Source organism: Tubulanus polymorphus, chromosome 4 (assembly GCF_964204645.1).
Source record: "Tubulanus polymorphus chromosome 4, tnTubPoly1.2, whole genome shotgun sequence".
In the NCBI taxonomy this organism is placed as follows: domain Eukaryota; kingdom Metazoa; phylum Nemertea; class Palaeonemertea; order Tubulaniformes; family Tubulanidae; genus Tubulanus; species Tubulanus polymorphus.
The window spans coordinates 22,148,424-22,200,684 of record NC_134028.1 but is presented as its reverse complement, the minus strand read 5'-3'; the positions used below and the strand labels follow the sequence as shown (position 1 = coordinate 22,200,684).

Below are 52,261 nucleotides of genomic sequence, written 5' to 3'. Positions count from 1 at the left end.
GTCCATTATGCGATTCGGATACTATAACTGATTCGTATACAAGTAACATAAGCAACTTATACAAACATTGATTACAGCTTAACGAAATGAAAATATGATGTCTCGTTATAAATCACATTCAAACAAAAGAAATAGACAACATAGGAAAATACGATATATTTCATAATATAAAATATCAACACAAACGAATAGTTTTAATAGAAAACTCAGTCGCCGTTTTACATATCATAAGAAGTAATAGGCCGCATACTCAGGCGCCGCTTACACCGCAGTCGGCTGAGTAAAATAAAGTTCATCTCCTCGCATACGTCAAGCATTCATCATTCTCTCGAAAACTACCGAACCAGACCAGACTCTACTATACCTGACACGTATCTCCAATCGTAGTTCTTTTCCCCAAAACTGAGAGTGATTTGACGATAGTAATTTATTTAATCTCTATCATTCTGGATTTTTCAGGGTTTAAAAAGAAATATTTTTGAGGGTGCTGGTTTAGGTCTAAAATAGAAAACTCTCATGATAGTAGTCGTTAAGTCGCACACACATTTCCACGCTTTTCTCTAATACGTTACAAATCATCACTTTCCTCACACATTCTGAATTCTGACATCTAAATTTGAATTTCGTCCTTGTTTCTACTAAAATATTCACTTCGTATTTCTCGTATGTCAACTGTCCGATTATGTTGTCGACTCCTGGTGAAGCTACGCCGCCGGTATTGTGTAGGTCGGCGAGATGTGGTCGACGTTCTTTGTGTACTTCATCGAAGCCCAGTCTCTTAGGAAACTTTCGCGCAGTTCCTTTTGTAGCACTTTGTCCGGATATTGATACGTACTTCTGTAATCCAAAACCAAACTAAAACCACCGAACTTCTTTGTGTTGACATGACACCAATTGGAGACAGCTGAAAATGGAAATATTGTAGGTCTCCATGAATTGCAAAGGGTTTACGGATACACCTCCTGGGCTTGTCGTTCAAGTTTATAAATTGGATGATAGTAAGGGCGTTGACGGTAAGGTGGATGATAGTAAGGGCGTTAGTAAGGTGGATGATAGTAAGGGCGTTAGTAAGGTGGATAATAGTAAGGGCGTTAGTAAGATGGATGATTGTAAGGGTGTTAGAAAGGTGGATGATTGTAAGGGTGTTAGTAAGGTGGATGATAGTAAGGGCGTTAGTAAGGTGGATGATAGTAATGTTTTTGATAGTATAAGGGGGAGATAGTGAGGGCGTTGATAATATAAGGGGATTATAGTAAAGGGAAAACAAAGAAATAGATATGCAACAAATTCTGCACTTTTCGAAGGTTGTGGTAGTATTTCGGGTACAAAGTGGCTTGCTGGGCCTGCGTAGACGCATTGAAATGAACGTTTAGATGGTAAGGCTTACCTATGTATAACATGTTGTCGGTAACGATATACATGCTCGGGTTAGTCTGCGCTGATGTCACGTTGCGTTCAGCAGGCGTCAGTAACAAACGCTTTAAGAGTAAGAACACAAACCGTATATTCGCGAAAACGCAGATTTTCGATACTCATGCAGAAACGCCTAAACGTAGACGATACGTACTGTTTGTATGGAGGAGTTTTTCTGTTGGATCTGAACCGGTTTCAAGTAACCGTTCATTCGATCGCGAGTCGAATTCAACCAGCCGTACAGAACGCGAACATCCAGTTTCTTCGTGCTGCTAACTCGCTCCAAAACGTGTCCGACATTGTCCCACAGACTGCAATAGAATATCAATAATAATGATGATAATTCATCATTCAAAAGCGCTTTTCATTAATCTGAAAGCTTTTTTACAATATAAATATTTTGTTCATCGAAAACATGGGCTGATTATACATATCTTCGCATGAAAATGCTTTAAAGCAAGTTTAAAAGACACCCATATTCCAAGTTCACACACTGAACACGCACTGTTGCATTTATTCAGTTAGGCCCAAGGCCTAGTTTTATAGACTGCTATTGACTTAAAACCCTGGGGCTAACTCAATGATTCATTTTGATTGAGTTAACCTCTAGGTGAAAGGTGATACCCGTATACAAAATCAGGAACTAAATTGAAATGACGGTGAGAGACAAGCAGAGCATTATTTTCCGGAAAGAACTCTTCTGAAATCTTCCGGAAAACTGCTATGCGTTACGATCTAACAGACCCTCGCGAACTGTTGTTTCTGAATTTGTTAATCGCTGCAGTCAACATCTGACGCATATTAAATTAGTCACGTTCTCTCGGTGTCTTACGCTCGTTTCTACAGCGAGGCGACTGGGCTCTGGCTATTTCCGTCTATCGTTACGAAACCCGAGCAATACCGCATAAAAAATACCCGATCGCGGTTTTATCAATAATTAATCAGTATAACGTATTCGTTTACCCGCGCGACGAATGAAATCTGGCAGCCGACGAGAAATCTGTCATCATTACGTAGACGTAACGCGAGGCGCTGGTGACGATTTTGTTTAAGAGCGCATAGTCGCTCGCGTTTGTATTTACCGGACAGAAAAACGGCGCCGGGGCCTGAAATAAAAACCAAACAACTATATACGTTACAGCTACAACTACGCGCTTCAATGATATTTTCGAATAGTGAGAATTCATATAATTTTCAGTGTTATGAATATGATATCAGACAGGTTTTTGGATTTTCAAAAAGCCAGTGGTCATGTCACTTTCATCGGTTCTCGTTCATAGCTGTTTTTAACAATAATATCAACATGTTTAAACTTGTAGATTATATATTTGATATTTTTCAGCACGCGTTCATATTGCGCATCGATAGAGTTCATGTTAATGAGATGGGATAAATTGTCGCTAATTCGATTCATTGCAACCCGGTCAGAGGCGGGCCCAGACGGGAGAACAGTGAGCACGTGCTCCCGTCGCAGTTTTTCCGTGCCATTTTGAAAATTCAATGGAAATATTATTCAGAGTACTTTTACACCAGCAGCTAATCAGACAGCAGTCCGCGGCGCAAGATTCAGCTTATATTCTCCTAAATGTCCCTCGCAGGTGCCCGGGATATTGTACGTATAAAAATGCACTGAAATTTCAAAATTTTCCAGGCGCTTGACTTGGCTGTGTGGATATTCAACTTTTTCGTATATGCCCTTTCATTGCTTTGTGCTTCTGTCGAAATCTTCCCCTGAATCCGCCCCTGTCGGTTCAACGATACTCTGCGAATATGCTTATACGGCCCAGTTTTAGGACCATTGATGCAGAAATTATATTATGTTATGGCCCTGGAAGATGAATCACGTAGCCGCAGTTGTTTTTTTTTTTGCAGTTCGAGCCTCACCTACAGTTATCATTTCTAACGCTCTTTAAATCTCCGTTCCCGGGACATAATACAGAAACCCTACGAAAAACTACAATGAGCCGCATTCGCTGGGCCCAGTTTCATATAACAAGTTAAATCATTTAATCATTAGTTCACGTGTAAACTTACGTCTAAATATGCCAGTACGGGAATGACATACTCGTTCGAGTACTTCGTTCGCTGTAGTTTCTTTTTCTGACTGTATTTGCGGCTAAAATGCCAGTAATACTCGAATTGCTTACTGATATCCTGTACCAAACACGAACATTCCTGCATTTCCAAACCCATTTCCTTCACCTGAAGCGAAATATTTATTTCAGATTTCAGTGCTCACTAATTAATACCCTATAGTGCTGAAGATAATTTGAAAATTCTTAAAAATTCCACCCTAGTGTGTTGAATAACGGGAATACCACTATAGTGCATCTACACCGTGGTGCGGTGTATCGTAAGTTAGTAGTATTTCACTATGTTCGACAGTTGCTCCCATTGTCCAAGAGAGATAATCATTAATTACTAATTACATCAATACACCCCAGTGCGGTGTACTAGCAAAATCTATCACTGATTTATACACCGCACTGCGGTGTAGACGCACTGAAAAGGTTAAAAGTTGTTTATTTTTTCGAGCGATTTTTATCGTTATGTTTTCATTTACCAGCAGAGAAAAGAATTATCTTTTGATATATGAAATATAATTTCTGCTTTTTCATTCTTAAGATATATGAATAAGAAATCTAACTTGAAAGTTTTTTCACGCCTTGGAAAATAATACGGATATCGCTTAAACATTGTCGACGATAAATAAGATAATATTGTACATTATATAATATCAAGGATCAATAATTGAATTGATTTTACCGGCAACCAGTCTAGCCACGATATAGTGATAACGTGGTGCACATCATTTCAAAAATAATCACTAAATCACAAATAAGACTTATGATATATGTTCAATTACAAAATAAACACCAGGACCCGGTTCCACAGTTGTGAGTTAAGAGTTAACTCCCAGTTAAGATTAGTTCATTTTCAATGTTATAACTCCGAGTCAATTCTTAACACAGAACTGTGGAACTGGGTCCAGAACGTGAATTGTAAGTGTTAATTTTGAAACGCCAATATTGATGACGTGGTGCACATCCTTTCAAAAATAATCACTAAATCTATCACAAATAAGAGTTATGATATATGTTCAATTACAAAAGAAACGCAAGAACGAGAATTGTAAGTGTTAATTTTGAAACGCCAATATTGATGACGTAATGCGTATCGACTCACACATTTTGACCCCTTAAATAACGCTCGGCATCATTAGATATAAACACTGTAACGGTTTTTACGGTGTCAAAAAATCAAATACTTCGTTCATAAATACACATAGTCACAGTAGATTGTATAAATCATTTGCATTTTTTCAATTAAAAGTTTCAATTTGAGGTATTGTTCAATTTCTCCGATTATCTAATCATTTTTAGTAGAATTCGCGTCATGATCAGCGAGCGTCGGCTATTCACATCATCAATCGATCGAAATTCATTTTCGGCGCAGCGTTGATACTAAATGGCCGCGATGGTATTTTGTATCTGTATCTACGTATAGTTCAACCATCCCCGGCGGTATTGATTGTGTAAAATGACGGCGGCTTCTCGCTCACTCACCTGCGATAGCGATCTCCGGTTGAAACCTGCACTGCCAACGTACATCGTCTTACCGTCGATGATGAGCAGGTTTGTCGGGTAGAGGCCCGATCCTAGAAAGTTGAAGTCTAAACTGCGTACGTTGGCCCGCAAACCTGAAAATACGAAACCGACTCAGAAACTACCAGCATTTTTCGTTAACAATGATTATAAACATCATTATCTATACCAGCGCATACAAACGTTATGAGTTATTAATACAATTCTGATTTGCAATGAAATAACGAAGAACCCTCAGTGCACGCCGGCAGGATTCATTGGAAATATCAAGCCGTTGGGCTCCGCGTATATGGAGTACGGTGTAACGGAAATTCTCCATTTTAGAAATCGCAGTATACATTGCAGAGTGACATTTCCTATATTTCTACATGAATTCATACCCTCGCACTAACGGACGAGCTATGCAGTATACGCCCTGGCTCTGCAATTTCAAAATACGCTCTCGAAAGCCTACGTAATTCAATTATAGCAATTAAAATGACGGAATGGAAATTGGAAGGACCTGCGGTTAGAACCAGTTGCGTGCCGCCATTTTGTCGAGGTATATTTTTAGGTCGTTTTTTTTCTCTTTTCTAGAAATCACTCGTGTGGTGTTTTATATCTTATTTACCGGCCCTGTGATGGATTTTGACAACTCTGGCAACATTATAACCGCAATAATCTCTAGTTTTCGGTTAAGATGGAATCTATTTCACAAATTTAGACAAAGCGACACGATAGCGACGTACAAAAAAACCTTTGACAAAATACCCACATTTTTGCCACACGCATAAGAATACGCGAAGAGTACTACTCGACTTTGAAATTCGTTATTTCTAAAATAATCTTCGAACAAAATGGCGGCACGCAAAAAAACGTTTACTTGGAGATACGTAATTACGAATACCCGAAAAAACATCTATCATAAAAACCACCCAATTTCTGCTTTCAGGAATGCACGAATCAAATACAGTAAAACCTCCCTTAGTGAACATCTTCCTATAGTGAACAAACCCCGCAATGAACACTTTTTTCTAGGAACCAATATGATGTTCTCGCTTCAGTGAACATACATCTGTATACGTTATTCCCGGAAGCAAAAGTTTTACCGTATCGATTTTTACTAGTCGTAGGTCAAGGTCGCGGTATAGGACTCTCCGAATCGTTTGTGTATGCGTATATGTGAATTGCGAATGACTACGTCGTTAAACACCGTTCAAGACACTCAGATCGTCATCTACCGCGATATAAACGTTTTCCGAGCCTTGATACTTCTAAACCCGGTCGCCTATGATAACCGCCGAGTGATTCTTTTCATAAACGACAAGACACAACATCGTTTAAATGTCATTTCCACGGAAGCCGATGTCATTAATTGAATTATTAATCACGGCTGTAATCTGCCTCTACCCACACGACTGTCTACACGTTGTGTACGCCTCTGATTCGATGTCACCGGAGACGAAGACGAATTCATCATCCCTTAGTCGGGAAAACACGTGAAATCGAAATAGGATACGTAGATAAATCTTCGGAGGATAGATATTCCTCGCGCTATTAGAAGCGCTTATCACAGTGAACCTATCACCTCGTGCACCTCCTACTCAGTGTATATATGATATAAACCCTATTAATTTCGTATTCAATTTTGCTTAGATGAGATATGCTGATTACGTGTCGCGGGAGATGTTTTATTCCCCAACATCTCTACCAGGCGCATCCACCCACGACGCCAACGACGGAGTCACTATACGCATGCTCCCCCGGCAGAGATTCGAACCTGGTGGCATCGAGATTGCCACGGTACGAAACCCTGCCACACTAGACCGAGTGCACAGCTACACGCGCAGCTTAGATGATGCCATTATTAGCCATTCAGATATGCCATTTTATTTTGGCCCGGGTTTGTAGTTCTTCCGTGAAATTTTCCTCATTGATTTTACAACGAGCAATCTGATTGGTGCCGCAAGTTTTCGTGCGACGAAGCTGCGCGTGTACCTGCGCACCCGGTCTACTGTGGAAGGGGTTCGTGCCGTGGCTGAATGTAGCGATGCCATCAGGTTCGAATGATTCACTCATACGATGCATCACTCGACAAAATCACATTTCCCTTCGTAAAAATCTTTCATTAAATGAAAACTTATAATCAAGTAGCTTATGAATATGATCAAAAATCCACATGAATCTTTGATACGACGTTGCGTTATGCGTACACGGTGCCAAAACTATTCAATCGGGTTCGAATCCCGGTACACCGACCAAAACGTTAAAATCACTAAAAATGATCGCGATTATATATTTACCGTTCGTCCGTTGTATAATGTCGGACGATTGAGCATCTTTCGCGTTGAAGAGGATTCGGATTTTGACACCTCGTGTCCCCGATGCCTCATTTAACTGTTTTACCACATCAGCACCCTGTAAGAAATAGATCTAATCAATTTCATTCGAAATGCAGTATAGAATCCGCGCGTAGTTCGGGATCATTTGTGACCAATAAAAATTCCGGTTACACGGGAAATCTGGAATAAAAGTAATTTTCTAATATATTAATAAACAAATGGACTGTAAATATTGTCTGGATTAAGCCGATCCGGATTACTGAAGCGGATTTGACTATATCATTTAGCTGATATCTACGATTAGGGCCATAACGCTTAGTTCCTGGTATGCAAATGAGGGCGCCAGAACTTTACCAGGAATTTTACGTTACGGCCCGAATCAGAGCCACCATACATATCGAATGTGAATTACTTCTTTCGACGGTCGTTAGAAGTATGCATTCTTTAAAAAGGGGTTATAAACGTTCATCGCTGCCTAACAGAAAATGTAACCTTCGGAAATATTACCTGTTTCGTCGACGCGGATTCCTGCGAAAGGTCCCAAGTATCGGATACTATATCTATAGACTGCGTGGCGGATGAGATCAAACCTAGCCAACTTTCACTCGTAGTTCGCACGCTAACAGTCGCCGGTAAACCGTACGGTGACGTTTCAACTAACGTAAATCTGAATGAAGATAGGATATCATCGTTAAATCTACGATACAGTCTTCGAATATATAGTTGAATGTCCATAAAAAGAACAAAAGTTTCATATTCTTTCATTTCTATATCACGATATGATAATATACGTCAAAACGTTTTTGGGTTACCGCTTGCAAAGACAAATCTGAACTGACAAGAAAACTACGATATACTGACTACAAAATTATGTATTATCTTTCGTACATTATCGTTTGTGTCGATTTAGATTTTTTGAGAAGGGGACATATGGTATGATAATAAGTGTCAATACTGCGACAACATTACGACGGAAAAATGATTTCGCAGAATGATTTTACCAGTGCTGAAATTTGGCAGGAGCCTGAACCTATGTTTTTGGTCGGACCATGGCCCGCGTCGAACAAGCACTTGGCACCAAATTTAACCCGGGACAAGCGCGCTCGAATGCGATCATGTTCAATGTCTGATATCGGGCGTCCCCTTTCGACAACGAGCAATGTCCGTGTCCTGTTACCGAAGACGAGCGATTTGGTTCGACGCCGATCAAATCGGGTGGTTGCTCGAGATATGCTCGGAAACATCGCCCGCGTGCACCATAGGCTTTAGTATCAATGATCATCGTCGTCAACGCGCGCACTCGCAATAAGCCGATTTATCATGTATTAATTAAAATCATACGAATACTACCAGCATTCATCGTGATAATTGATGAGATACATTCCCCGCTACGCGTGCAAGAAGCACTACTCGTCGCAGAGTAAACAACTCCAAAAACAGCAGAAGTGTCGCACTCAACTCCCACTCGCAATTATCCGACTCGGTCTCACCCGTTTAATTTCGTGTAAATCACAATCTTGCTCTGGTGTAATCCTGCTTCAGAAGCTGAGTGTTGATTTATCAGAGGTTTTATTGATATCTACAGTCCAAACAGCAAAAAGAACCTTATACCCTTAGTCTGAATTATTGTCGTTCTTATTGAAACGACGATTCACACTCGGTATATAAAGTTCTTTGAATAACTAGCGTTAGATTATTATTATCATTGTTTTTATTTAACGGATGTTATAAAAAGCTTTGTATAAAGCTGGACTCAAAGGCTAATTGATAACCTCTGACATATACAGTCGAACCTCGTTAGTACGATTCTTCTGTTAGATTAAACCCGTTTATCACGATGATTTCCAACATGCCCCAGCGAAGATATTTATATCAATGAAACTTTGAATAATACCCGTTTGATACAATCTCATCTTCGAGCGTGATACAATAAACGACGATCCATACTATCATGATGAATAAATATTGAATTAAATTGAATTGAATCGACCAGGCCAGGTACTCATTGCAGTCCTCCCCGGCAGGGATTCGAACCTGATGGCATCGAGATTGACACGGTACGAAACCCTGCCACACTAGACCGAGTGCGCAGCTACACGTGCAGCTTACTTAGATGATGTCATTATTAGCCAATCAGAATCCCGTTTTATTTTCAGCCCGGGTTTTCCGTTTATAGTGCTTCCGTGAAATTTCCTTCAGCGATAATACAAATCCCCCTCTTGCGTACATACTTCTATGATTGATCCCTCCCTGTAAAAGTGAATCTGTCAGGATCCATGATGTGAAATGGGCAAAATTCACCAGGATTCATCAGGGCTCCGGCGACAATGTATGTATTGACGAAGTCATCAAGAGCGGGGAATTCCCAGGAAATCCCATAAATGTAAAAATCGCATTGTGTTTCGTGCACAAAGTACGCACTATAAACATGAACCCTCCCCTTAGAAAAGTATGTAAGCTTCGAGCTCGCCCTTCCCCTCCCCCTGTACGCTTTTGCACGGATTTCTAAAAGCCTTCCTCCCCTACGTGCGCACGTACTTTACGCACGGCCCTTTATCTTTTTATAAGATAAGCAAAATAGATTTGGCAAGTTTCACAGATACACTCCATTTTCAAAGAAATGTCCGCGCGATCGAAAAGACCAGGATATGGCCGTCGCTTCCTCTTCGATCGCGACACGATTAACAATATCCATACTATCAATGAACGCACGCTAAACTGACATCGTAAAAAGTAACGCAGCCGTCGATAATGTTTTCTTGATGAAGGTTTCTCAGCCCATTTGCCACACTGATTTTCACGTATCGATTTTCGCCACGTGTGTCGCCTATTAAACGCGTGCTGAAATTGATACCTGTCACCCGATGACGGGTCTGACTCCCCTGACATTCGTTTAACCCTGACACGACTATCAATAAGCGATGATTTTTTTGTCCTGCCCTGAAACAGCTCGGTGATGAATATTTTTTTTGCTCGCACAGTGGCCGGTGAGTCCGGATCGTATTTACCGATTCGGTCCTGAATACGGTCTCAGATTTACTCGTTCCAACCGTTGGTGAAATTGATTGAATTTGTGTTTATGATTTCAAATAAATCATAAACTTAAGGAGACTTTTCGGATTTCATCTTTCTCGCTATATTAGTGTTCTCAATTTAATCTTACTAGTGCCCTTAGAAAATATAGGATTCGGTTCTACAATTCATATTAACTGTCCATTTAGTATCTTTTCTGTATCGCATATAGATAATGATTTCGAAAATTGGGAATAAAACGCTATCGCGAAATCATTTTCTTCATTTTACTTAAGTTCGAGTCACTCATGGGCTCTATGCGTTCGTCGGTTTGACTAGCGAGGCGTGTTCGATCATTATCTCTCCAAAGTTATCACCGACCCTTGCTGCTCATTTATCTGACGATAAATCTGCCCAAATCCCGTGCGTCTAATTCCCGTCCGTCTAAAGATAATTCTGCCCACATACCAGCTGCCCAGTACTCATCCGTCATAAGATATATCTGCCCGAATCCCAGCGGCCCGAAGCCCATCCTTGAACGGATGGTAAGACATCGAATGCAAACGTGTAGGTTTACAATGGATTGAATAATTTCGTTCTGTAAACGACTGAAATGTAGCTCGTTACTGTTTTCATGCTTTAGTTCGTATCACTTCTGATCTCTTGATAAGTCATTTTGCTCTAGATAACCAGGTAACCAGAATACCGTTTGCAACGATTTCATTTTATATCACAGTGCCCCTTCCTAACCGATTTCAGGAACATGCTTGCAAACGGTATTACAGGAAATTCCCTAGTATTGAAAAATTTAAGATGTTTATGTATGCGACCGGAAAAATCAGGAAAAAACGTCAGGATCATTTTCATCAAAAAGGAATTGAAATATGTTTCACTTGGGCTTGTCAAGCCGAATTATATGTTTTCTGTAGTTATTATAATTTTCTGTTTTGTTCTGTGCAAATTGCTTTTTGTTGAGCATTAAACTAAACTAAACTAAACTATATATATTAAACTAATTATTATTCGGTCGGGAATTAAATTTCGTTCACTGGTCGCCATTTATCATCGAATAACTTACGCTACGATAACCAACTCTCGGAAACAACCGAATTATTTGTCGAGTGATTGTGATATCTGAAGAGGAGTCGTTGAAATCGTCGAAATCGACCACAAGCTTTAATCATATCTCCTCTCCCCCCCCCCCCCCCCAACAAGTATTGACGAGCGAAGCAATCAACAACGCGCGCATTTCGAGTATGATTGAATTTAGAATCTCACGCGCCGATGATGACATTTTAAACGACCGTCTTATATTCGCCGCAACACGACTTCAACCGTTTTGGATGATATACGAACGACCGTCTACGGCGTCTCTTCACGCGTCAAATTAGCATCGACTTCATATAGACTTGTTTCGTAATTTTTTGATGTTTTGAATTCTGAAATTCGCAAACAACACTGATGTCTTCCCAATTCCAACAGCACTGATCGTTTATATCAAGACGCAACGGCGGCTTGGGAAATTCGATCGAGCTTTGAACAAACAAGACAAGAGTTTGTCTTGGTGTGATACTCTCGACTGCAAAAGACGTCGTAACCAGCTACCGGTGCGTTTGGTATGTGCTTTATCTTAACGCGTACGACGAGATGTAGTTGATGATGGATCTCCAGCCTACAGGGGTTCGTAGCATCATCAATTAACACTTCAAGCATTGAGTTTCGCTGCGGAGGTTCGGTTCACGATCGAGTGCCGGTCTCTACCGCAGGCGCCGGTGTACGGGAGCGTGCGTATATACCGTCTGCCATGTGACACGACGACAAAACCGTTCAACGTCGTGCGCATGTTGTTAATCCGCAACAGACGCGAAGCAACGTGACATCGCACGTTCTACAATCGCTTACGTCGTACATCCAACGTTGTCTGCGAGGGAAATCCGGCAACTCGGCGAACATCCGTTTTTTCGAAGCGCAAAAACCGGGTTGGTAAGATAGTAACGAGCGATTGAGCGCGATTTGAACACACGTTCTAAGAAGTAGAACGCCAGAGAAAAAGATGGCAGATATCGCCAGTGGCTAGATTTAGCTCATTTCAATATTCTATTTCACGGAAAAGCAGATAGATAACATCAGAAAAATGAGGTAAACAATCCATTTTTGAGGAAAAATGAGGAAAATACATTAGAGATATTGTAGCGCGTATTTGCACGTGGGCCCTTTAACGCCTTAAAAGTCGCTAAAGAGAAGACTTGACGGAAACTGAGAAACGGATAAGCTCGTAACGAGATACCTCAGTGCCGAGGGGTTACGGAAGCGTCCTGGGGACATATCTATTAAAGATAGTTTTTCGAGGTTAATTCCGAGTTTGCAACTCGGAATAAACTAGTTTTCTCAGTTAAATGCGATTTTTGAGGGGAAGATATTTCCCCAGGACGCTTCCGTAGTCGGCAATGTTTAGTAGGCATTTTACATTAACTAAGTGTAGCCTTGATGCACTATCCTTGTACCTTTTTTTCTTCTTTTAACGGATTAATTTCCGATGAACCAATTTGAAGATACGAAAGGTTTAGGAAAATATACGAGGTTGACAACGTACAGAAAAGCATAACTTTCAACATTTTAACACAGAATTCAACTCATAACACGTAGCCGAACAAAGAGGTTCATACAAAAAAATGTCAGTACAATGTTACACCGTGCATACTAATGCGCGACGCACTTAAAAGACCAGAGGCCTTATAGTCTACTTCACAGACAAGATCTTGATGCATATCAATTTAACAATGATGGGGTCAGCCGAACTGAATGGTCATAATCGCGCAGTGCTACGTGCTAAAACGACATCACCTTGACCATTATAGAAAAACCGGCATAATTATTCCATATATGGATATAAACTATGCTACTTTAAAAACAGGGCCCGGTTGCAGTCCAAATGTGGTTTTAAATATGAATACTGGTATTAAGTGATTATGTCAGATACAGAACTAAGATGGACTTAGTCTTAGACGTAAGGCCTAAGCCTTAACTGTGTAAACAGGCCCCAGTTGACCCATACAGCGTTTCATAAGTAACGAATCTTTTTCTTCGATCTGGTCCATTTTGTAATTCGACTTGTAATCTTTATTTCACGCTCCAATAATACACCTGAAAGCGACGTTATTTGCGCCGCCGCCGCTGCTGTGCTGCAGTTTAAATGGCTTCATTTCGAAAAATAGATTTAAAAATGTTGCGTGTACCACTCTCATTACCGATAAAACGCGGTTGGGAACTATCAGTATTAACTGCGGCTCATGTCGCGATTGTATATTTTTATTTACACTCGCAATGAATTGGCCGAACCATCAAAAACTGTATGGTCGACTTACGTTGACTAGTTTGTGCACACTGATGTGTACCTTATGGTCCTACGCACACGGCGAGGTTTTCCTTATATCAGGTATACGTGTTAATCAGGGTAATTCAGGGTAAAGCCCGTCGCAACCGCCATGAGTGCGACCAAGAACGCGTGCACCGGGTAGGTTTCGTTATATTCAATTCAATTCATATTTATTGACGCCTTAGGATACAAATACAAATGGGTAATACATGTCAATAAACATACTACGCGTACTAACAAGACAAGACAACTAGAAAAAGAAAGAAACCACCCCACACGACGGCGTATAGTTTGATAGTTAATGTACAGGGTTTTCTGCTTGGGGGGGAGCTTTAACAAGCAACTCCTCTCTCCCCTAGCAGTACATAAATTGATGTAAACAATAACTAACTTGGCCACTTCCGTAACCCCCCCCCCCCTCACCATACGACATTAAAAAACGAAACTGTAGGATGCTATCGAGGAGATCAAAGGTTGAAAGGTCGGATGTATCAACGACTGATGAGACCAAAGAGCGGCCTCTCGTGCCCCGGCGCACGCGCTTAGAATAAGAACTCTCGCCGGACCACTCGCGGTGTGCGTTGGACTGGAATACGTGTTGACATTTCGAAATAAAAACCTGAATTCTGATCAAATCGATCGAACGAAAGATTATCGTAAAGAATTTCATCGTCTTTAAGCCACAATCGCGCCGCGGAAGATGAGGATACGATATATCACGACGTGGTCACACGATCTTAACCTCGCGAACACGCCGCACACACCCGCGCACACACACACAACCAGCCGGTAGGTTGGTATATATTTCATCAATCTATATTGCGGAAGGAAGGTTGCCCACCATACAGGATATTAACGCACCACGTGACAATGATAATAATAAGTTCATCTTTTATTAATGTTTGCAATAAACATTTTGTCGGTTAAACTGACATTTGCCGCGGACTCGTTATTATAAATGTATATACCCTGGTCGCATTTGTGGCTGATATCATCCGGTATACCTAGAATCAGAGATCCCCGACCAATAAGTCGATGCCACGGACGCCATACATCTTAGTTAGTGACGGCTATTGGCCGGTGTAGCGGACCAGAGCTGGTCGACGTCTCAGTCTGTCGGTCACGTGACCTTAGCGTTGATTGATCCGCCTTTTACGAAGCGTCGATTTGTTCGAGGAGATACTTTCGGAAATAAATTGTTTCTTCGCGAAATTGAGTTTTTTGTCATTAATCAGTTGCTGTTAAATGAGCGCGTATGTTCGCCGCGAAAAGCTGAAAACTCCACTCCACGCGCTTTAGCAGCAAGCTCTGATACATGACATACTGAAACAATGCAATTTCACGGCTAAATTCTGATACTAATATTTCTGAACGAATTAATGAATAATAAAACAGCCCGTATTTAGAGGTGGGGGTCGGGGTCGGGGGTCGGATGGTCGGAATGACGCTCATTAACGAAGTTCCGCTCAGATGCCGACCTTAAGAAAATTTGAGCATCGATTTCCAATGATTCACTTATTGGTACCGCTGGTTCATTCGTTTTCGTTCAAAATATGCACGTGCTTCCAAACTAATTGGATTTGAGGCCAAATTGTAGGAAAAAGTAGCAAAATGTTCAACGCAATATGCTAGAAGTTGTGAAATTGCTTCTCTTTGAATGTCATTTCTCCCACACGTACCGGTACTCCCACAGGACTCGACATTGATCTTAAAATAGGGATTGTCCCTGTTGTTTATTTGGTTTGTAAATTTCGTTAGATTTTTTGATTGAGTGTCCCTTACAGACCCACCACACCTGCCGGGAGCGAAACAGGACCCGACATTTGCGTGGGTGTCCTGCAAAAAGTTTCATGAAAATCGAGAAGTCACAGGGAGGCCAGTCTGGCAGGCAGTGTACAGCTAGAAATAGCTTTGTTTCCAGTTTGAAAGAAAAGCAATCTACAGATAGATTCCACGGTTTAATTAATTGTTTACTTCACAACCAGAGCACAGGCCCGCTTAATTTAGTTCCAGCGGACGCGATTAATACTGTTCCGGTGGATTGTTTGGTGTTTGTTTTTTACGCGAGAGCGTTTGCGCTCTGCATTCGGAATCTATACTATAACGGCGAAGACCGTCGAAGACACAACAACAAACCAAGCGAAGTACGCGCGCACAGGAAGACGCATAGTTAGTAACAAGTCCCGAGTGGTCCATTTTTCATGGTGTTTTATGCTTGTACGGAACGTGTTGTGCAATGATGAATGGCAATGCGAATAGCGTGGTAAATGTGTTAATACAACGAAGAAGAAACGGCGTTGTAGTAGTGATCGGTGAAAGAGGCAACGACTGCAGTAAAACTCACAGACTCGTGGAGAGAGAGAACGATCTTCCCATCAGGGACCGGTCGCAAGGGAGCGTTTTTGTTCGGTTCAGACATTAGAGTCCATGGTTCAGACAACAGAACCCCTTGAAACTAAATCGACATATTCAAGAGTTGATAATAGCAAGCCTTAACATAGATTAAAGAGTGCCACAATAGGTTCTTATGCGATCATCAAAATGACACCCCGAATTTTCGGCTGTTCTTACAAGCCATCATGTTAATGGACCAATAAATGGTTTGCGAACAGGGTTTGTGTTGGCGTGAGCTTCGGCGGCCAGAAATCAAACCCTGACAAACGAGGATGTGACCAAGTGGAATGACAATTAGTCAACATATTGCGTACAATCCTATTTCATATATTTACACGTGACACGAGAGATTGCCTTTATATCTCAATGATCGGATTAGATTCGTATCCTCAACGGAATCATAATTAGTCTACTAGTAACAGAATCATCAATCGCGTATTCTTAATTGCATAAATCAAAGTTTAACACCCAATTTTACAAGAGTGCTGCCACAAGGAAGGGGCAATTAGGAGTTACCAAATTAACGAATAATGATAATAATGTAATACATATAGAAACAATAATGATGATGTTAATAATGATAATAGTTGATTATTCCTGAAGATTATACGGATATACGTAGCTGAAAAGTCGAATAAACTACCTAGCTCATGGAAATATTCCAAACTATTTTATACACGAACTCAGAGGGTTTTATCGATGTGTATAATGAGGACAACTTCAGTATTCTTACAGATTAAGTCTAATCGTCGAAAAACTACCTAGCACATGGAAACATTTCAATCACTTCTTTCATTCGTAGTGTGCAGGGATTTTATATTATCTTTACAACACGAACTCGGAGTGTTTCATCGATGATTATAATGAGGACAACATCCGTATTCCAGATGAAGATGACTGTTAGGAAAAAGTCGAAACGTCGAAAAACTACCTAGCTCACGGTAACATATCGGACCCGTCATTCTTTTGTGGGATTTCATCTAAAGTTATCCTTGCCGTGCCCCTCTGCCCTGGTTGGTCCGCGCGCGTATCCAGAAAACACGAAAGTAATCGCGCCTGTCTTCCGACCGCAAACATCACGCAACACGGGTGACTTTAAATTACATTTCCATCCAAGGAATGAAGCAAACGAAGGAGCAAATGAACTAGTGTATAACTGAATGAGTTGCGAGCACGTCAATTCTAAATGTATGTATGCGCTAGCGTGTGGTCGATGATTTGGTGACTACATGTCCTGTGGTAGACAGTATATATAATATAGTATTGTCCCCCAAAATGTCAAAAGACTAATTATCTTCTGGGAAAGTGTGTTCAGAAATTACTGGCAAACGTCCCCGGGGTGCGATCCGCTGAAAATCCTCGGTACGTACCCCGCCGTTTCAGCAATTATAGCAATGTCGATGTTCGCTTGATGGATGAGCTAAGTACATGCGTTCGCATAGATTTGTATCTCTGTATAACGTGCGCCATTTAAAGATTGGTTTTTATGACAGCGGGCGGCGAAAAATCCTGGCAAATGCGCGATAGAAATTACCTGCGACACGAAGCAGCAAACAACGCGGAGGAGAGAGAGAGGGATAATGATGATGATAATGATGATGATTTGATGATGAGACGATAGAGTCGGCGGGTCTCACGTCTGCCTACATAATCACTACGGTAGATCATATTTTGCCAATCACTAACCGTGACAAATTGTTTATTTATCGGATACAGCTCTATCTGATACATGCTACATGTCTGGTGAGGTTAAATATACATAAAGCTAGAAATCCCGATCAATGGCATAGAAGCGGAACTAAAAGCCTAGGTTTCCCAGTGCAGCTCAGCTGTGGAAGGGCACCTGGAACATTTTGAACTTTTAGGGCTCTAAGATGCAATCCGTCAATTTGGGGCATCAAATCCTTCTCTCTTCATCCACAAAATATGAAATTCTAACCCGTTCAAGAAATTAATTCACAAAAAATAAGAATTTTAGATTTAAGTTAATTTCAGTTTTTAATTACTTCTACCAGAAGTTGCAAAAAGAAAGGCACTTCTATAAACTCGGGCGATGGTAGCGGTAGGCTGGATCCGCCCCTGCATGGAGGCTGATACAAGAATTATTCTCTGTTTTATTCTACTTCTAGGCTGCACCTACGTAGACCAGAATACATTCCAACTATTCCGGAATAGTATAATCTGTAAACCTGAGAAGTGGCCGGTAGAGAGTTTGGTAGGTTTTGATTGGTCTCTACCGATTCTGCGATTCTCTTCGGGCGCGTTTGTTTCGACCGGAATACGCTCTACCTATTCTGGAATAGCGTAATATCTGTGAACCCGATAGAAGCGGCCGGTAGAGAGAATCCGGAATCTTTAATCCGGAATTGATATTTCATCAACCTAACATTCAATCATGGACTCTAAAACGAAGGAGATGGAACGATTTCGGTTTATATAGTCCCTGTGCTTTTATATGGTCTATGGTTCAATCGATAATTACCTTTATCGGAACCTACGTTCTGATGAGAAGGATAAAAGAGCTATGATTAAAAGTGCCTACCTGCAAGGTCCGAAACAGTCCCTGTTCGACCACTGTTTTTCTTTGGTGCCGTTCGCCGAACCCTCGTTATTCCCGCTACCAGTCAGAGAGCCGACGTTCACTATTAACATCGTTAGCAGAAACAACAGCAAACTGACGGTAGACGCCATAATGCACGATATCAGTCGACTCATTCGACCCGTTTGACAGCATTGTTTTCTCTGGTTTTGCCTGCGTCTGTGATCCAACATCAAATCAACCCGTATGCCCGTGATCGAGTTCGGAACATACTGGATTCGATCGCTGGTCTGAAAAAAAGAAGTCGGACTTGGTGTAATTTTAGTTCCAAAAAACCCCGGAATAAGTTTATCTGCAACAATCCGATGACTCATCTACTGAACTGTATCACCAAAAAAAGATTGACTATTCTATCGGGTTTTTGGTAAAGTTTTCAATGGTTGACGATACGCTGACTGTGGCAATCTGTGATTCCACCTGTGGCAGGCGGGGATCTGCCAGGTTCGCTGGTTGTAAACGTCTTCAGGGCAGTCAATTTAAATTCTTTATTTCTAATCGACTTTTCCCATAAGTGAATAGAAACTATTCCAAACACCGAGTAGAAAGATGAAATTGGTATAATCGGTGGAACGTGTAAGAATGTTTGGATTCAGGAGTTTAAAAATTCAGTTCACTTTATTAGAAATGAACTATTTTCGACTAGAGATAAGATAATTCATTACTGCCCAACCATGTCCATGGTACGTGGAAGGAAAATGATTTTGTTTACAAATATTTTCATATCAAAAGAACACAAAATCATTTTAAAAACATAACAAGGTATTTACAATATATACAGATTGGGCGCTCGTCACGTCATCTGTCGGTGATATACGGATTCCCCGAAGATTTACGTCAGGTTTGCTCGATTTACATCGAACGCAGGAGACACCGAACCACGACGGACCCTCATCGATACCTCGCTTGCCATAGTAGTCGCCTAGAAGTGCCGTATCCCATTAGGTCGTTGATAATAACCATTCAATTTTACGGCGAATTGAGTGTTTTTTGATGGCAATTCGCGTATACGTTAACGGGTAATAACTGTAATTTGAGATGGGAAGTAAATATGTGCTGAATTCGGGGTCAATGAGAACTCTGAGTGTAAAAGAAGCGGCGCGATTGCACGGGGAAGAAGAATTGACCCGTGCTCAATCAGAGAGCGCGTTCACACGCAAACCACTCACTCGATACTAAAAACTCTCAAAATGAGTCATTTCGGAACCAGTTTCAATTAAAACGCAATCATTTGTCCCGTGCAAAGATTCGCTCGGGCCTGGTCCGACGTTTTGGCCAGGGCGAAAATCGGTCGTGTGATCGCGGCTAGAGTTTTGAATGTATACGGTTACCCCGTGTCGGGTGAGAATTGAAACACATTGTTGCGTATTACGTCACTATTTTGTGCCCTCGCTTGACGCATCTGTTCATCGAACTGTAAGCGAAAGGGAAGGCCAACTCCGTGACGTCACTATACATCTGCCTTTGCTATCTTCGAAATTTATCAGCGCCCTCACCGGTGACGACAAACAATAGGTTCTCGAAAATATTTTCGATTATATTAATCTTTTTGAGCATTGAAAAGTTTTTCGAGATTTTGTAGTAAGACTTTTGTAGTAAGATAAATTGAGAATAAAGACCCGACCGGCAACCAGTCTACAAAATCTATTGTTTATCACCACCGGTAAGGGCGCTGAACAAAATACAAGATTTTTCTAGCAGTGATTAGCGGATTTTAGAGGAGTCGGTCTTCCCTTTCGCTTATAGTTCTATGGTCTGTTACAACGAGTAAATGGAAATACGTTAGCTTAATCATAATTGAATTCAAAACCGTGTAACCGTTACGTCGTTATGGGTTTCAAACATGTGACACGTCACGGGAAGAACGTGCTCCCGAAATTATACGTGTTTAAGGATGGTCTGATCGTTCTCGCGGTCGCGTTTAACCGCGTCGCGTTGATCAACGATAATTAATTCAATTAAAATCCGCAACCCGTGGAGCGTTTCTCGAACGAGTGAATGGCACGGCGCGCCGAGTCTGATCGGGTCTCTCCACGGCGCTACTGGCGTTCTCCGGTTTGCGCCGGGTATAGAATTGCGCTTTGAGAAACGGTCGGAATTAGCGATGCCTACTCGACCATGTTACCGCCGGGAACGAGAATCGAGGGCAGTAAAAGTGGCCATTTATCACGGCTACGGCGTCGTGACAGTGAAAAACATTGCGAGACACAACAACTGACAGGGATACAGACGGCTACATACAGAAAATACCCGAGTATCCAGAGACATGCGTTTTTGATTAATCCGACTCTTTTATAACCGACTGTATCCGGGAAGTTGCCATACATTACCGCCCTACGAGTCGTGCGTCTGTTTTTTTTTTTATAAAGGACCCGAGAATAACAAACCAACAAAAAACAACCAGCAAAATAGTTTTTCTTACTCATAGTGGTTGATGCTTTTATATTCAGTGGGAGCCTCGTGGGCCTCAGTCCTGGTGTATAGCCGCGATCACGCGAGCAAATTTGACCCGACCAAAAATGCGCAAGCCAAATTTTAGCACGGCTCAATTGATTGCTTTTGAATTGCAACTGGTTCCTGATCATTTCGTTTGCAATGTTCCAAATTGATTATAGTACTTTTGTATTGTAATTCTAATGTATCCTAATGTACATTGATGTAATTATTGAGAAAATAAATGTGATATGGTATGATGACTTTTTTAACGCTTAGAGTCAAATTTCAGCCGGATGACTGGTTGAACTTATGGATGGAGTACTTCAAGTCGAGCTCTTGATTATTGAACGTTCTAAGAATACGGACAACAAACGTCACGAAGATCTTAATAATGAACTGATAACTATGTTGACTGTCGGTGATAATAGACCTGTCGTCGATACGTCTATGTAAGAGACCTGTACAAATGTTGTTTATTATTAATCGACAAGAATGACATCTATTGAAATAGTCGTCACAACGGTCGCTTTATTAACGGGTTTATCCGAGACCGATCAGCAACTTCGACTAATCCGTCTCCATAAAGGTTCATAATTCTAGCGCGGATATTGCTAGTAATCGAACTGATGTTTGTTCTCGTGTTCACTGCTGCACGATCGGACAACACCGCTATCAATCAGATAGAGTTTCCTGTAAGAAAATTGTATATTGCGGCATGAAATCCCTTTCCCGTATGAGTTACCATCATAGAATACCTGGGCAGGGTAGTAAGTTACTTTGTAGGTGTAAATCCTCAACCCGGGCCTGGTTTTATGTAGACTGGGTATCAAAGTTGTCCCTAGGTCTGTACTCTCAACCTGGACCCGGTTTCATAGACCGGGTATCAAAGTTGTCCCTAGGTGTATACCCTCAACCTGGACCCGGTTTTATAAACTGGGTATCGAAGTTACCCCTAGGAGTTAATCCTCCACCTGAGCCTGATTTGATAGACTGGGTATTCAAGTTATCCCGAGGTATAAATCCCCAACTTATAGGCACGGTTTTATCATAGAACTATAAGCGAAAGGGAAGGCCAACTATAAAATCCGCTCGGTAGCGCTAGTAATCGTGTGTTTTGTTCAGCGCCCTCACCGGTGGCAATAAACAATAGATTTTGTAGACTAAATTTAGCGTTTTTCGTTGATTTCTTTAAGTCTTGATACCAAATCTTGAAAAACGGTCAAAACGGCAATGCTCTCACAAATTAAGATAATCCAAAATATTTCCGAGAACCTATCGTTTATCGCCACCGGTGAGGGCGCTGATCAATTTCGAAGATAGCAAAAGCAAATGTATAGGACTTCACGGAGTTGGCCTTCCCTTTCGCTTATAGTTCTATGGTTTTATAGACCGATTATCAAAGTTACCCCTTAGGTGTGATTCTTATATCTGGACCCGGTTTTATAGACTGGGTATCAACATTACCCAAACGAATAAATCCCTAACCGGGGCCCGGTTTTATAGACCGGCTGGCTATCAAAATTACCCCTTGGTGTAAATTCTTAACTCGGGTGACAAACACTATACATTGTAGTAACTATGAATGACTCAGCCCAGCAAAATATCTAAACATCTTTTCGAATAACATTTTAACAAAAAAGGCAATATTAGTTCATGTTCCTGTATTGTTCTATTTCTTCTATTGTCTTTAAGTCGCCGAGTCGTACGGAGCACCACGATGCATAATATTGTTTCTTTCGACGTAACGTCGGTTTCCAACGAATCGACCGACGAACGCGCTCCACTCCATAAACAAGAGCAACGTCCTTGCCGTATTTATATACCGGTGAAACGGTTATAGTTCAAGGTCTCCCGATCGCTCCATCGTGCATTCGGCGAGTTTGATTGAGTCAGACGTGGTACATACGGACCCCTGCGTCTAGTATTACGCGGCGGAAACAGTCCGGCCATATACATAATAGTTGCTCGATGACTGCCGAAGAACTATTTAAACAACATGCCCCACAAGCGTGTACAAAGTAATTTCATGCTTGCATACACGTCACAAATGATCGAATTTCTTACCAATTTACTTCATCACGCCAACAATGCATCGGCTGGAAAAAACCGTATATCGGTTGTCGGGAATCGAATAGCGAATTTATCGACTTGGTGATTCGATAAACGCTGTTACCAGAACGGCGTCATCGCTTTATTGTGCCGTTGAAATTTCCTGAAAATCAGATTTATTTCTAGAGATGATATATTTGATCAGGATGTGTGCACGTGCGTGCTTTTCAGTTTCTTCTGGCGCACGTTTTTTTTTATTATTCTACACCCGTGGACTTAGCATATACGCAAACACGGGGAACACTCCTCGGGGAACTACAGAAACATGAAGGATTCTGCGAAGATGCTTTTTCAGACGATTCAGAGATCGGGTTATGGCATATTTACCTACCGAGGGCGGAATTGGTTCAGTGCCGATCTATTGTCGTATAATACGGCGGTATTTCCATCAGTTAAGAAGTAGAAGATTTGATTATTCGACTGTCAAACTGTTGGCTCCATCGAAGATAACGATATTAAACCATATGGATTCAGTGATATACCGCGTTTATACACAGTCGACGGCGAAGAGACCGAGTCTATACGACTGTGGAAATTGGATCACACTTAGATACGAAACGGCATAGCAGATGCCGCAGATGCCGGCTGCAGCTGATGATGCTGACTGCACTTTCCAATTTATCACGACAGTCGCCTATTGATTTACGATGCGTATAAAAGGCCAATCTTGTCGTTTTCGCTATCGTGTTTCGTATAGCGTTCGGTCGTCGCGACGACGATGATGCCGAAACAAACAACAACAAAATCTGCTCGCTCTACTTGGAGGACTCCGGTACCCCAGCTATCCCACTAGATGGCGCGCGTACGAATCAATATGATCCCTTCAATATTGTAGATAATGCATGACATATTGTTGATAACTTTGCTACATGTTGTCAAGAAAAATTTTCTGTTGTTTTGTAGATATTGTATGTGTATCTTATATAGTCTTTTTGTTATGTTTGGAGTGTAGATACAATCCTAATTCCCTAGGACAACCAAATTTAAGTTCGGTTAATTTCAATAAACTTATAATAATAATGATAATAATGATAATTACTATTATTATTATTATTATTATTATTATAATTATTATTATTATTATTATTATTATAATTATTATTATTATTATTATTATTATTATTATTATTATTATTATTATTATTATTATTATTATTATTATTATTATTATTATTATTATTATTATTATTATTATTATTATTATTATTATTATTATTATTATTATTATTATTATTATTATTATTATTATTATTATTATTATTATTATTATTATTATTATTATTATTATTATTATTATTATTATTATTATTATTATTATTATTATTATTATTATTATTATTATTATTATTATTATTATTATTATTATTATTATTATTATTATTATTATTATTATTATTATTATTATTATTATTATTATTACTGTTATTGTTATTATTATTATTATTATTATTATTATTATTATTATTATTATTATTATTATTATTATTATTATTATTATTATTATTATTATTATTATTATTATTATTATTATTAATATTATTATTATTATTATTATTATTATTACCACTACCACTACCACTACCACTACCACTACCACTACCACTACCACTACCACTACCACTACTACTACCACTACCACTACTACTATTATTATTATTATTATCATTATTATTATCATTAGTATCATTATAATACTAATCTTTATTTACATTGGAATTATAACATAGTATAATACTCTTATTTGTAGACACATAATTAAATAGATACATATATTACAGAAGTTAAAATGTAAATACTAGAGTTGTAGTCTCCCACATAAAACATCACACTATGGAAGAGGGTTGGGGTTTAGATGGGTTTAGGGTTTTATAGGGGTATCAGGAAAATCGTATATCTTGATAAACTCTGATTCATTGTTGAGGTTCGTATATTGCGCGACGTTTCACCATCTGTAGAATTTGAAAAGTTATCAAATATTAGAAAACGAATCTGAGAAAAAATCCGATATCTTTGACCGAATGCACACCAGCGACACCCGGTGGATCGTCGCTTGCCACAAGCGGGATCTGACACTGTCGGACAAAAAGTCCTCATTAATTACGCGAAACTAAAAGAAAGATAAAAAAAACACCAACAAAAGCCATCGCTGCTGCGCAGTCGATATTTCCGAGAAACTGGTCTTTTTTAATATTCGTTGCGTCGCAAAATGAATAGAGAAATTTTAGACAAAAGTCTATCATCCGCATTAGATTTTCTAACCGAGGCGCTTTCAGAACAATAGCGACATTGGTTTATATCTGGCGAAGAGAACGGGTGAACGCGGTCAATAAAAAGGCATCAATTTCAGTCAAAAATCGGCATCTTTACCGAATTGAATTCATTCGCATTTCGGAATATATCATTTTCGACTAATGCACGCGTGCTTTACTGCGCGGATGAGGAGACGCTTTTAGGAAATGCATCGTCGAATCATGAGCCGCACTACTTTATTTTCAGAACGTCCTACATCTAGTCCATCCACGTCCTACATCTAGTCCATCCATGTCCAACATCTAGTCCATCCTAATTTACTAAATCAGAGCTGACTTAGTGTTCTCAGTACACGTAGCGGAGAGTCCGTTCCAATCCGTTTTAGACCGACCAAAACATTGAATCGCTGGTCCGTTCGAGATTTTAGAATTGACCATTATTCTTTCTGCGTGCGAATCTTTGCTCTGATTGCCTGTCAATCACCGTGTTGCTCCTAGCTGTATCAGCGATGGAGCCGCTTTAAAACGTATGTGACCAACGCGCAGCATTGATTTGGTCCGTTCTAGATCGGTCCGTTCCGGTAGGGACGTACGGACTAGAGTTAGTTAGTGAAGTATAAACCCAATATAAAATGAAAAAAGAGTTTCGACTCAATCATGCAAGCTATTTTCAAAATCTGATTTTGAAAATTGCTCATACAATTGAGTCGAAATGTTAGATTCTCTTGTAGTTTTCTTCATTTTATTTTTGGTTTTCACTTTACTGATATCCGGCAGGCACTTGACTATAGAAACCAACAGACTGTCTTATATATATATACTGTCTTATATATATATATATATATATATATATATATATATATATATATATATATATATATATATATATATATATATATTAAATTCTTATTAAATATTATATATTAAATTAAAATATATATATATATATATATATATATATATATATATATATATATATATATATATATATATATATATATATATGACTGTCTGTTGGTTTCTATAGTTTCCACGTTCGCAGGTACGGGCCGTAATCTAGTTTATATACGTCCATGAAGGAACTCGCTAGGCGACTGGTGAAGTCCGTATATAGTGCATTTCTCTGCAGTGCGGGATAAATTCATCGCGCCAAAACAAAGCTAATTTCAAACTACACATTCCGACGACTGTCATCCGTAAATAACATAATTATTGCCACCAGCTGAACAGCGTCGAGAAAGTAGATATAATCAGGTACCAAGATAATCTACGGGAATTTACAAAAAGAATTCCTCAAGCTCACGAACATTCAAATTAGAAATATTGTCGTTTCGGTTTTGACGAGCTCGGTCCATCTCACTGAAATACAACATCTAATACTTATGGAACTTTTGACAGTCAGCGAAATGACCCTCCTGGCCATAGTGATCAACAATCACCATATTGCGTGTGACGAAACCTTTGCAAAGAAACTATAAGTAATTTATGTCAGCGCTTGGGGGGAACTGCTCTAATGAAGAAAGCTAGATTCGGTAAGAAAAAAACTTCGGTAAAAAGCGGTTCTTCCAAAACAACAAAAACGATTTTCAGCGCTGCTTGAGACGCTTATGTACGTATACCGCAAGAATGCTAGAACCTGTCTCAGAATTGTCGTCTTGTTTATCTGAACGGAACTTAAAACGTTCGCAGTTCTCGGAAATGACGCGAATTGTTTTCATCTTTTCCCAGACGACGCGAGCGCGACGACCATAGCAACCGGATCAATCGACAACAATGAACTCGAATTATACACATCGGTTCATTGTATCGTATCTCTAAACACATAGCTTGGAAACAGGTCTACATATATATACATACTTCCTAAATAGATGGATTTAATTCGCGTTCGCCACGTCGAGGTAATTATTGCGAATACAAGCGACAAAATGTGATTAGAGGTACCTGAGAAAATAATGGGAGAAGGTGTAAAAATATCACGGCTGCGGAGGGCATTTCGAAAACATCTAGGCAGTCGGTGTACGAGTAATGATAGCGATCTGATTAACACAGTCGTTATAGCGATCTCATTCCCAACGCACACCACGAAACCAGAAACAAGAGACAGACGCTGATTCTTGGGCGCCACCATTTCCGCGTCCTGTGTTCTCCGTTAACAGGCTTTAAAGGTGTGACTATACCCCTTTCTTTTTTACATTCACCCCTCGGAAAATTAGCCCTCTTATGAAATATCTGCTAGAGTGCGTGTAAATATTCTACCAATGCTGATAATTGCTTCGAAATATATTCAGCTGATGTTGAAAATAGAAGATAACACCATCATAGCAACAGCCACGATACGATACACTTATCAATGAATGTAGCCCCTTTAAAATCCCAGAATATGAAGAAAACTGGTATCGTGTTATACAACGCTACTATGTTTCTCGCCACCAGGTGGTGCTGTAGGTTCGTTTCCGTGGTTCATGTATTGTTGTGTGCGGCAGCTGGCGAACCGAATCATCGGTTTCGAGTCCTGGTTTATGTCTCGCTGTTCGTCCAATGATTTCATATGTAATTAGGGTTTTATGAATATAGTAACATGTTTGTTCGTTGTAAATTTTCAACGTTATGGCCGGGTACAATAGATGTCTTGTTGAAATGAATACTTTCATAGATAAATTTCCCGACAGCAAAAAATACTTGAAGAAAGAAAATCAAGTTCGCGTGACCATCGGCGATCGATAACACCGAAACGTCGTCGGGTGACGGCGAATAAGCTGCAAATATGGAAAAGCGATTTTCCGAGTCCCCAGCGGTCAAAATATCTCATTTGGAAAGACGAAATAACCGGTCATAAATGTACGACGCCGACTCTTCCCCGAGAGAACGTGATAATCGAGCGAGTAAACGCGATTACTCCGCGGTTACTGGCGAAAATGGAAAAACAATAAGTCGCCTCAGATTAAGACGATGACGTGATTCACAGGGCCGGGCGCGCTTATCGAGGCGAACAGATTGTGAATTCTCATTCTATGCGTAAAACCGACACGACTAAACATTAATCTCTATCAGAGACGATAAATCAAAAGCGATTGCAGACACAATAAACGTCCCGTTTAATGCCAAGCCAAAGCATTCATTAATCCATTCATATTTTATATAGAATTTGTCGTTTTGCGCGATTCGCAAATGAAGTGCGGTGCGCCGAGAAAAGTTATAATAACCAGCGAAAGCCTTTTTGCGTGTAGGTTTTTAAAGATCAAAGTGTAGCCCAAAATAGCTTTGGTTTTTGACGATAGATAATGTTACGTCATAAATACATCATAATCCATCTCGTGAAATTTCAGCTGTAATGAGTGATGGATAACTGAAATATTAACGATTGAAAAGTGTAAATCTGAAGGAATTTTCACATCGCTTAGTTCATCTGATAGCCGTGTAGATGACGCTGATGATGACGTATTAGTGAATTAGAATTACTCAATAGAGCCTCTATATTGTTCTAACCGTATGGCGGTAAACTTTCTATCGAAACGAGATTCCATCAAACACCTTAAACAGAAAATGAATCACACCCGAAACCAGCTATTGAAAAGACACTTCCGTCATAAACAGCGTCGGAGTCGTCGCAGGTCGTGACGTCAGAGACCAATAATTAAATAGGTCTTAACAGCCGCGCGTGAAAGTCTAGATGCCAGGATCGATAATCTTGATGGATTCCGAGGGTGAAAAATAATTCTACGATTTCTGTTGCGAAAGATTCATCAGCAGATCAGATCGTATTGATTCCGCACCGGTGTGCGATGACGTCACGGAAGATGGTTTCAAGTGAATTTCGTTTTACGGCGGCGTCGATAGGAAACACGGCATTGCACTCAAAACCATTACCTTATATTCATTGTTTGCGCGCTCGCATTCTCTTTTGCGTCGAACGACGGATCTTTTTGATAAGCGTAGCACGAAAGGTTTAGGATTGACCGTCGCTATTTGGACGAATCAGCGCGGGTAAAATAAACAACCTTAGGAAAAAAACTATATGTGGTGTGTTCACAGTGCACGCGATGTGGGGCTAGATGGCAAGTTGCCACGAGTAAAATCCGAGGGTCGTCTTATAAAATGTTTTAGCAGTATTCTGGCATTCTAGGGCGTTAAAGAAAATATGTTTGTCAAAATATACAATCTATAGCGCCAAGCTGCACTCATCTATCTATATGGCTCCAGTCCATAATAGCATTAAATAGTTCGAGCAGAGACTGATCACATGAAATTCATCCGCCAATATTCGACTTGTTGAATCTTACCTACATTACGCCACACAGACGTAGAGACATACCGATATACCGACAAACCTACATACCTGCAAACCGACATACTGACAAACCGCCAAACTGACATACCGACAAACCCGTAGAATACATGATTATGGGTAGGTTCACCTAGAACCTTAGTGTCTCATGTACCACACTGGGTACACTAGGATAGTAGAGTGACGGAGATTACTGTGGAGACAGCCACACTACACGACTGGGTAAACCCAAATGGTGCTTTTTCAGAATTTTCCACTTGTGTCTCCGTTTGATAGAAGGTGCAAGGCATGGGTGAATTTATTTCGTCAATAAGAGAAAACGCACGTATTAATTGTAGACAGCCTATTTCAAGCTGCGACGCCTGCCGCAACTGGCTCCGGGTCTTAGATCTATTTTGATTTCTGTTCGAGTATAAAACTAAGGGATTATCATCAACGCGAATGTAAAGGCTGATGGAACTGACACACGATTTCGCCTCTTCAATTCTACGTCGAACCGATGATAAATCTCGTGTATTCTGAAGATCCACGCGCGATACATTAGCGCCAATTAGTAACAGAACGATAGGGGAGAAGAAAGACGGATCTTTATAGCGTTATATCGAGCTTTAATGGATGGACGGATATATAGTCTTCGGGATATAGAAACAGTCGCGAAAAAGATCGTTACATTCAATTTGAAAATGGGCCGAGCGCCGTCGTATCTGCGGGAGAGAATTATCGAAAATGAAAAAATGATTTTTAAATCCGCATTTGAAAACGTCAGTCAGTCGCATTAACGTCTGAAACTCCTCGGGGAACGTTCCGAAAATTATAATTCGAATTTATTATGATTTCGTTCACGGGTTAGTAACCTTGGTAACGGAATGACGGCGTCGGTCTCCCTGGAGACGAGGGTATCCACGGAAGCAAAACAAGAAATCTCGTTTCGGCATCAGAGATACCGCGTAATTAAAGGACGCGTTAATCAATGTCAGTAAATATTGAACTGTTGATTTAGGATAAGCGGTGTTAATCACGAACTGGCATCAACCAGCTGCTGGTGCGCGGTGGCTCAGCTCGATTGGAACAATGGCATTCAAGCGTGTCGTCATCAAACCGGAACGTGAAACATGACGATAGGGTACCCGATTCATGACGTCAACGGGGTACCTCAGTCCTAGCAGTGAAATTCGAGTATAAAGAATGGAAGTATTGTATACGGGGGCTGTGACAATATGTGAATTCGGGAGTCTAAAAATCTAGTTCAAAGTTCATTATAGACCAACTGCTTGTCACGCCATCTGGTGGGATAGCTGGTGATGCGGGTTCCCCATGCTAAGGTGAATGCCATAAGCTGCAGCACTGACCACGAAATCCAAATATGATGATATCGAATGTTTGCTCATTCGATTCGTCAATTTCTACATGTATCTAACAACAAACAATGTTTCAACAAAATAAACATGTTGTCGTAAGCCATCTTAGGTGGATCGTAGGCTTCCAGTGAAGGTAGGATTGTGTTGCCTAGCGTTTAAAGAATCAGGGCCCAGTTTTCAAGACTGCTTTACTGATAGTAGGATAAAGACCCACTATGTACAATTAAAAGAATTTAGTATCGAGAATTTATTTCTAAAATGTAAAAAACACGACGTTTCGATATCACAGATAGAGATCATCGTCCTTTACTGAATCAGTGAAGAAATTCAATCGATTTTAGAGTTTGAGCTGTTGTTCGTAGAACAGGTCCGTAACAAGTGCGATACGTCGTGTGCTATTTAGAAATCGACAAAGTAAATTGGAAGGTAAACGCTAGAAAGAAACTGAGCGGCATCTTAGAGTAATCGTTTGATAGTCGAATAATTACGATTGCGTGTAATCCCCATCTTCCTTTGGTGTACACGTTAAAAATGGTCCATTTGGCTCATTTGGCTCGACGCCCACTCAACAAACAAATACACGCATCGCAGACGACAGAGAGGAGAGAGAGAGAAGCTGAGAGAGAGAATGGGAGAAGTGAAGCATCTTCGAGCACAGGGATCACAACTACGTTTTATTCACTTCATTATCGCCGTGAACAGAAAACTGTTTCTTTGCTGGTGCCACTGCAGGAAAAGGCTTTCAATCAATGACTACAGGGACTATTCTACCCGATTCAATTATCGGTACAGGGCTGGCAATCACCAATCAGACAACTACAAACTGGTCAACATGAAATGCACGTTTAACACCGGACCGGGGTAATCTAATTCGTGACGTAAAACTGCTTGATTTCTGTTGTGGAATCGACGTTTGTTTCTTGCTACGCGAAATTCGAATTGTTTCTAGTTTTGAGCCGGCGGCGTCTTCCATATACGATATCACGCAGGGGCTGTAGAACAGGATCCCCGAGAAGCTCCTTGTGCCACTTTGCCGCCGTTTGGAAATATTGATAATCGATTAAGTCGACCGCGTGTCGCCTTTCCACCCAGTTCTTGAAAACGAAGCGAAAGCCATATACGTGAAACGAAATAAAAGCGACCGCGACGTCTAATTTGTGACCTTTAAACATTCAATTTTTGACGGCAAATACCGCTATAAACATCGCTTGCAAATCTGTCGCTAGATCAGCAGCCGACAAAAATATCTTGGGAACGGCCGTCGTTACTTCGTGAAAATGTCACTAATCCGCGTTGTGTCGAGATTATAAAGAACTAGCTGGGTAACGTGAATCTCGCGTGGCATAAATCGTCGATTTTACAATGTTGTCACTTACAGCCAAGTTCCGCTGCTATGGCTACGGAAAATGACGGCTTTAAACGAGTTATATTGATATTACAAGCGCATGAAAGATAACGTTAGTAAACAATAAACTTTGCTTCGACGAAATAAACCGCCATCCGACATAAAGCGTCGCTCGACGTCGCTCGTTCGTTATTACGTGTTTCATATTCGTTCGATGTCTGGAAAGCACGAACTGTTCTTACCGCATGGGCATCTTCTCAAAAGTTTACGACCGGAAGTGAATCGTTGAGGAATTGATGATAAAAAATTGGTTTCCGTAGACAATAGTCTTTATTTCAATATTGAAGAAAACCCACCATTATGTAGAAAAACTAAGAGGGGATTATATAGGCCATTTTCAAAATCATTTTTGAAAATGTTTTTGTAAAGGCGCATAGTTAAAGCCATAATTACAAATAACGCCTTCAACCTCTCGAAAAATTGGGTTTTAGAAACATAAAATTCGAGAATTCTTTGACGCGCGATTAAAATATGCGGCCCCCGGTTTTCATTTCGGTAACGCTGTCAATCGTTGCGTTCGAAAAATCCATGGATCGACGGCAAAAATCTAAATTCCATTTCCTTTATGATGGTGTGAAAATTATTTTTATCAAGCAAGGTATCGCAGAGCTAATTGAAATTCAATGAAAACATTCGTTTCAAAAAATGGGCGAAAATTATCGTTACAATGGGACCGTCGAGGGACCGCCATAAAATGGCGTCTAGAAACTGGAAACTCTTTTATTGAGTCGAAACTTTGCGCGCTATTCTTGTAAGAAACGAAATGGTTAAGTTCGAAAACGATTGAATTTAGCCGGGGCGGATATTTCCGATACGCCTGGTCAGGACCTGTTGTGCGATGAGTGTTTTAATCGGAGAGATTTTCTCCGTCCGCATACATTATCGATTCATGCAAATTACGAGTTGCGACGATGCGCGCGCACCTGAAACGAAAAACTGACATCGCAGAAATATGAACAACAAGCGCTTTTCGTATCTTACAACATTTACATAAACACAAACAGCTCCAACGTGGTATATAATGACGACTATATGATATGTAGGGTTTTGCGCGTGGAAGCCACTGCGATGCTATACACAGTGACATTTATACATTATGGATGGCTTTACAACAAGGAGGCGTGATTTACAAAACAATATGGCGGACCAGAGGTGTTTGCCGCGTGCGGACACATAGATATATACAATTTGGAACGGGGCGAACTTACCGGCCTGGTCTCAACGCGTGGTTTCGGTTTTTTGGCCTGTCGTGAAAAGAATTGATTTCATCGGTTAATGATAATTCGTTAATGTTTCAGTACATTTCACACGGGAACAAATAGTTTTTATTTTTGTATTGATTATCATTTTTTCATATAGTGCTCCGTTATTATCGGTGTGAAATATCACCTAAACTGATAACAGAAATCAGTACCGATCGATTTTCTGTTTGAATGAATATGTTTCTGCGACCCAAAAAAAATTGAAAAGTAATAAATGTAGCCATGATGTTTGCGTCGTGAAGGGCTCGATAGCAAATAAAGATCTTCAAAATATCTACGACATTCTTCTGTGAGTTCTCCGATGCAGCCCCTGCGAATACGGCTGTGACCTCGGGGCGCGTTCGATGACGCGCGGGGTTCTCAGGAATCTATCGAATTTTAAGCCACCCGTTGACAGCGCCGCGGGTCTGAAAGTTTCGATATTTTACTACGATTAAAACGTTACCTGCGTCGATTTCTATTGAGCAACTGGCCCCAGAAATGTCATGGTTTTAAGCCATGATATTTCTGGGGCCAGTTGCTCAATAGTTGGTTAAAGGTAACCGGCGGATAAATGCCAACTACCGCATTAACAATGGGTTTTTGATTGTTATATCCACTGGTTAACTACAACCAACTTTTGAGCAAGTGGTCCCTGTCCTTTTTATAACTTCCCGAAATGTTGAGATACACTATCTAGAAATAAACTGATTTTTACCCCTGCCTAGCGTCGAAACATATTCATTTGAAGGATACACAAGTTTATTTCCGTAATTAGATATCGGTATAGATGTATAAACTAGACTACGGTAGTTTTAGTAACAGAAATAGAGGGTCGGAGGCTTTCTAATAATTTCGTGATTAATTTAATCAATCACCACGCCTAATCAATTAGGTTTCTCATCAATGGAATGCAGTTCCATCCTTGCCAAATCGGGTTGACTGACCTCGCACCTTTACAGTTCAGCGAATGTGTCTGCACGCGATTTGACTATGAATATTACTGCGCATTAAATTTAATCACACAGCCTCGCACTTATCACACATAAACAAAAGGTGTATAAAATGATCTCCCGTTTTAATTATTCAGGCGTTTAACAAAAGGACGCAATATTACATCTGCATATATAGATATGACTGTATTATAAGTATCGGCACAGGTCAGCGCACTATCGACATTATTACGAACCGACTATAGATGATGAATCAACGGGAGTAACCATTGTATTGTTTGTCCAACGGACATAAACACCATTTAATGGGGGAATTTCATCCCGATCTCGGCGATCGATCGATCGTTCGGTGGTTCTCTTGTCTGTTTACAGAAAGGAACGCCGTCCGCGTTAGATTAGCGATTATCGACGATTCGATCACTTCCGCCAAATAAGTTGTCATCATCAGGCAACGGACACCATAAACCAAGCATAAACATATAGAATACATCAGATATAATACTTAGATGTATATACAATATGTGTCATACGCAGCTTTCGCTTAGACCCTGCAAGACGATCGATACCGTTTAGCTTACGTAAACAGATATTCATATGAACATTATCGTCGCGTAGAGTTCGGGTTGACCCTGTATAAGCTTCTCACCCCCTGCAGGGATCATTTTCGTATAGGTGAAGAGAGATAATTGCGATAATGGAGTCGGTGATCGCCGAGCTTTCTGACACCGCCAAAGTCCGCGCTGCTCGATGTATTTCCGCTCTTTTGGCCGAAGGGGGAATTAGCCTTCGAAGTTACTAGTAAACACGGGAAAAATACGGGACTTTTACGACAAACATCATATTTGGGTTGCATTTTCTGGTTAAACAGCGATTTCGGACCTACATTTGTCATAAGTACATGATGATTTAGTCCGAACCCTGGAAAGCCTTCGTATTCCTTACGATTTCCATCTATACATTTGATTAATTGATTCGATTTACCGAACAACTTCTAAATTGATGGGGTGTAAATTCCTTTACGAGACTTTCACGAGACCCTCAAAATTTGAGGGCCCATTTATTTTAGGCACGTTTTTCAGAGAGGACACAACTCCGTCGAAACAAAAATCTAAAAAGGCAAATTCTTTATAACATAGACAAAACGTTCTCAGAAATTCTTGAAAGGGGTCCCTCTCCGAAGGACTCTACCACATTACCGTTTTCAAGCGATTGATATATTTGGCAAGACTCACGGATCGTGATCCTCGATTCACCACCCTGGATTGATTGTCGGGCAGACATGGTTCACTACTTAAGGGTAATTATCACGCGGCATGAAGATGCATCATTCACGTGGTACACGTGGCACATGCACACGTGCGATTTTCCATTGAGATTACCTCTCTAGACCTTATTATAGTCAATTTCGTCGGGATCAAGTCGAGACTTCTCTTCAAATTTCTCAGCATTCCTGATTATTGTGAATTTTGATTGAAGAATGAATATGATGAAAATAAAATGTTTACGTAGATATACCTAATATTCGACGGTTTTGGGGTTATATTTTCTAAAAATGAAGGCTTCTATTTTGAACCATATTTGGTTCTAATGCGAAGCTATACCATTATCTTAGTTCTATATATGGCACCATTTTCATAGAGGTTGCTGAATTGCACCTTAAGTAAAAGGTGTATTGAAACTCCGTACGAATTTGATTAATTTCAAAACGCTCGACTTTGCAAATTAATTTTCAAAAAAATATCGTTCAGAAAATATCCGTTTATAAGACTTCAATGCGGTCTTATATGCTTCCCTGGCCTGACATGTTTCTTCTGGTGCTTCAAGTGCGGCATGTAATAGCACCCTTAAAAGTTCTTCTAAGCACATAATATTAACTTGTTATAACTAACATAGAGTGTTTCTGGTGCTCCCGGTGCTCCCGGTGCTCCCGGTGCTCGGTACACCCTTAAGAAAGTTCTTCAAAGCACCATTCCATCTTACAGTGATAGGATATAGTTGAACTATAGAGCAAGGAAAAATTCCAGACTAATTTATCTTTTGTATTGTCGTATTTTATCTTCAATGGAGAATTTCATCGCGGTTATAAGACCTGTGGTCCATCAAAATATACTGTTTCGGACCGTTGGGTTTGTTGGTTGCTTCGGAGGTTTTGGATTACTATATGTTTCTTTTCGCTGCTGTGATTCTGATTTCATGGTTTGAGTATTTCCGGGTTTAATATTATGTACGTGCATTTCTGTTCAGTTGGGTTTGTGACTGCGTGGCGTTTTGGTCACTGCAGTGTTTCGTTATATGAAGAAGCGGAATAAATTGTAAGTTGGTTGGTTTTCCTCTGTTTTCGTCCGATTTAATTGATTTTTGATAATAACAGCAATATTCTGTATACCTTAATGTTTTGTAATTTGTATTGCAGTTAACGGTTATATTCTAATAAACCATTGTCCGCGTATTACGTCTTTGTTTTTAGGATTCGTCCCCGGACATAATACCATCGTCGTTATCATTCCTACCTGAAAAGTTAGGTTTCGTTATTTTTCAAGATTGTATGACGCGCGTATCCTTGATTAATAGAGAGGCAGCTACGCATCGAGTGTCATCGTCTGAGACGGGAAGAATCGTTCCATATAAATCTATCAGAAAACACCGGCGGACGAACAACGGCGTTGTACCCGGTCGAATCTGCTGAAAAAGAAATTTTCTCTTTTTTTTCGTGAAAGTCAGCGCGATGGAAACCCGAGCCAATGACGTAAACCGCCATCTTCTGACGCCTGCAGCAAATCGCCAAGCATTAATATTACATAAAAGAATGTTGTTTATACGAAAGAATGTTGTATACAGGTACATATATCCAGGCAACCGAATCTAAAAAGAGAATCTTCATCGTATATATCTAAAAAGAGTCTTTCTTCCATAACTTTCAAATCCAAATAATCAAATTTCCAAAGCGTTCAAAATTTCCAAATGAGGGTAACCAAAAAAAAAACGATTTCTTATCCCACCAATTTTATTTCAACGAAGTATAATCATAATAAAACAACGAAATTTTACAGGCAATATTTTTGAAATTCAAAAGCGTCTTCATAGACAAGACACGAAACTAATAATTTCTTCATGATTTTTTTCCCAACATGAACGCTTGCGTGTATGCAGAACGAGCGGTGTGTAGAGCGGATTAATGCGGGGCTTTACGGCCTTGAAACGGATGAAATCGTTCTTCTCGATGTCGGGATTTTTTTTTCTTTTTTACTTGATCGGGGAAGGTTTATCCGCCTTATTGATTCGCGACGAGTAGGAGAGACCGAGCAAGTAAAATCAGTACATTATTTATATGTCACTCGAGCACCTGTGCTCGGCGCGATTATGTCTAGGGCGTCTTTGATATCCGAACATCATCATCATCATCATCGCTTTTTTCGCCGATAACAGAAACAGTAGCAGCATCAGCAGCAGCAGCATCAGCAGTAGCAGCAGCAGCAGCAGCATAACAGCAGCGGCACCACCCCCACCAGCAGCAGCAGCAGCAGCATCAGCATGTTGATGACGCTATCCCCCGATCATATATGCTCCAATTTTTAATTGGTGTCGTTAACGTTTGGTATAGAAATTGATACACTAACTAGTCACAGTATAACAACTCCCTCAGTGATGATATCAGCAAATCTGTTGCTAAATGCTAATTGTTCATTATAGGCGAATTCCGATGAGATGTCGATATGTAATTAGATACCGCAGTAAGAAAATTCATCTTCGACGCGATGCTAAGAAATTCAAACAGTGGATTTTGTTTTCGTTGATGCATTTTGCTAACTGCGTCGGATCGACTGCCCGCGCGCGCACGTCTGGTGTATGCAAAAGCAATAACGACGACATCGCATCAGCACGAAACGTGGACCGAATGTAACGCAATATTGTATATACCGCGCCGTGTGTGATACAATTAGAAAGTCATTTTCCTAATGGATTATGATAACTTCTTACGCCGATAGCGCGTCTCGCATATCTGCTCGTTCGTATTGTATCAACCTGGTCATCGTCATCACCGCAGCCACAAGTGGAAACTTAATTCGCGTACGCCATTCACACTGTATATCACATTTCCCGTCGTTCCCATCATCGTTCTTAATAGCATATGTAAAACTAGAAACACGTATATGACTGACTTCTCACGACTTCCCATATGAGAACTTATTAATTATCAAGCTCCCCATCCCCCTAAACATATCTCCCAGTTCATTTGAGGTTCACTCGTTGGTGAGGCACCGCGCGACGCCAACGCCTGTATTTTCCTCCCAGTCACGGTAACTGTTATCCCGATTTCAAGCGCTTACACATATTTCAGACAAGAAAAGTCAATCTCATTTTCATTCAAAACTCTTTGTGGAAACTTCAAGAACGGACAATAATTGGTTGTGAATTATTGGTTATTGGTCGTTTTACTTCCATTCAAAACATTTTTGAATGGAAGTAAAACGAAAATAATTTTCCTTCGAGAAACGAGAATACGGCGAGAACGTCTGGTGACATTCAACGAAGGACAATGTACAACGGGGGAATATACAACGCGACTGCGGTAATCGAGGATTCCGCTAATGGCAGGCGAATATCCACCAGGTTCGCTAGTAATTACTCGGCTTTGCGCCCTCAGTTCCCGGAATGAGCTTTTCTGTGAAGTTAATCAATTATTAATGAAAACTATACCGATCACCGAGTAGAAAATGAATTTCAAGTACAGTATATTTGGTGGGTACCCTTGGCGGTGATAATCTATGGTTTCGAAAGCCTAAGAATTTGGTGGAAAGTTAATCAAAATCCGTAATGTAGACCGAAAGCTCGTCACGCCTTCTGGCGGGATACAGGTGTTGCAGTTCCCCATCAAGTACTTCGATTTCAACTGAATATTCTCTGTAATGCTCCATATACTTCCAGTCCGATTCCAGAATCTAAAAGCTTAAATACTTTTGCGCGAGTGTATTGGAAAGAGAGTGTGATTGTGGGTGTACGGTGGTGGATGTACGAGGTTATGAACCCTAACAGATTTCCTCATGCGCCCTCCATCTTGAATTTGTGTGTTTTACTTGTGTACAATTACAGTAAACCCCCGATATACCGCCCTCTCATATACCGCCACCCCCGCCTACCGCCAGGTTTTCTCAATGTATATCTCAATACAAATACACAGTAAAACACCCCCGATATACCGCCATATTCTCTATACCACCAAAATCGTTCTGCACCGATTTCGTTCCCGGTTGGTGCGCTGCCGGTTTTTGTACGGACACGCCGAATGAATGGAGTTTAAGAATAACTAAGGCGCATCACCGAAAAACCGAAAGATAGCTGATGGGAGAATTATAGTCGCCACGCGGTAATATATGAACAGACACAGCAGGAAATTAAATCTGTTATCTGAGTCAAGAGTCTGTTGGTAATTTACCGGATAGTTACGCATTGCCGTCCAGTTTTTCATTAGACGGCTATCTAACATTTTTAAAGTGCACATTTGACGCAATGATGACGCCGGTTGAAGCCACACTGGTACGCGAGCGAGACGCTGGCGTTTCAACGAATGGTGATCGTAATACCGGGAATTCCAACAGATGGCGTGACTGACAGTCCGTCTATCCCACACACAATCGATAGATTATGCCGCGACTGCAAGTTTTTGGCCCGGTCTGGCCTCAAAAGTTGGTAAATTTCCGATCAATTTGAACCGGATTCGATTATCTTCATACGAGCCGCCAGAAAGATTCATTCACTTTCTACTCGGTGATTGTTTAAGTTTTCAGTGATGATTGATTCACTTCACTGAAAATGTTTTGGTTCGCTTTTTACATGAAACGTAAAAGCAATTCAACGAGGAAAACTGCTAGCGACACCTGGTGGATCATCGCTTTCCACAAGTGGAATCCTCGATTGCCACAGCGTGCTGGTCACTGCGTTGAACTGAAAAGGATCATGTAGACCCCAGATTCGAAGTTTTAAATCAGAGTTATCTCTTTGTGCATTTTTTGCTCCAAATAATAACTGTGGAACTGGATAACTCTTTAGCTGATCGTGACGTTTGAAGCGGTTTTCAGGTTCTACCTCAGTCTTTCTATATAACAGTCACTTCTCGGATTTCACTCATTATATTTCATACATATATACATCGCTAAACACGTCTTAATATTACCGAAGCCATAGATCGGCTGAACGGCAGTTGCGGAGGATATCGTGGTGTGTCGTTTGTGTCGAGAACTGTGACACGCAATATTTCTGCTCTATTTGCGTGACAAATTCTAGCGACGTTCTATAAAGATTTTTAGTTTCGGTCGATTTTCATTTTACGTATGTATTCATTACGCGAGACATCAAAATGGCGGGAGAGCACATGACCCGCGGATTCCCGAGGAGCCATGATATTTTACTAGCACTGGGGTATAGGTTCGATATACATGTACGTACATGAACACTCGTCAAAAATTCGTAAAATATACCTTATATTCAAACTATCATATCTCGGCTTGTATTTAGGTTAACAGAAATAGGTAAAAAGTATATACGAAAGGAAAGTATACCAGCCACGTGAATTCATGATATAAAATATGAATAGAATAGCGCTTGAATGCACAATTTTCCATCGATTTGAGCACTAGATATTAATTGAATGCTGAGGAAGCTCGACAAAACATAAGCTTCGCCTTAAACTTAACATAAACTTATTTCTCGCTATATTTCGCCAGTTTAGCTTATTTCCAATATGGAAATTAATCTTATCTACAAACATAATTGGCTATCGTGAATTAAACTACTCACCCCTTTCTTCTCCTTCCACGCCTCACTTGCTAGGGGCGCCAAAAACATACCGGCGAATGGATATGTAACGGTTATTCCAAAATTCAAAAATCCATATTATTTAGTATAGAGTTTGTATATTCCACTATTCCCAATATCGCGTTTGAGGAGTTTGTTTGCGTCTTAACTATATCCAGAAATACGTAGGTGCTATTTCTGAAAAAGAAAATAAAAGCCTTATATCAAATCCACGGAATTATCAATAGGTATTTTTTTCATTCCCCGAAATGAATAAACTAAACAATTATGCGTAATCGATATGATATGTGTATATTCCACCACATCATCTCCGTCTTGATGTGTGCGCTTCTGAATTATTAAGATTTAAAAAAACTTTATACACGCATGATCCTTGATAATATCATTTAATTTCGTCTTTTTACACCCGCTTCTTTCGCGCACAATTAGAATTAGAAAAGTTATCTAGAAACGGTTCGTTCTACTCCAGGTATAATCTACAATTCACAATTCCTATCTTGAGTACAAATCTAACCGTCCCTGGACGATGACAAATGGGCGAATCTAATAAAGCGGGGAACTTAATTAGATTAACGCCGAATTTTAGTTCATTCAATTTCTCCTGCGATAAAATCTACGAAATCATGAAAGCCAGAATATCTACTGAAATTGACAGGAGTTCGGAATGCATAAACGTACTGAATGAGTTAAAAAAATTTTTTAAATAATTTCTTGATTTCAAAATCTCTACTGTGTTTCATGACAAAATTCATTTGCAATTAACGCCAAAATAGTATAAATAAACGCATGAAATGTATCGACTTGTGGACTATCTTTACTAAATCAGCTGAAAGTACTATTGTACTGTTTTAAGGAGCTGCAAGGAGTTCAGACTCCTCGTTTCAATAATTCGAGATCTGTTGTAAAAACTTCAAATTCAGCTAAACATATACGACGTTGACTATGAACGTACTCAACGAAGACAATACCATATACAAAGTTAACACGAAACTGAATTACCTGACTGAACAAATCACTGATTCCGAGCCGGTTGCAGATCATCACATCTCCGACGCGGTGACTGTCTCATCAAATCGATGGCAAGAGTCTGCCAGAGTGCCGCCGTACAACGCTGCTGATGACGTCACACGCATCACGTCATCAGGAGACTAGGTTCACCTGCGCCGCTATCCCGCTCTTGTTGTTGTTGTCACACACACACAGAAAAAAATGCCGCCATTTCCTCGATATCGTCTACGGTACCAAAATAACTACAAGCAGCAAGCGCGACATCGATGTGCAAACTAAGATAACCCAAGGCGGAGGATTCCCGATATAAATTCATATGTCGTAATAAATCAATTAAACCGTCACGCCACGTATAGTAGAGTATAGGTGGTGTTAATTTGTAAGGGTGACAGTGAATATTGATCGATATCTGGGATAGATTTATAGATGGTATAATGATTGTTCTTTGTAACGCACGCGAGTACATGACGTACCAAAGTAGATAAAATCAGAGTCGATTTGACAGGAGGCCTACGCGCGTACGAATCGTATATCTGGAGTATACGAGGTTAGCGAGAACGAATCCCTGCGAATGAAGACAAAGGATGATTTTAAACAGCTCTTTGAAAAATAGATGGCTGTAACGTTCAAATCGATTCGCCGTATTATGCTTTACTACACGTACTTCTTTACTTAAGACGCTCTTTTGAGATTTTCAGAAACTGCCTCGCCGTTTCATTCTGAAGGTGTGACTGTATCGTTGTCTGTCGTGTTTTAGCTTAGCTGTATATCTTCAGCCCTTTCTCGGTAACGAAACATTAACATAAAAAATGTCTTTTGTCGCAATACGATTTGTGTTTGGAATGATTTTAATCATATCTATACAATTATACACGTCAGTGGTTTTTAAATAGATTCGGTATAAATGAAAACCGCGTCTAAAAGATTTATATCATACTGGTACTTTCCATCAAAAGAACTTCCTTCGATATCTAAGTAACTGCAGTAACTGGAGACTGAAATAACCTTGACCTTCAAGATTGGATTCAGATTGTCGCGTAGGAACAGAGCGAGGCAAAAAGAACTTCTTAGCATTCGCGGGTGATTCTTCTGATATCAGATGGGGGATATTTTTACGTTTACATCTTTATCCCAGCCTCCGCTCGCCAGTAACAGGATACAGACACTGAAATTCCATCCCCGTTAACCAGGGACCGACGTGAAGCTGTATTCCGCACGTGATATCATCATCATCATCACCATCATCCAGTAACCCCGGACAGGAGTGGTTCGAATACCGAGAAAAACAGTCCTCGATAAATAAAAGTCACTGAGAATATACCAACAATTTAAGTACGTAGCTGGCTATGTTGTTTCCTATATAAATGGACTCGCGGTACTACAACACCCGTTTTCACAAAATACCCTCAAGCACCAAATTGTTATTCGAATATTCTATGAAACATAAAAATATGTAGACAATGTGTCTGTGGATTTCAGTCGATCGTATATTTAGGTTGTACATTTTTATAGTTGCACTCTTTGAATGAAACACTTAAATGGGAACCATCGTTATATACGAGCACGGTATTATTACGCAATTGAAAGAATCTCCGTAATCATATCCCTTTCATTTGAATCATCAATGTCTGAAGTATGTGACGATATTATTTTCAGATTTAGCCCGTTGTAGAGAATCGATATAGAGCTCAATGAATAATACATTTAAACACAATATAAATCGATGCATAAGAATCTAATACATCTAGTCATACTTCTATTTTTCTCAATGAATGACACTATATCAAATCGTCGAATACATTCCACTTGTTGACATCGCCGTTCAGATCCAGTTCCGGTCAATGACGCCAGGTGGCATTTGCCTCCGTTGTGAGGAAAATCGTAATCAAATTTGGAAATCAATTAGATAAGCATATTGGTGGTACCCGGTAGGGTCGGGTGTGCTGCCACTGGGGCAATCTCCAGCAGGCTTCCAGTCGGGTGTGCCGCCACCGACGCGCACCGGCCTCTCTGATGGTTTGATTGGCCGGCTAATCTCATCGTGGCGAGAGGAATAGTTTCACTTCATTCGTGAATAATTCGCCAAAATACTGATAGCTGTATTAAGAAGTCCCACAATAGAATTGTATAGGATAAAATGTATTATAAGAAAAAACCACAATGTTTCGGCTGTTGACTAACAGCCATATTTGGCGACTATTACCGAAACTGAAGCCAACAAAGCATATATTCACAGAATTTTTACAGAAGCTATGTTAAGTTTTTCAGTTCGGTGTTTTGTGTTTTGCCTCCAACGCACACGGCACCGGAAAAACGTTTTTTTCAATGCCGTGTGCGTTGGGCTTTACGGACCTGAAATCCGCAGAACAAGCAATAAAAACACCAAGGTTACCGTAGAAACCACACAAAAATTCTAAGTAGTTAAAAATGATTGTTAACTCTAACCAACCTTTGAGCAACCGGCCCATGGATGTTCTGTAACAAGGAGAGATATGGAGTTGATATGTTTAATGTTAGATACGTAAATTATTTAGATGACCCAACAATTTTAGTTAAACTTAATAACAGTCGTGTTGCTGGACGTAAAGCTTTTACTTTCATGGCACCAACTTTATGGAATGTCTTACCACAGGAAATTCGTGAAAGTCCAACTGTCTCATGTTTTAAATCACGTTTAAAAACTTTTTATTTTAGAAACCTGTACAATTAGTGTTTTAATCTGCTTCTGTCTCATCTGTTTTAATTATGTGAAGTGCAATGATTATGTTTTATAGAAATGCGCTTTATAAGTAAATAAATTATTATTATTATTATTATTATTATTATTATTATTATTTTTATTATTATTATTATTATTATTATTATTATTGTTATTATTATTATTATTATTATTATTATTATTATTATTATTATTATTATTATTATTATTATTATTATTATTATTATACGTAGGTATTGATTACTCGGAGAACATCTTTTGCTGATTTAGCTATAGGCCCTATCCATGTCGGGGGAGATTTGTTGCGGATTAAACGGGCTAATGTTTTAGGCAAACAAGAATTAGTGGACATCGCGCACCCGATGAAAAAATATTGCTATCGACAATAAGTTTGATTACGTACATTATAATGAATCAAGCCTCTGGCAGTCTATTTTAATGATAGGGTAATCTGATAGGCGGCGAATGGGTCGCCGTTGCAGCTTCTTCGGTTTGTCTATATCTACGCGGAAATGGATCTCTTCAAATAGAAAAACTGAAGCACCGTATACATCTACCGCACATATTTGTTTTGTATGCGATTGATTGATTGATATGGTTTATCTATTCAGTAGTTGTCTTTCGGAATTCAGGATTCGAATCTTATTTCAATAGTGTATCGGTTGCGACGCGTCATTGACGTTTTACTGTTCGAGATCGTCATGTTCAAGGTCGTCGAGCGATGTAATGCGGTGCATGCGTGAATGAAGAATTTTTGAAGTTTTTTAGCAACCATAAAAGAAAATCTGCCCGAAAATCTGGTTGATCTGTTTATTATTTAAAAAAATGACGGAGCCCGAAGATTATTACGGGCGTCGACAGAAACCGTGCAGAGCTTGCACTGACTTCAAAACCTGGTCAAAATCAAATCAACAAAAAAGTCAACAGCAGGAGGGGGCTGGACCTGGACGCAGCAACAGCAACTCGACAACTACTACTAAACATTTCCAGGATATATCTAAATTTAATTTAAAGGTAGCTGCAATCTAGCTGGGAAGGGTCGAGTCGATGCCAGGCAGTAATTATCTAGCACCCAAAGGAACCTAGGCTTATTAACTTATAAGTTGAATACTTTACTTTCTAACTTGTCTTATCTGTCCTAGGAAGTTGTTTCTCTTTAGCCTGGGGAGTTAATTTCATATGGCATTTATTTATCAAAGGTAGATCTATAGCCTACCTTTGGAGGTATTGCGATGCATGAAGGGTATTTATCATCATTCAAAACTAAGGGTAGTTAGTTACCTAATCGTTGGTGGTAAATAAAGATGTTTAAAATAAAGATACTGCTATAAATCTTTGATTTTGAACCCTCAGCTTTTTTTTAGATAGGCCCTATGTTTGAATAGGGACACTGAAGCCATAGTAGCAAGCCCCTGCTGCTTGCCTTAGGCTACTCAAATCCTGATATTTTGTATGATGAATAAGATAGTTGTCGAATAAACACTATAATCTGTGTAAACTGTAGATAAATGAAGAAATCCCACACTTCGAATTTAAGATTTATACGATCAAATTTATTATTACGAAACCACAACGTTTCGGGTGTTGACTAACAGCCATCATCAGGTGGAATGACCAGAAAAAACGCAGGCCTAACCAAGCATATAAACTCACAGGATCTAAAATAGAAGCAGTGTGTCAAAACTAGAAATAAACAGACCAAGCAATAAAGCATCAAGGGGTACCGTAGAAACCACAGCAATTCTAAACAGTTCAGAGTAAAAACAAATTATGTAACTAAGTGAAGTGGACTGAAGAGGATGGTGATAACAGAGTGACACATAGTGACGTTAACCCAAATCTAATCATTCAACAGCCGAAACGTTGTGGTTTCGTAATAATAAATTTGATTGTATAATCTTAAATTCGAAGTGTGGGATTTCTTCATTTATAAATAAGATAGTTGTAAAGCCACTTGTCAGTTTGTGAACTGTGAAATTCATTGTATTTCAGCCAGCTAAAGAATGCCCATTAGATGTGAATAGTTTGGGTAAGAGTACGTGGTCTTTCCTGCACACAATGGCGGCGTACTTCCCCGATAAACCATCGACCAATCAGCAGTCGGAGATGAAACAGTTTATCGATCTATTTTCGAAGTTCTACCCTTGTGATATATGCGCTGAAGACTTTAGGAAGAGGTAAGAAATAAACTAAGTCACCTAATCAGTATACCAACAAAAATATCCCCGGAGCCCATTTCACGAAAAAGCTTAACTCAAATTTTTGGTCTAATTTCTATTTGTTAAAGCTACACGTTTTCAATGAGGACAACAGTTCAAACTTATCTAATTCAAGCTTAAACTTTTTCAAGAAAGCGGACCCTGAGCTGTGTACCGTGGCAGGGTCTGGCAATACCATCAGGTTCGAATGATCCCTGCTTGTCTGTAATGCACTCGGTAATGATTTATTTCTTACGGCGTTTTTCAGTTTGACGAGAGAACCGCCCGATACGACGTCCAGGCACAATTTATCGCAATGGTTTTGTCGCGCGCACAACGAAGTCAGTCGGAAACTGGGAAAACCGGAATTCAACTGTAGTAAAGTAGACGAACGATGGCTGCATGGCTGGAAAGATGGTAGCTGTGATTGACAGACGTACGGAGAGTAGAAGGGGCCATTTATAAAGTATGTACGTTTGATTTGCTGATTTTCATGTTGTCCTCATTCAGCTCCGCATATGAACAATTTACAGTTGAGCTCAGTTAATTGGGAACGGATGAAATGTATCCAGATCATGAGAAATCAAGAATAAACATCATCATTTACAAACGTTTATGTATAAGTGGACTTTGAATAACACTGATTAGATAGAAATCAAAATTAAACAGATTCGGATAAGACAGTTTTCCCTGTAGTTGTGGATAGGGAAAATTTTTTCGATACATATGTACTTCGTGAAATGGTTACAGAGGTGTTTATTCCATGGATCTCAAGAAATGATTGAGGACCAGTTGTATGTAGCCTAACAAAAGCCGTTCTGTTATATTAAACCAGTTCTTGGTTTTAAGATTTGACTCACAACTGTTGAACTAGTTGGATGTCGACTATATGTGTGATAACTAGCGTAAGATATCATCGATATGTGATTAATGTATGAATTCAGTATCAGAATAAACATTGAGTTTTAATGAAATTTAACCTCTTTTTATTAGACTTGTCATTTGGAGCCCTAAAATTCCTTCAGGAATTCCTGAAGGAGGCTCAGAATGAGGACTCATTTGTTGGCCGAGGCAGTGGAAAATCTCTCGACAGCACAGGGCCGTATTCTTGATTGACTGCTGCATAGGGTGGCATATCCGGGACATGTTTTAGATTTTCCTACTCCAATTTATTTATGCGAAAAAACCCATCCCTGCTCAGACTACCCAGGATTTACTTGGAAAAAATTGATCTGTTCCGCATGATCCGAGGCAAGAAAAGACCAGAGGAATGTCGAGCGCCCTGTATTCCCACTCCAATTCAAGATATCATGACAGCCCATTACTGCTCCAACTCGCCAGGATTGTAAGGGATCATCTGTACTCCAAAGTTCCTCCATAGAAGAATGAGATGTTCTTTAACTGAAATACAATTCATAACTCATAATATCAGCTCTGATGATAATAAATCAACGTTTTATTGAGTTTCAGTAAAATTCAAAATGTAAATCAAACTTCTGGATAATAATTTTTGTTTTGACTCAAACATTTTTTAAGTTCTGCAAATTAATCACATTATATAATTCAACTTTCGAATAAAATCACACGCAGATTCTGGTCCCAAAATCGGAAAAGTAAGTACGCAATTGAACCTAGTGTCACACCAAGGCCTTAGATACAGTATAAAACATTTAACATTAAGACATAATATTCCCAGAAAAAACAGAAACCAAAATATATTACCCCAGGAAACTAATTTCTTAAATGGAAGTTGAATACAGTAAACTTAGCCTTACTAGGACAAACTTGTTAGGCAAGTAAGGCGAGGTTTACCGCATTCTCATAAAACTTAACGCAGGCCACTAACAGAGCACCGTCACGAATAAAAGCTCATCTTCGTTGTTCAGCCAAACTAACAACTTGAATTAAACCATCTTTTAAGTATCTGAGCCAGTCTGAGCCCGATGGCCAGTCACACGGTCACAACAAGTTCGAAAGCGTTCTTAGATCATATCACCGGTCTTAAGTCGTTAGATCGGCTATAGAACGAAACTGAGCTTGAACTACGGGTAACTACGGTAACAATCGCGGTTTTAACCGCGAACATCGATTAACCTGACGCCCTCGACAAATATGTACAATGTACGTACTAGCACCAAATAATAAAATTACGTCAAATTTCACCGAAAACGATATTCTAATCATCTACTCGATGAGTAAGCTAAAACGATAACATCGGCTACTGGCTCGTTAAAAAAACTAAACTTCCGAGCGATAAAACATTATTATTTCTACAATTTCTTTAACGGTACATTAACATAGACACCTTGGAAAAACTGACTGGATACAGGGGCGGATTTAGAGCGGGTCCGGACCCCCTAATTTTGAAGGTCCCTACAAATGTCTACCCCAAGAAATCCTAAGTGACAATTAATTTTTCAATTAAGGTGAATATGAAATAAACAGAAGTGGTATTTTCCTCATGCAAGATGATGAATATGCAAAGACAATGGTATCATGATTTTGGTTGTGGTATTGTGTATTTTATGACTTATTTCATCTATTTCCTTGTTCGGCTTCGTGGAAATCTCACCTCTAATTCTTCTGAAAATTTCAAAATATTTCTATCATCGAATAACCCCTCGCTGTCGTTTGCCATAAGGGCTATGTCGTAATGTTATGCGTCTTGCGTCGTCCTTACAGTAACTAACAGTTTACGTGGTCCCTTTTTACGTCCCTGGATCCCACCCCTAAAAGTGCTAGATCCGCCCCTGGGATACAGAGCTGCGAATTGGCGAAATTGAAATTTTAAGGAGTTTTCTGTTTTAAATCACTGCACCGAACATATGACTGACATGCGAAGTGCTTTGATCGAAATATCAAGAGAAGTCATGGCAAAATAAAGAGTAAAACTTGTAAAAGCAAAAACAGCCCCAGTTGAATAAACGGTAGACAGACTTATACCGTAAATCATTCACATCAGTGTCTGATATGTTTAAGTCGGATTTAATGCTAAGGACGTGGACCTAGATCCAACCCTCTGGGGATATAACGGGTTATTATTAATACATTACATACTATTAACATATATATATAGTCATGAAAACCAATGACTGTAAGAATAAATGCAACACTTTATAATATATGACATATATTGACATCAACATGCGTTTCATATATATATACAATAGACTCCAACGCTTGCTTCGGATTAGAATATCGAAAATGTTCCTAATCCAATTCACGTTAATAACAACCACGCAATTCAATTGCAGCCTCAGAACAAATCTATTGGTCCCACGAGATCCGAAGCAAGCGCGCGCAGACTACTGTATAGCAATTCTAAATAAGTACCGTACATCAATACGTACTTTAACCATGGACTCTAGATAGAAAGTCCAAGCTTTTACTATCAATATCATTTCATACTTGACCTTAGATATAGAATATTACGTCGATTTCTATAATAATCGCGTTAAGGGTAAATAGAAATATCTTCAAATGCTATTTAAGTATATTTGTGACTGGTGAACGTTAATCAAATTTTGGCAGTTCGAATACTGTTGATGACTAGATATGAAGGCACCTCTTGTAGTATTGTACCCTGCTTTTGTGTAAAGTTCAAGGACTAGCTTCGTAATGTGTATGCATAGATTGTATATATACATCTGTTTGGGCGAAAGCAGAAACATCACAACAAACTTAAGGGGGCCCGTTTTAAACCAGTTTTAATGTCAACTTTCATATCAGTCAAAATTGCAACATGAAAGTTTCTTACCACTGAATTGAGTAGAAATTTCCAAAACGCGTGGAAAGTTTCAATACTTGATCTCGCCTTAAAACCTTGAACTTAAATTCAATACATCGACCCATCAATAATATTTCTCAAGCACATGTACGATGTTTGAATTGAAAGATAACTCTAGATTTTCTTTAAGTTTAGCCTCAAGCTTAACTAACCAGGACCCGATCCCACAGGTCCCACAGAATGATAGAACTGAATCCATCTATAAGTGTTTCGATATCAACAACGATTGCAAACAGTGATACTGTAATAACGCGTGATAAAGCCTAACAACAAGTCTAGCATATAGTGGAACCTCGTTACAACAAACTCAAATACAACGATTCATCGGATATAACAAATATAGAATTTCATCCAACTAAGACAATTTGACTAATTTCATACTGGTTATAACGAACATATTTCAGGGTCCCATGAAGTTCGCTGTAACGAGGTTTCACCGTCGTATTATTGTAACGGAAATATTCGAATCTGTGATAAATATATATATATATAATGAAAGCCAAATCCAACAAATGACGACCAAAAACGACAACTTTATGTGATACTGACTAACTTTTGAACAACTGATGTCTGACGTCTGTGTCCACTCCCACATTTTACATTTATCAGTTGATTTAATTGTTTCCGTTCAGTTAGGTTCGGTTGGAAAACAGCTGGAACATTGTAGCGTCCATAAACTTAAAACTCTAGTGTCTTCAATTGCGTGATTTTTCTTTTCAGATATCATTGTGACGCATGTTTGTTAAACCCGCGATGGTGTCATGGTTATGTTTTTAGTTTGAACGTAGTTAGTTATTATGCTCCTATATTTTACACAGTTATTGAGTTTTTTAACCCTTTCCGTGCTGACTAATTAATACCCTATAGTGCTGGAGAAAATGTGAAAATTTGGGGAAATTCCACCCTAGTGTGTTGAACAACGGGAAAAGCACTATAATGCGTCTACACCGCGCCGCGGTGTATCATTAGTAACTAATATTTCA

General features: G+C 39.7%; 2 protein-coding genes across 3 annotated transcripts; one reads left to right on the top strand and one right to left on the bottom strand.

Annotated features, from left to right (window-relative positions):
* Positions 1-216: 216 nt before the first annotated feature.
* LOC141904184 (5'-3' exonuclease PLD3-like) lies at positions 217-42,636 on the bottom strand. 2 transcript variants are annotated; one of them, XM_074792735.1, is made up of 12 exons: positions 42,566-42,636; positions 41,549-41,743; positions 33,768-33,803; positions 18,664-18,950; positions 7,847-8,006; positions 7,301-7,415; positions 4,980-5,113; positions 3,448-3,615; positions 2,377-2,519; positions 1,568-1,724; positions 1,388-1,478; positions 217-904 (listed from the first exon to the last, which is right to left on the bottom strand). In XM_074792735.1, exons 2-12 carry the CDS (start codon positions 41,594-41,596, stop codon positions 705-707), a joined length of 1,539 nt encoding a protein of 512 aa, XP_074648836.1. In that variant the 5' UTR covers positions 41,597-41,743; positions 42,566-42,636; the 3' UTR covers positions 217-704. The 2 variants fall into 2 exon arrangements, with proteins under 2 accessions (XP_074648836.1, XP_074648837.1); XM_074792736.1 differs by lacking the exon at positions 33,768-33,803.
* A 3,381-nt stretch (positions 42,637-46,017) lies between these two features.
* Positions 46,018-48,435, top strand: LOC141904080 (FAD-linked sulfhydryl oxidase ALR-like). Its single transcript, XM_074792534.1, has 3 exons — positions 46,018-46,307; positions 47,286-47,470; positions 47,760-48,435. The coding sequence occupies exons 1-3, from the start codon at positions 46,119-46,121 to the stop codon at positions 47,920-47,922; spliced, it is 537 nt and encodes a 178-aa protein (XP_074648635.1). The 5' UTR covers positions 46,018-46,118; the 3' UTR covers positions 47,923-48,435.
* The last annotated feature ends 3,826 nt before the right edge of the window (positions 48,436-52,261 follow it).

Coding starts and splice junctions, on each gene's coding strand:
- LOC141904184 (XM_074792735.1), bottom strand. CDS start 41,596: ATGTTTTTGGCGCCCCTAGCAAGTGAGGCGTGGAAGGAGAAGAAAGGG. Junction 8,007..18,663: donor GACTGTTTCGGACCTTGCAG/GTAGGCACTTTT, acceptor ATCTTCATTCAG/ATTTACGTTAGTTGAAACGT. Junction 2,520..3,447: donor CCGTACTGGCATATTTAGAC/GTAAGTTTACAC, acceptor TTTTTATTTCAG/GCCCCGGCGCCGTTTTTCTG.
- LOC141904080 (XM_074792534.1), top strand. CDS start 46,119: ATGACGGAGCCCGAAGATTATTACGGGCGTCGACAGAAACCGTGCAGA. Junction 46,308..47,285: donor TATCTAAATTTAATTTAAAG/GTAGCTGCAATC, acceptor ATTGTATTTCAG/CCAGCTAAAGAATGCCCATT. Junction 47,471..47,759: donor GCTGAAGACTTTAGGAAGAG/GTAAGAAATAAA, acceptor GGCGTTTTTCAG/TTTGACGAGAGAACCGCCCG.